We start from the raw sequence: 72,089 nt of genomic DNA, 5'->3' as shown, positions 1-72,089 counted from the left end.
TAGAGCCGAGAGAAGAGTTCGTGAACGAGGAACCTGTTGAGTACGCTTACGAGGATCAAGCTTTCGACAACTCTGAGAATCCTGCAGGCAAGATGACCATACCCTCGAAATCACTTCTATCTTTGCTTTGCTAGTTGTTCGTTCTATTGCTATGCTGCGCTACCTACCACTTGCTATATCATGCCTCCCATATTGCCATGTCAAGCCTCTAACCATCCTTTCCTAGCAAACCATTGTTTGGCTAAGTTACCGCTTTTGCTCAGCCCTTCTTATAGCGTTGCTAGTTGCAGGTGAAGTTGAAGTTGGTTCCATGTTGGAACATGGATATTTTGGAATATCACAATATCTCTTATTTAATTAATGCATCTATATATTTGGTAAAGGGTGGAAGGCTCGGCCTTATGCCTGGTGTTTTGTTCCACTCTTGCCGCCCTAGTTTCCGTCATACCGGTGTTATGTTCCTTGAGTTTGCGTTCCTTACGCGGTTGGGTGATTTATGGGACACCCTTGACAGTTCGCCTTGAATAAAACTCCTCTAACAAGGCCCAACCTTGGTTTTACCATTTGCCACCTAAGCCTTTTTCCCTTGGGTTTTCGGGAGCCCGAGGGTCATCTTTATTTTAACGCCCCGGACCAGTGCTCCTTCGAGAGTTGGCCCAAACCGAGCGATGTCCGGCGCCCCCTGGGCAACCAGGGTCTATGCTAACCCGACGTCTGGCTCATCCGGTGTGCCCTGAGAATGAGATATGTGCAGCTCCTATCGGGATTTGTCGGCACATTCGGGCGGCTTTGCTGGTCTTGTTTTACCATTGTCGAAATGTCTTGTAAACCGGGATTCCGAGACTGATTGGTGTTGGGGAACGTAGTAATTTCAAAAAAATTCCTACGCGCACGCAAGATCATGGTGATGCATAGCAACGAGAGGGGAGAGTGTTGTCCATGTACCCTCGTAGACCGACAGCGGAAGCGTTATCACAACGCGGTTGATGTAGTCGTACGTCTTCACGATCCGACCGATCAAGTACCGAACGCACGGCACCTCCGAGTTCTACACACGTTCAGCTCGATGACGTCCCTCGAACTCCGATCCAGCCAAGTGTTGAGGGAGAGTTTCGTCAGCACGACGGCGTGGTGACGATGATGATGTTCCACCGGCGCAGGGCTTCGCCTAAGCTCCGCAACGGTATTATCGAGGTGTAATATGGTGGAGGGGGGCACCGCACACGGCTAAGAGATCTCAAGGATCAATTGTTGTGTCTCTGGGGTGCCCCCCTGCCCCCGTATATAAAGGAGCAAGGGAGGAGGAGGCCGGCCCTAGGAGGGGGCGCACCAAGTGTGGAGTCCTACTAGGACTCCCTAGTCCTAGTAGGATTCCACCTCCCATATGGAATAGGAAAAGAGGAAGGGAAAAAGAGAAGGAAGGAAGGGGGCGCCCCCCTTCCCTAGTCCAATTCGGACCAGACCAAGTGGAGGGGTGCGGCCACCCTTGAGGCCTTTTTTCTTCTTTCCCGTATGGCCCAATAAGGCCCAATACGTATTCCCGTAACTCTCCGGTACTCCGAAAAATACCCGAATCACTCGGAACCTTTCCAAAGTCCGAATATAGTCGTCCAATATATCGATCTTTACGTCTCGACCATTTCGAGACTCCTCGTCATGTCCCCGATCTCATCCGGGACTCCGAACTCCTTCGGTACATCAACATACATAAACTCATAATAAAACTGTCATCGTAACTTTAAGCGTGCGGACCCTACGAGTTCGAGAACTATGTAGACATGACCGAGACACGTCTCCGGTCAATAACCAATAGCGGGACCTGGATGCCCATATTGGCTCCCACATATTCTACGAAGATCTTTATCGGTCAGACCGCATAACAACATACGTTGTTCCCTTTGTCATCAGTATGTTACTTGCCCGAGATTCGATCGTCAGTATCTCGATACCTAGTTCAATCTCGTTACCGGCAAGTCTCTTTACTCGTTCCGTAACACATCATCCCGCAACTAACTTATTAGTCACAATGCTTGCAAGGCTTATAGTGATGTGCATTACCGAGTGGGCCCAGAGATACCTCTCCGACAATCGGAGTGACAAATCCTAATCTCGAATACGCCAACCCAACAAGTACCTTTGGAGACACCTGTAGAGCACCTTTATAATCACCCATTTACGTTGTGACGTTTGGTAGCACACAAAGTGTTCCTCCGGTAAACGGGAGTTGCATAATCTCATAGTCAGAGGAACATGTATAAGTCATGAAGAAAGCAATAGCAACATACTAAACGATCGGGTGCTAAGCTAACGGAATGGGTCAAGTCAATCACGTCATTCTCCTAATGAGGTGATCTCGTTAATCAAATGACAACTTATGTCTATGGCTAGGAAACATAACCATCTTTGATTAACGAGCTAGTCAAGTAGAGGCATACTAGTGACACTCTGTTTGTCTATGTATTCACACATGTATTATGTTTCCGGTTAATACAATTCTAGCGTGAATAATAAACATTTATCATGATATAAGGAAATAAATAATAACTTTATTATTGCCTCTAGGGCATATTTCCTTCAGTCTCCCACTTGCACTAGAGTCAATAATCTAGTTCACATCGCCATGTGATTTAACATGAATAGTTCACATCACCATGTGATTAACACCCATGGTTCACATCGTCATGTGACCATCACCCAAAGGGTTTACTAGAGTCAGTAATCTAGTTCACATCGCTATGTGATTAACACCCAAAGAGTACTAAGGTGTGATCATGTTTTGCTTGTGAGATAATTTTAGTCAACGGGTCTGTCACATTCAGATCCGTAAGTATTTTGCAAATTTATATGTCTACAATGCTCTGCATGGAGCTACTCTAGCTAATTGCTCCCACTTTCAATATGTATCTAGACCGAGACTTAGAGTCATCTAGATTAGTGTCAAAACTTGCATCGACGTAACCTTTTACGATGAGCCTTTTGTCACTTCCATAATCGAGAAACATATCCTTATTCCAGTAAGGATAATTTTGACCGCTGTCCAGTGATCTACTCCTAGATCACTATTGTACTCCCTTGCCAAAATCAGTGTAGGGTATACAATAGATCTGGTACACAGCATGGCATACTTTATAGAACCTATGGCCAAGGCATAGGGAATGACTTTCATTCTCTTTCTATCTTTTGCCGTGGTCGGGCTTTGAGTCTTTACTCAATTTCACACCTTGTAACACAGGCAAGAACTCTTTCCTTTGACTGTTCTATTTTGAACTACTTCAAAATCTTGTTAAGGTATGTACTCATTGAAAAACTTATCAAGCGTCTTCATCTATCTCTATAGATCTTGATGCTCAATATGTAAGCAGCTTCACCGAGGTCTATCTTTGAAAAACTCCTTTCAAACACTCCTTTATGCTTTGCAGAATAATTCTACATTATTTCCGATCAACAATATGCCATTCACATATACTTATCAGAAATGCTGTAGTGCTTCCACTCACTTTCTTGTAAATACAGGCTTCACCGCAAGTCTGTATACAACTATATGCTTTGATCAACTTATCAAAGCGTATATTCCAACTCCGAGATGCTTGCACCAGTCCATTGATGGATCGCTGGAGCTTGCATATTTTGTTAGCACCTTTAGGATTGACAAAACCTTCTGGTTGTATCATATACAACTCTTCTTTAATAAATCCATCAAGGAATGCAGTTTTGTTTATCCCTTTGCCAGATTTCATAAAATGCGGCAATTGCTAACATGATTCGGACAGACTTAAGCATAGATACGAGTGAGAAACTCTCATCGTAGTCAACATCTTGAACTTGTCGAAAACCTTTTTGCGACAATTCTAGCTTTGTAGATAGTGATACTACTATCAGTGTCCGTCTTCCTCTTGACAATCCATTTATTCTCAATTGCTTGCCGATCATCGGGCAAGTCAACCAAAGTCCACACTTTGTTCTCATACATGGATCTCATCTCAGATTTCATGGCCTCAAGCCATTTTGCGGAATCTGGGCTCACCGTCGCTTCTTCATAGTTTGTAGGTTTGTCATGGTCTAGTAACATAACCTCCAGAACAGGATTACCGTACCACTCTGGTGCGGATCTTACTTTGGTTTACCTACGAGGTTTGGTAGTAACTTGATCTAAAGTTACATGATCATCATCATTAACTTCCTCACTAATTGGTGTAGAAGTCACAGGAACAGATTTCTGTGATCCAATATGGGAGCAGGTACAGTTACCTCATCAAGTTCTACTTTCCTTCCACTCACATCTTTCGAGAGAAACTCCTTCTCTAGAAAGGATCCATACTTAGCAACGAATGTCTTGCCTTCGGATCTGTGATAGAAGGTGTACCCAACTGTCTCCTTTGGGTATCCTATGAAGACACATTTCTCCGATTTGGGTTTGAGCTTATCAGGATGAAATTTTTTCACATAAGCATCGCAACCCCAAAATTTTAAGAAACGACAACTTTGGTTTCTTGCCAAACCACAGTTCATAAGGCGTCGTCTCAACGGATTTTGATGGTGCCCTATTTAACGTGAATGTAGCTGTCTCTAATGCATAACCCAAAACGATAGTGGTAAATTGGTAAGAGACATCATAGATTGCACTATATCCAATAAAGTACGGTTATGACGTTCGGACACACCATTACACTGTGGTGTTCCAGGTGGTGTGAGTAGTGAAACTATTTCACATTGTTTTAACTGAAGGCCAAACTCGTAACTCAAATATTTTACCTCTGCGATCATATCGTAGAAACTTTTATTTTCTTGTTACGATGATTCTCCACTTCACTCTGAAATTCTTTGAACTTTTCAAATGTTTCAGACTTTGTGTTTCATCAAGTAGATATACCCATATCTGCTCAAATCATCTGTGAAGGTCAGAAAATAATGATACCTGCTACGAGCCTCAATATTCATCGGACCACATACATCTGTATGTATGATTTCCAACAAATCTGTTGCTCTCTCCATAGTTCCGGAGAACGGTGTTTTAGTCATCTTGCCCATGAGGCACGGTTCGCAAGCATCAAGTGATTCCAAAATCCCATCAGTATGGAGTTTCTTCATGCGCTTTACACCAATATGACCTAAACGGCAGTACCACAAATAAGTTGCACTATCATTATTAACTTTGCATCTTTTGGTTTCAATATTATGAATATGTGTATTACTACGATCGAGATCCAACAAACCATTTCCGTTGGTGTGTATGACCATAAAGGTTTTATTCATGTAAACAGAACAACAATTGTTCTCTAACTTAAATGAATAACCGTATTGCAATAAACATGATCAGATCATATTCATGCTCAACGCAAACACAAAATAACACTTATTTAGTTTCAACACTAATCCCGAAAGTACAGGGAGTGTGCGATGATGATCATATCAATCTTGGAACTACTTCCAACACACATCGTCACCTCGCCTTTTACTAGTCTCTGTTTATTCTGCAACTCCCGTTTTCGAGTTACTACTCTTTAGCAACTGAACCAGTATCAATTACCGAGGGGTTGCTATAAACACTAGTAAAGTACACATCAATAATCTGTATATCAAATATACCTTTGTTCACTTTTACTAGTCTCTGTTTATTCTGCAACTCCCGTTTCGAGTTACTACTCTTAGCAACTGAACCAGTATCAATTACCGAGGGATTGCTATAAACACTAGTAAAGTACACATCAATAATCTGTATATCAAATATACCTTTGTTCACTTTGCCATCCTTCTTATCCACCAAATAGTTGGGGTAGTTCCGCTTCCAGTGACCAGTCCCTTTGCAGTAGAAGCACTTAGTCTCAGGCTTAGGACCAGACTTAGGCTTCTTCACTTGAGCAGCAACTTGCTTGCCGTTATTTTTGAAGTTCCCCTTTTTCCCTTTGCCCTTTTCTTGAAACTAGCGGTCTCGTCAACCATCAACACTTGAAGTGGTCTCGTCAACCATCAACACTTGATGTTTTTCTTGATTTCTACCTTCGTCGATTTCAGCATCACGAAGAGCTCGGGAATTACTTTCGTCATCCCTTGCATACCATAGTTCATCACGAAGTTCTACTAACTTGGTGATGGTGACTAGAGAATTCTATCAATCACTATTTTATCTGGAAGATAAACTCCCACTTGATTCAAGCGATTGTAGTACCCAGACAATTTGAGCACATGCTCACTAGTTGAGCGATTCTCCTCCATCTTTTTGCTATAGAACTTGTTGGAGATTTCATATCTCTCAACTCGGGTATTTGCTTGAAATATTAACTTCAACTCCTGGAACATCTCATATGGTCCATGACGTTCAAAACGTCTTTGAAGTCCCGATTCTAAGCCGTTAAGCATGGTGCACTAAACTATCAAGTAGTCATCATATTGAGCTAGCCAAACGTTCATAACGTCTGCATCTGCTCCTGCAATAGATCTGTCACCTAGCGGTGCATCAAGGACATAATTTTTCTGTGCAGCAATGAGGATAATCCTCAGATCACGGATCCAATCCGCATCTTTGCTACTAACATCTTTCAACATAATTTTTCTCTAGGAACAAAAATAAACACAGGGAAGCAACAACGCGAGCTATTGATCTACAACATAATTTGCAAAATACTATCAGGACTAAGTTCATGATAAATTTAAGTTCAATTAATCATATTACTTAAGAACTCCAACTTAGATAGACATCTCTCTAATCATCTAAGTGATTACGTGATCCAAAGCAACTAAACCATGTCCGATTAACACGTGAGATGGAGTAGTTTCAATGGTGAACATCACTATGTTGATCATATCTACTATATGATTCACGCTCGACCTTTCGGTCTCTGTGTTCCGAGGCCATATCTGTATATGCTAGGCTCGTCAAGTTTAACCTGAGTATTTCGCGTGTGCAACTGTTTTGCACCCGTTGTATTTGAACGTAGAGCCTATCACACCCGATTAACACGTGGTGTCTCAGCACGAAGAACTTTTGCAACGGTGCATACTCAGGGAGAACACTTTTATCTTGAAATTTTAGTAGAGATCATCTTATAATGCTACCGTCAATCAAAGCAAGATAAGATGCATAAAGGATTAACATCACATGCAATCAATATAAGTGATATGATATGGCCATCATCATCTTGTGCTTGTGATCTCCATCTCCGAAGCACCGTGCTTGTGATCTCCATCTCCGAAGCACCGTCTTGATCACCATCGTCACCGGCGCGACACCTTGATCTCCATCGTAGCATCGTTGTCGTCTCGCCAACTTATTGCTTTTACGACTATCACTACCGCTTAGTGATAAAGTAAAACTATTACATGGCGATTGCATCTCATACAATAAAGCGACAACCATATGGCTCCTGCCAGTTGCCGATAACTCGGTTACAAAACATGATCATCTCATACAACACATTATATCACATCATGTCTTGACCATATCACATCACAACATGCCCTGCAAAAACAAGTTAGACGTCCTCTACTTTGTTGTTGCAAGTTTTACGTGGCTGCTACGGGCTTAGCAAGAACCGTTCTTACCTACGCATCAAAACCACAACGATAGTTTGTCAAGTTGGTGCTGTTTTAACCTTCGCAAGGACCGGGCGTAGCCACACTCGGTTCAACTAAAGTGAGAGAGCCAGGCACCCGCCAGTCACCTTTAAGCAACGAGTGCTCCGAACGGTGAAACCAGTCTCGCATAAGCGTACGTGTAATGTCGGTCCGGGCCGCTTCATCTCACAATACCGCTGAACCAAAGTATGACATGCTAGTAAGCAGTATGACTTATATCGCCCACAACTCACTTGTGTTCTACTCGTGCATAGCATCAACGCATAAAACCAGGATCTGATACCACTGTTGGGGAACGTAGTAATTTCAAAAAAATTCCTACGCACACGCAAGATCATGGTGATGCTGTCGTGGAATTGTCACGGCAGATGTCCTCGAGCTAGGACTTAGTCGTGGAGCCATCGCAGCTAGGAAACTTGAAGGGGTTATGCGGGACAAGGAACACGAGGGTTTATACTGGTTCGGCCCCTTACGGTGAAGGTAAAGCCTACGTCCAGTTCGAGGTGTTATTGATTAGGGTTACGATCTCCAGGGAGCTAAACAGCTATGCCCGGCTCTCGGAGAGATTGTCGTCGTAAACCGCTGCCGGGTCGTCCCTTTATATAGGGAGGCTGACGCCCAGCGGCCCTTAGAGTCCCGGCCGGCTCATAAGAGTGTCCGGCTCGGGCTCTAAAACAATACTTGCCTTACACTACAAGTCTACTATAACAATGATTGTAACTACGGGCTTTAAGCCATATCCAGGTCTCAGCCCATCTCTGGCCCATTATCCTGAAACTTAGCTCCGGGCTTCTGGTAATGATCCTTGGAGTAACCCGGCCCTCCTGGCGGGTGACCCCCAGGTCTATATCCTCAACAGATGCATAGCAACGAGAGGGGAGAGTGTTGTCCACGTACCCTCGTAGACCGACAACGGAAGCGTTATCACAACGCGGTTGATGTAGTCCTACGTCTTCACGATCCGACCGATCAAGTACCGAACGCACGGCACCTCCGAGTTCTACACACGTTCAGCTCGATGACGTCCCTCGAACTCCGATCCAGCCGAGTGTTGAGGGAGAGTTTCGTCAGCACGACGGCGTGGTGACGATGATGATGTTCCACCGGCGCAGGGCTTCGCCTAAGCTCCGCAACGGTATTATCGAGGTGTAATATGGTGGAGGGGGGCACCGCACACGTCTAAGAGATCGCAAGGATCAATTGTTGTGTCTCTGGGGTGCCCCCCTGCCCCCGTATATAAAGGAGCAAGGGAGGAGGAGGCCGGCCCTAGGAGGGGGCGCACCAAGTGTGGAGTCCTACTAGGACTCCCTAGTCCTAGTAGGATTCCACCTCCCATATGGAATAGTAAAAGAGGAAGGGAAAAAGAGAAGGAAGGAAGGGGGCGCCCCCATTCCCTAGTCCAATTCGGACCAGACCAAGGGGAGGGGTGCGGCCACCCTTGAGGCCCTTTTTCTTCTTTCTCGTATGGCCCAATAAGGCCCAATACGTATTCCCGTAACTCTCCGGTACTCCGAAAAATACCCGAATCACTCGGAACCTTTCCGAAGTCCGAATATAGTCGTCCAATATATCGATCTTTACGTCTCGACCATTTCGAGACTCCTCGTCATGTCCCCGATCTCATCCGGGACTCCGAACTCCTTCGGTACATCAACATACATAAACTCATAATAAAACTGTCATCGTAACTTTAAGCGTGCGGACCCTACGGGTTCGAGAACTATGTAGACATGACCGAGACACGTCTCCGGTCAATAACCAATAGCGGGACCTGGATGCCCATATTGGCTCCCACATATTCTACGAAAATCTTTATCGGTTAGACCGCATAACAACATACGTTGTTCCCTTTGTCATCAGTATGTTACTTGCCCGAGATTCGATCGTCGGTATCTCGATACCTAGTTCAATCTCGTTACCGGCAAGTCTCTTTACTCGTTCCGTAACACATCATCCCGCAACTAACTTATTAGTCACAATGCTTGCAAGGCTTATAGTGATGTGCATTACCGAGTGGGCCCAGAGATACCTCTCCGACAATCGGAGTGACAAATCCTAATCTCGAAATACGCCAACCCAACAAGTACCTTTGGAGACACCTGTAGAGCACCTTTATAATCACCCATTTACGTTGTGACGTTTGGTAGCACACAAAGTGTTCCTCCGGTAAACGGGAGTTGCATAATCTCATAGTCAGAGGAACATGTATAAGTCATGAAGAAAGCAATAGCAACATACTAAACGATCGGGTGCTAAGCTAACGGAATGGGTCAAGTCAATCACGTCATTCTCCTAATGAGGTGATCTTGTTAATCAAATGACAACTTATGTCTATGGCTAGGAAACATAACCATCTTTGATTAACGAGCTAGTCAAGTAGAGGCATACTAGTGACACTCTGTTTGTCTATGTATTCACACATGTATTATGTTTCCGGTTAATACAATTCTAGCATGAATAATAAACATTTATCATGATATAAGGAAATAAATAATAACTTTATTATTGCCTCTAGGGCATATTTCCTTCAATCGGGTCTTCTCGGGAGAAGGTTTATCCTTCGTTGACCGTGAGAGCTTATAATGGGCTAAGTTGGGACACCCCTGCAGGGTATTATCTTTCGAAAGCCGTGCCCGCGGTTATGAGGCAAATGAGAATTTGTTAATGTCCGGTTGTAGAGAACTTGACACTTGACTTAATTAAAATACATCCACCGTGTGTGTAGCCGTGATGGTCTCTTTTCGGCGGAGTCCGGGAAGTGAACACGGTTTGAGTTATGCATGAACGTAAGTAGTTTCAGGATCACTTCTTGATCATGTTCTAGCTTCGCGACCGTTGCGTTGCTTCTCTTCTCGCTCTCATTTGCGTATGTTAGCCACCATATGCTTAGTGCTTGCTGCAGCTCCACCTCATTACACCATCCTTTCCTATAAGCTTAAATAGTCTTGATCTCGCGGGTGTGAGATTGCTGAGACCTCGTGACTCACAGATTCTACCAAAACAGTTGCAGGTGCCGACGATACCAGTGCAGATGACGCAACCGAGCTCAAGTGGGAGTTCGACGAGGAACGTGATCGTTACTATGTTTCTTTTCCTGATGAACAGTAGTGGAGCCCAGTTGGGACGATCGAGGATCTAGCATTTGGGGTTATCTTATTTTTCATTTGGTTTTGACCGTAGTTGGTCTATGTGTGGATTTTGGATGATGTATGAATTTATTTATGTATTGTGTGAAGTGGCGATTGTAAGCCAACTCTCGTTATCTCATTCTTGTTCATTACATGGGATTGTGTGAAGATGACCCTTCTTGCGACAATACCTACAATGCGGTTATGCCTCTAAGTCGTGCCTCGACACGTGGGAGATATAGCCGCATCGTGGGCGTTACAGCTGCACCCTTGCTACAGCTAGAAGAGATCGAAGCAGGGGGCTAGCTAGTGCGATGCAAAAGAGAACGAGTGTGTGTGTGTGTCGTTGACCTATTCAAGGGCTAGGATGAGTGCATCGAGCGGTTGGCGACCCGACTGATTTCTTTAGAAAATCAGTCGGTTGACGCCTCGCAGCCACCCTACACGAAATCAATAGTTACCTTTTCACGCTCTAGCAAGTGGCCTACTGCATGTGCGCCACTTGTCATAACATGGGAGTTTTTAACTTTTTTGATAGATTCGTTTATTCAAAACATTTTATCTCTTGAACCATGTGTCCAAATCCTGAACCATTTCACTGTTGGATTTCTCACATCGAGACCTTTGAAATTAGATCGTATGTTAATAGGTTTCAACGATTTTTTTCCATGAAAAATATTGGAAACCGAATAAGAATTGTGAAAAAAACAAATACCAAAAAACCAATAAAAGCGAGAACTGAAAGAAAACGACAACCGAGAAAATAAATGACGAAAAATACAAGAAAAATTAGAGTCAGAAGACATGTTTGCGATTTTTCACTTTGTGCTTCTCGAATCTGTGCTTGCAAGAAAAACAAATATATGCATCTGATGGAAGCACAATTTTTTTTCCAAGAAGCACAGCGATGTTTCTAGTGAAGCAAATTTGTGTCTTCATAAGAGGCAAGTCTGTTTGTGCAAGCATAATTATTTTTCTTCTCCGAGAAGCACAGCTCGCGGAAGCAAATATGTGCCTCTACGAGAAGCAAATTGGTGCTTCTCGTGAAAGCATAGATTCCCCCCCCCCCCCCCTTTTTTTGAGAAGCACGGTCTCCTGGAAGTAAATCGGTACCTCCACAAGAAGCAAATTTGTGTTTCTCGTGGAAGCACAAATTTTTTTCCCGTTTCGAGATGTTGTGCTGCTCATGAAAGCAAATCAATATCTCCACCAAAAGCAAATATGTGCTTTCTATGGAAGCACGGATTTTTTTTCCTTTTTCGAGGAGCGCAGTGCTTCTTGTGGAAGCAAATGTGTGCTTCCACGAGGATGCAAAGTTGTGCTTTTTGTGGAAGCACTTTTTTCCACGTAAAAAGAAAATGACGCGCATTTTGTCTCTCTTCAAAACCTAAGAAAACTAGGCGGAAACTGAAAAGCCGAAAAACACAGAAAAACAAATTTCAGAGGGACCGCCCAACACATGACATGTGGCGACAGCTGAATACACCACTTGACATGCTGCCAGGCCATCAAAAGTAATCCTTGGAGGTTACCCAAACCTTCGGTTAGTTGCTCTCTCCTAAACAACGCTTAAGGCGTCGACTACCTCAGCAGTGCATTGTGCGCACACTCGTATGGGTTGACCCAAACGCTCGTCAAGTTACGTTCTCACCCGTGTACACTCGTCTATTTTTTCCACTAAATAAACAAGCAATTCTGGTTTTCAAAACGTGACTACAAGTTTTCTGATAGAATTTCAAAGTTTTATGAAATATAAAAATATTCATTTTTTGTCAAAAATCATATATTTGGAAAAGTTCATGAATTTCAAAGAATGTCTCAAATTTGTAAGAGTTCTTAAATTTGTTTAAAAAATCATGAATTTTAGAAATTTCTCAAATTTGAAAAGGTTCATGAATTTGAAAAGGTTGATATATTTGGAAAAAAAATCTCAAAATTGAAAATTGTTCGTGGTTTCCAAAAAAGTCCACAAATTTGAAAAAAAATTCTCGAAAAAAAAAATCATAAATTAGAAAATATTCTCAAACTCAAAAAGTTCACAGGTTAAAAAGCGTGCATTTGAATTTAGAAAATGAAAAATATAAGCAAAATAGAAAAAACATCAGTTGGAAGCTTCTAGAAGCTTTAAGAATTTGAAAAACTTTTGTGAATTCAATTTTTTTATGGATTTTAAATAAGAAGAAACACAAAAGTAAATATAAAAAGAAAAAAGAAACAAAAAACAAAAAATAAAATTTGTTGAAAGTTTTTAGAAGCTTCACAAAACTTGGTGTTGTAAGTACAGAAAACCAACCTACATGGGCCGGTCCATTTACTACGAAGGTGAACTGGGAGGGTGTTCGCCATATACAAAATAAAAAGCTTATAAACGGCGCATGAAGCGTCAAATAGGAATTGACACATGTACCAACTTCATGTCCTAAATTTTACTAAAAAAACTGCATCTCATAAATAAATAAAGAAAAATGCTAATTACTACTAAAAAGGGCTTTACCTATTTCTTTTCCTAAATACAAAATTAATCATAAGTAGATAGCAACACATGACAACTACTTACTCTCAGATTTCCGCAAAAAAAACTACTTACTCTCAGAGTGTGATACGTGCTAATGAGTTTTTTTATCAAATAGTTTTTCTTTTCTCCTTATAGATCAAACACCAACCATGCTTCATACAAAGGTAAAAAACAACTACCAACCCTGTTAAGGATGGCAACTACACAAGTAAAGCACAAATAAGGCCAAACAAGAGCCCCAAGGAACATGAACAAGCCAAGCTAAGCACAAGGACTAAATGAGCTCGTTTGATCCTGATGATGAGCATAAATGGTTCGGGAGCGCCTCGATTGCCTTCGTGAAGCGGGCCATAACCCCCAAGGCGCACACCAAGTGACGGGCCATGCGACAGCAAGATACAACTACAGTCAATCATTCTGTAAAGATATGTGATTTTTTTAAATGGCAAGTGTGATCCCGGAAACACATTGGATCCATCGCTTGTACACACTGTAAGTTCTGAAGGACAAATACATGACCATTAATTTGTGAAATGTAATTAAATTGTTTCACTCACAATTTGGCAAGATTCAGGTATACGGATATGGAATTTGTAAATTTCCTGTTGCATGAAGATATCAAATAATTCTTTGAGTTTTACAAAATATTTGTGTTTCATCCCCTACATAAGTTACTACTCGAGCAGCATTCGAACTTGCTCTTGCTAATCCACTCAGACTTGAAAGTAACTACATGTGATATGAATTTCGGGTATGCGTAATGATTTATTTTTATCTTGTGGGTCCATATGTTGAATATGAAACGTGTTCCTCTTCCTCCCACTAATGGTAATTAAACAATTCGAGGGTCACAACTCACAGTTGTCATGTCAATATCTTTTTTTCAATGCTATTTACTTGCATGAAGAATCAAGAAAACTCAATTTTGTAATAGCATTTCTTCCATTAGGTACCACTTTAGGATATAATAAATTATTAGGCCGAGACAAATAACTTGGAGGAAAAAAGTACTTCACCTTTATTTATGATCTCCAGTATTGCTTTAATTATCATCTCTAGATTATATATTTTGTGTTTTGTCAATTCAATTTTAGCCACATGGGAAGTTCACTTTCCGACATGGGGGGGTAGATGTGTTCATTTCTGATAAAAATGCACACAGTGACCATAGTTCATTTGTTAATGGCACACAACCCATGTCTCGAAGTGGCGTCCCATGAACCCTACCCTCAATTGATCAATCTTCAAAGTTCCTAGACCAGGCCAACCCTGATTCATGGCTACCGGCATTTTCTCCATAGCGAAGCACATGCATTGTGCTAGGAAGTAGCTAGCGGAGGGCGGCCCTCACATCCTGCTTGGCGAGATCAGATTTGTTGAGTTTTAAACATTCCCTTGCGTTGGCACAGCTCAATGACAGGCGTGTCATGCGGTGATCGAGCTCGTCGCCTCATGTTCGGACGTGTGTGATCTAGTGAACACCGTAAAAAGGAGGATAAGTGGCGCCATGGGTGGGATGCGATGTTAGAATTGTTTTCTCCCGTTGCAACCCACGGGCATGTTTACTAGTTTGTTGAAATTACGGAAATCATAGTTAGATGAAGACATATTTGCAATTGCCATAGTTTTACCTTTGCATAAGAAATACATAATTCTCTTCCTCCAACCCCCTTGCATAGTAGACATGAAGTGCGCTCTACTACTACACTGGGGCTGCTCAATCTCACAACCATGGAGAAGACAGTGTGCATGAACTTGCAGAGATGACTGAACTAGTATGGTATACATGGATATGTTTCTCCTCAGTCCAGATAATGTTCATTTCGCTTTGTTGTTGAAGCACCAGTTCTCCTTCGTCAACTTTAAATAAGGGCAGAGTGGAGTGATTAACCTTGTACCATCCAACAACCATGGAAAGGATGCAACGATGTGACAAGATATAGACGTGGTGATTCAAGTGCTATCATGCCACTGGTTGGCATCGAATGCGGTGAGCACTCGACTACTTTGCCCAAGAACATGCTAGTTCATTGCAACCAACAATCAGTGACCTTTAAATCAAACCACCAAAACTCTTTTAATTTTACATTATTTGGCAATATGATCTATGTTCTCTATACAGCTGCTGACGGCGACCCCGTAAAAGAATGAGAGATGTTACTCGTCTGCCGTATATAACCTCGTAGTACGGAGAAATCCGGCAAGAAATACAACTCAGAAGGCATGAGCATCTGAGCACATGTTTTATATGCTTACTTGACCAATTGTCCTGCCGCGCATGCAGATCCATCAGCATCAAAAAGCATTACTGGGAATTGAGGCACACGACCACTTGAATAAATACTGACTGCTCATTCTTATCCCTGATCCACTCTGAATTTTGTGGACAAGCTTGAGCTTGACATTGACCTTTGTGGTTTTGGGCGTGTGCAAGTTTCCACGTTGGATTTGTGGCAGCTGATCACTTAATGCCATTCGATGGGTTCTGCATTTTTGTTAGTTTTTCCCTTTGGTCGACCATTATGTTTGGCATTTTTACCCGTCAGAAACTTCAGTGCATGCTCGAGCGTAATCTTCTTTGGGTCTTGAGTCTGTAATCAGCCATTTTCAAGGCATTGTTAGACTTGCAATGAGAACGTCCAAATTGAGAACTGTACAATTGTAACTGCGTATGATTTCTATTAAAGTTTCTTCATAACCAGTTGACAACAATGCCGCCAACATCAGAATCCCATTTCGTATGGTTTCTGGTATTTAACAACACCAACACGTACCTTTGGCACTGGAGCAAGGGTTCCCCTGTGCCGGATACTAAATCCAGCTTTAGAATGTGTCATAAGTACTCGATGCTCGTCATCAGGATGTTTTCCCTGTTGGCAAAGATATCATCATGATTCAACTGAACAACGCGTACAAATATCTAACATTATAGAAAAGAATACCAGAATTTTTGGATACTGCAATAGCTCAATTGCATCTTTGATAGTGATAGAGTCAACATCTTTGACCTGAAAAGTTAGATATTTGCAATAAGTTTCTGGAAAGACAATTTGAAACGGTAATAATTAGTTAATTACCTCAGAAAGAGGAGCTCTTTTCTGAGATGCCCCCTTCCGATCCTCTCCAACCTGGATGTAGTAACCATAAGGACCTTGTTTCAAGAAGACCTGTAGAATGAGCAAAACTGTTGTACACACTTCCTACCTGAAAAATAAGTAAAGCCAGATGCCATACAGACTGAAAGAAAAAGGACCTTTTCACTTGTATCAGGCATGATACCAAGTAACCTAGGTTCAAAAGACCTTGGAATTTGCTCGGAGGTTTCATTTTCATCATCTTCATCTGATAATGTGCGAGCGATGTACCTATCATAATTAATTTAGCCATTAGGTATGATTGGTAGTGTCCCCGTAAAAAAAAAGATGATATTCAATTATAATCAAGAAACTGCAGTGGAAATTACAACTTGTAAAAATAGAGAACAAGGGTTACTGCAGAGATCAAGCTCCAACTTCAAGGCATTTAATGTTCATGAGTAGGGATAACAAGATCATACTTGCACTTCGGATGTCGATCGCAGCCTATAAAAGAGCCTTCACCATACCTGCTAACTTTAAATCTGAGGGTTCCTTCAGAACAACTGCAGATATTCAGCAAACAGTTAAGTAGTATTAAGAAAGAAACATGGTTAATGCATCGCATAATATGGTAACATCCTAGGTTTCCCCTGCCAACTTAATATGGACGAATTGTGCAAACATCTACGTTTGGGAAATGGCAAGTATTAAAAACTAGACTTCCTAAACAGGATTAAATACTCCCTCCGTCCCATAATATAAGATCGTTCAAGCTATGTTAGCTTGGAAAACGATCTTATATTATGGGACGGAACGATCTTATAATATGGGATGGAGGGAGTAAATTATTCAAGTATAATTATGGCATGCCTTACCTAGGGCAAATCCTACTATCGGTGTCAAGGTCAGGAAAGAGGATAGGACGGAATTTCTCTTCAAGCATTCTCTCTACCTGCAACAAGGTGGGTGATTCAAATTTCAGTTAGTGATCTAAACACTCTTATATTTCCTTACGGAGGGAGTACTTAAGTAACTGCGGGATGATAAGATAGCAACTTATTTGCTACAACTAACAATGATCTATCAAAAGGACTAGATCTGCATATCATTAGCCAATGGGTGGGATGATGATGAGGAACAATAGAGAGGAGGAAAAGAAAAAGGAAATCAGAAGACAAATCCATTTGACTACTCCTAGGTACTTCTACTCTAGTCTAATTATTTGTTTGTCTTAGCTTTAGCTACTGTTTCGGGGGAGACTTGTATGAGATCTCACATGTGAGCTCGTGAGATCAACCCCAAAAAATCATATTTAGACATTCCGAAAAAATCTGAAATTATTTGACAACATCCATGTGGGGTATGTCTACAACTCCGGAAAAGATCAGCTCAAAACTCGATGTATATTTAGATATTCAAAAAAGACAAATTCGAATGTGAATAGTGGCAGCTTTAGGTGAGTAGTAGTTTGACGCTATTCACATCCGATTTTGTCTTTTTTGTTTCTATTAATGTAAGTCGAATTAGGAGGTGAAACTTTTTGAGGTTGTACATCAAACATTGATGTGTGCCTACAAAAAATTGAGAATGTTTGAACATGTATTTTCAAAAAAATACATCTCATTGATCTCACCTAATGTGAGATCTCACACAAGTCTAATCCCTGTTTTCTAGGGTCTTCTAGCTGTGAGTATAATCCTAAGTCTTAAGTAACATTTTCTAGAGTGTTCTGGAGTCCTCACCTCTAGTTCGTAACCAGCCTATGTACCCCACTACCTATAAGAGACTTGATGTTTTTATCTAAGATCTTGGACTAGATCTTGTGCTCTAGGAGTTTTGGATTGAACTCCTGCTGCCATATCGGCCTATATTCGCCTCTAGAGCGATATCTAGCGCAGCACATTGAAGTAGTTCCTTCAACGTAAGTGTTGTCCACTTTGTAGCAGCAAGGTGGAGTTCAATCCCAGCCAGCCTCCTCAACCTTGCGCTACTTCAGATGAGCTCAGGTGGGATTCAACATCCTACTGGAGGTGCAACAATCCCATCTAGGACTAGTATGTTATTTAGCTGGGGGATCAGTGAGCTGGTTACATCTTACTTTGTTCATCTATAAGCCTGTTCCCAAAATATTATAGCGAGCACTGCAAAAAAGGGTAATTAGGTAAATACATACAAAATTTTGTTTGAGTAAGAATAAGGGCTCTAGAACTGTGTTTTAGTTGGGTGATAGCAGCCTTTCAAGCAATAATGACAAACTATCCATCCAAAATAAGATGTATCCGCAGATGTAAGAGAATGGTCTTAGCCCACAACTTATCATTTGTCCCTGGAAGAAATGCAAAACTTGCTAGTTTCAGATGAAATGTCAAACAAAAGCTGGTTTGACTATGAGATAGTAAAACTTGGGAGTAATAACCACATGCGAGATGTAGTTGTTTTACGTGAAAAACCTTCTGGGTGCAAGGGTACAGATATTTTCCAAGGAACCACACAAAAAAAATTACCTTTCTGACATCCCACTGACTAGCATCTCCGCAATATTTGCTGAGTCGTTCCCAGTAATCTTTCAGGAGACCCTTCCATTCAGTTGACCCAGCAGAGATATTGTCTAGCTGTTAATGAAGCAGAAAAAGGAACATTAACAGGATTATTACCACAACTGAATTTCTCATATGCCTAGTTACTTGCTGTTAACAAAAGAAAGAAAAATCTTCATATTACCACGTTTCCTATTCGGACATCAGCGTAGTTCTCATCTTTAAGGAAAAGGGTTATCCAGTTGAGGATCATAGCCTTATGGCAGAATTATATATTGACTCTGTACCCTTGGTTCTATTATGAATTTACAATTAATATCTTGAAGGAAAAGGGCTATCCGGTTACTCTGTTTTGGGAACCATGTAAAGTTGCAAACCTGTAAATCACATACCCCAGTATTCCACTGAGCACCAATAAAACCAGTGTATACATTCGTATTTCTTTCCCTTGTAAATGTTGTTTGGATAAAAGGTATTTAGTTTGCTTGCTGGGAATCCTGAGCTAAACACAGAACTAAGTGAGCTCAGACATGATTACAGGAACAGGGAGATGAATAGAAGTTTCAGTATTCAACACACAACATAATCTGGTCAACCTAACAAGAGATCCAATATCTGAATCACAAATTTGGTAACCTAAAATCTTAATATCACAAGCGATCAAGATGCTCAATTGAGTAGCACATCTGACAATTATAACACCGCAGATCTTGCTGGGGAGGCCAAGCATGGAGAAGCTGTGGAGGGAGTTGTCCGTGAGAGGCGTGGATAGAGAAGACATGAGCAGATCAGGCGAGTAGAGGAGGCGGGCAGTGAAGGAGGCTCGTACGGCAACAGAGGAAGGGTGTAGGAGCAGCTGGGTGCCGCCGGTGAGGGCAAGGGGAAGGGTGGTGCTAGACCAATTAGGAGCGCGTGGAGCCATTGACAAGCTGGAGAAGCAACTAAGGAGGAGAGCTCGTGGCGGCCGGCATCACCCCGCGTGTGGTGGTCGGTGGTCGCGTCTCACTCTGACCTGATATTTGTTCTATTGAAATCCGAACCAGCCTACCAAATTATTACTTTCCGGGCGTCGAGGAATACGACGTATTGGGGTTGGACCAAAACAGGGGATCCAAACGAATTTTGAAAGGTCTGAGCTAATTTATTCATAGGCCTGTAATTTACACCTGTATTAGGATAAAACTGGGCTTCCATACGGGCTTTAAGAATCATAGGCTTAGGGTAGAATTCCATCTTGACTCTGTACCCTCGATTCCACTAAGATCATTGATCAAAGCTTCTAAGAAAGGATAAATAGTGATGCAGAGGCTGTCATGGTCATGGACTTACCTAGCCAAGCTCAGTAGGAGACTGCACAAGGAATAGGAACTACCCCGCTGGACTGGGCTATGCTTGCATATCTTCATATTTGGATTTGTTGTTAGAATAATCCGAGGCACGTCGTCAATCATCCGAGGACCAAACAATCACACAAGGCACGACACCGAGATTTGTTAACGAGGTTCACCAAACTCGGCTACATCCCCAGGGCCTGACTACGGGCGCTCCTTCCCGTGACACCATCACAATACCACACATGCCGGCACGACACTGAGATTTGTTGTTAGAATAATCCGAGGCACATCGTCAATCATCCGAGGACCAAACAATCACATGAGACACGACACCGAGATTTGTTAACGAGGTTCACCAAACTCGGCTACATCCCCAGGGCCTGACTACGGGCGCTCCTTCCCGTGACACCATCACAATACCGCACACCGGCCACCCGAGCACCGGCACACGCCGAGTGTGCCTGTGCTATTATGGTGGCGTAGGTTACATCGTGTGTCTATCCTTGCATTATATAGGAGGCCTAGGATACAAGTGCCCTATTAGGACACGACTCCTACCTTATCTAGACACAGTACAACTCAGAGTCCAGATGTAACCTACCTTGTAGACAATATTCGGCACAACTCCAAAACACTCCACCTTGGCGAATATTCTCCACCATCTTGAATCCGTCTATGTGTCAAACTTCCATGTACATTGGACTTAAGCTTATCCATGAGTACCACTGCTACTTCTAGACTCCATATGACTCCACCTACAACTGTAGTCCCTTCTTTTGTTGATCACAGTCAACACTCGAGCAAAATTTTGTTCCTCTTTACTCTACTTTGTGCTCCCAACTTCCGGAGTATCCGTTCAACACCATCACACACCGATCATTGATCTGCATGAAAGTGAACAGCTCACTTATTACGTGCCACGCATAAGAGTAACGTGAACTCAACATCCTCACTCTTTTTGGACCGCCTGTCTGAAACTTGAAGGAATTTCACCGTTGCTTGTAGTCACCCCGAGTCAAATTCGCAGTTGTCTCGCCACATGCCTGACCAATAGAGCCGTGGTCCGTCTCCATGTCCCGTGCATACTGCACACCTCGCCGCTATTAGCCTATTACCGCGTCGAGCCTCTGCTGACTCGTCGAGTCTCAAGGGTCACAAACCCACACCACTCAACCCCCACTGCAGAGTACCACTGATCATCACTGACCGATGACGAGTTTCACTTTTTCATCGGACCACTGGGCTCCAGTCTGAACCATGTGTCTCTCGCTTTTCCCGTTCAATAGGCTTCGACTCTCTGTCAACTTACATCGTAGCCCCTCAATCAACACCGAGTGGAATCCTCTGTCGAACTCCAGCTCCACCTTCAACATAACTCCATGGTAGATGATCAGTCCACCCCATGCCCCGTCGACTTCAAGCTCTCATGCATACGCCGTCTTGAATCAACCCCACGCCATAGTCTTGTCGAAGCCACACAAGCCCTCGGACATGTGCCACATGTTTCCACGCCCATAAGTCGGTCACCGAGACATCTGGCGGTCGAGCGAACGGCCCAGCTGAAAAAGGGGATTGCCCCCGCGTCGCTCCCAGGAGGGGCGACTCGGGCGGATCCCACAAGCGCGCCGCCGCTGCCTTCCTCCTCCGATCCTCCTCCCCTCACCGCCGCCGAAGGACGCCTCCCGTCTAAGGCCGCGAGGCTGACGGCGGTGGCGGGTCCTCATCCTCCTCGTGCGACTGATGGTGGCGGGGACCCCATCCCTCTCGCATTGTGGGATCTCCAGGTGGAGCTCCATGGCGGCCCTGGACGACATGGTTCTTATGGCGGAGATGGGCGCCGGGGCGGCGGCCCCGGGTTTTTCCGGCGACCACGACTGCCGTTGTGGCCACGAGGGTGGCACGGCGTCTGGTTCGAGGGGCTCGGTGTGGCTCAGCTACTCATCTCCGCGTGGTGCGGGTGGTGGCGGTGGTGCCCGCTGAGATCTCCGGCCTGCTGTTGGGAGCCGGCGGGTGACGCAGTCCTTTGGTTCTTTTTGCTCTAAGATGGTGTTCTGCCGGTTACCGACCCTCATGGATCTGGCCATTGACGAGTTCTGCAATGCTCCGCTGGAGATCTTCATTGGGTGCTTGACGCCTGTAGATTTCTGGATCGGATGGGATTCGGTCGTGTGCGCCCCTATTTCAGCCTGAGTGGCTTCAAGAGGATGTGACGCGAAGCTCTGTTGTCTGTTGACAGTATGGGACACGTCGGTATTTCGATTTCCATGGTGAAGACAATGACAGAGAACGTCATGGTGGCTGAGGTCTGAGGTCTTGTAATAGCGGATCGAGTCTTTGCGGCGATGAGGACATTGCTTGGTGATTCATGACTCGTGGCAGCGGCATCGGCAAGTGGGGGCGGCAGCACAAGCAGAGTACACGGTCTTAACTTTCAGGGTGAAAACCCAAGGTCCGGCCTTAATTGGTTGTGCCTGGCAGTGACCTTGTTGAAGGCATTGTTTTGAGAGCGCAGATCTTCTCCAGGGTGAAAACCTAAGATCTAGGATCGGGCGATGACGGTGCTTCTGCACTGTTTACTTCTTGGAAGCGTCGCTTTTGGAGAATTAGGACTTCGGGTGTTGTCTAGGCGGTGGTTCGTGCTGCAGCTACGAGGAATTGATCACTGTTGCGGGATCTTTTTTTTCTTCTTCTTATTGTTTTTGGCTGTGTGCATCCGTAATCTCTTTACGATATTGCGTTGTTGCAGAGGCCGGGTGTAATTGGTATCTCCACGATATTAATATATTCCCTTTTTCGAAAAAGATAAGTCGGTCGCCATCAGCATCACGATTCCTATGTCGTCTTCGCTGAAAGTGGAGTTGGAATAATCTGAGGCATGTCGTCAATCATCAGAGGACCAAACAATCACACGAGGCACGACACCGAGATTTCTTAACGAGGTTCACCAAACTCGTCTACATCCCCGGGGGCCGACTACGGGCACTCCTCCCCGTGACACCATCACAATAGCGCACACCGGCCACCCAGGCACCGGCACACGCCGCCAGCTCCCCCTGTGTGCCTGTGCTATTATGTTAACATAGGTTACATCGTGTGTCTACCCTCACATTATATACGAGGCCTAGGATACAAGTGCCCTATTAGGACACGACCCGTACCTTATCTAGACACAATACTGTCGGCGTTCTGGGAACGGGGGTCCCCAGACTAGCCTGCCTGCGGCCCACGGCGTGGCTCCACCCGCGGCCCAGTACGGCCCGTCTTCACCAGCAATCACTCAAGACCCTCGCGAGGGGCCAAGCCTCGCGAGGCGGACGACACAAGACCTCCTCAAGGGCAGCCTCACCAGGCTGGCTCGCGAGGGGCGGAGAGATCAAGGCAAGGCGAACCTCGCGAGGTTCCAATGACGTAAGCCATGACGACCAAGGCCAGGCGGGCGCCAGCGCGCACAGTGTCCTCGTTTCCTCTTTGGTGCTAAGGAGGCAAGCGCAGGCGAGGAGAACCGAGGCATCAGGCAAAGGTTTCCATATCGGTGCAACGAGACCAAGACCAGCAGGACGGCAGGAGGGAGGTCACCGTGGAGCCCAAGACGGCGTCACCACCAGAGCCTTTGGCAGACGAAGACCACCTTTAGTCAGGATAGCTTGTACTAGCTGCCCCCCTTCAAATTGGCCGTTGTGGCATCCCTTCCCGCTCAATATTTGGGGAGAGGACCAGGCCTCTATAAATAGGACTAGACACCACAGTAGGAGGCATCTGGCACTCATCTTGGACGGAGATTCAGACCATCCTCGCACCCACCAAGCACAAGAACACCTCTCCTCAGGAGGCTGTTCTTCCCCTTGTACTGTTCATCCTCAACCCGAGAGGCAATCCACCACACCACACTGGAGTAGGGTATTACACCACAACGGTGGCCCGAACCAGTATAAATATCGTGTCTCTTGTGTTGCGAGTTCGTCGAGCTAGGCTTTGAGATCGCGGTGAGGCTGAGGGGGTGGTTAGGTAGGGGAAAATCTTCGTGCATACCCCAGTGTTCGAACCTCAAGGGTTTTGCCGGAACCCGAAATCCGACAAATACAACTCAGAGTCCAACTGTGACCTATCTTGTACATAGTATTCAGACACAACTCCAACATTTGTTAGATGCATATCTTCACATCTGGTTAGTTTGGATACGGTATTGTCTTTAGTTGATTTGTCGCACTAGATATCCTTGTCAGGTGGCTGCCAATATAAGCATGATATCACCATCTATTTTCATCAAGTAATAAATAACAAAGTCTTGCCAAATCCCTAAAGTCCACCGTTGGTCTCTCCCTTGGCTGGCTATTCTAGATCTCTTCACCCAAGCTGTGACCACCATCTAGAGTCATTCTACCTCAAGTCGCCACTGCTGACCTCCCTCTTTACATGTTTACCACCAATGATAAACCAGGTTTATGATAGGCACTCTGCTGGAAGTGTAGAAAATTGATCCAGAAGAAATGGTTATCCTCATTTGTTGGTTATAAAAATTCTGAAGATGTCATTCATCAGAAAATTCATGGAACAATATGTAGTCGAGGTTTCAACAGATTGCTATGATCTAGTGCCAAAGGGTTTGTACAGACCCCCACCCCCAACACGAACATCAACACCAGACACACACACACACACATGCAAGGAGGCTTATTGACCGATTTGGATATCTCCCAAGTGTTTTCGTATTGTATTTCCATTGTAAATTGTGATCAAAAGCCTTTTCTCCTTCTAAACAATTCATTTGATAGTAACCTGCGTTCAGTTATGATTTTAGTGGAACTCCACTGTGCAGATTCATATTGTTTAAATGGACGAACAGGGTTGCGCATCTCCACATGGCCAACATTGGGTAGAGGGGTTTAATTTATTGTACAAATACTAGTCATTTTTTTATGGCTACTTGCCACAACCAGTTTTCCCATAATGGATTCAGAATCACAATTCCTAAATTATTCTGCAGCCATAATGCTGAGGTAACAACAGACAAAGGTTTCCATATCGGTGCAACGAGACCAAGACCAGCAGGACGGCAGGAGGGAGGTCACCGTGGAGCCCAAGACGGCGTCACCACCAGAGCCTTTGGCAGGCGAAGACCACCTTTAGTCAGGATAGCTTGTACTAGCTGCCCCCCTTCAAATTGGCCGTTGTGGCATCCCTTCCCGCTCAATATTTGGGGAGAGGACCAGACCTCTATAAATAGGACTAGACACCACGGTAGGAGGCATCTGGCACTCATCTTGGACGGAGATTCAGACCATCCTCGCACCCACCAAGCACAAGAACACCTCTCCTCAGGAGGCTGTTCATCCTCAGCCCGAGAGGCAATCCACCACACCACACTGGACTAGGGTATTACACCACAACGGTGGCCCGAACCAGTATAAATCTCGTGTCTCTTGTGTTGCGAGTTCGTCGAGCTAGGCTTTGAGATCGCGGTGAGGCTGAGGGCGTGGTTAGGTAGGGGGAGATCTTCGTGCGTACCCCAGTGTTCGAACCTCAAGGGTTTTGCCGGAACCCGAAATCCGACATTTGGCGCGCCAAGTAGGGGTGCGCCGAAGCTTTCCATCCGTCGATCCGCGTCCCGTCGCTTCGTCATCTCCATGGCGGACGCTCGCCGAGCTCGCGCTGAGCGTCGGGCCGCCCTCGCCGCCCGCGTCGCTCAGACGGCTCCCGTCGGCGGGCCTCCCCGTCGTTCTCCGTCACCTGCCGCCAACGCCGCCACCGGCCCAGCGGGAAACGAGCAGCAAGCATCCTCGCTGCACCCTCGGTGCGGCGGGACGGTCGCACCGCCACTCCGTCGCTGACTCCGGCCGGCTCGTCGTCTCACGCTCGTCGTGCTCCCACGGATGCGCAGGCCGCGTTGTGCATGGCACGCGAACTCCTGCGCTACCGCCCCGCCGACGACCTCTACGAGGACTGGCTGGACCGCATCGCCGAGCTTGTCAGCGCTGCAGGGGGCTCCCCCGCGCCATCCCTCTCGTTGTCTCGCCCTCCGCCAGCTACGGGCGACGTGGCCCACGGAGCGCCACCACCACCACCTCCGCACCAAGACGGCGTCCTGGCGCCAAGGCGCGCGGCCCCCCGGCGCGACCCGCCGCGTCGGGCGCCCGTGCGCGAAGAAGGAAGCTGCCAAGAAGTTTCTCGTCCGCAAGAAAACGCTCCCGCGCTCCCAGCACCACTACGACAAGACCGTGCGCCGCCTCAGGTGGCGGTGCGCGGACATCAAGGGCAGGCTCCGCATCAGCAAAGGGTCCCGGTGGCCACCGCAGGCTGTCGCGCCTTCACCCCTGAGCTGCGTAGCGTCGCATGGCCGGGCAAGTTCAAGCCAGATCTGCCTCCTCGCTACGACGGCACCCCCGACCGCGCGGAGTTCCTGCAGCTCTACGAGCTAAGCACCGAGGCGGCAACGGCGACGAAAAAGTCATGGCGAACTGGTTCCCCATGGCTCTCAAGGATGGCGCTCGTTCGTGGCTCCTGAACCTGCCTCCAGGCTCCATCTCCTCCTGGAACGAGATGTGCGACCGCTTCGTTGCCAACTTCCAGGGCACTCGCGACCGCCCTCCGGCCGCGGGTGACCTGCGTCGCGTCAAGCAGCAGCCAGGAGAGACCCTCCAGAAGTACATCCAACGCTTCAACAACGTTCGCCTCAAGATCCCCAAGGTGACGGACGAGGCCATCATCTCTGCGTTTTCTGACGGCGTCCACGACGTCAAGATGAAGGAGGAGCTCGCCATCCACGAGGAGCCGTGCACGTCCTTGGAGTTGTTCAATCTGGCGACCAAGTGCGCAAGGGCTGAGGAAGGGCGCCTTTCCCTCCTCGAGCTCCCAGCTGCCGACCTGGAGGAGAAGAAAGCCAAGGCCAAGAACGTGAAGCGCAAGGGGGTGGCCGTGCTCACGGCGAAGCCAGACACGAAGCGCGGCCGGGACCAGCCCGAGTCATCCAAGAGCAGCCGACCATTCTGCGCCTTCCACAACGTTCACAACCACAACACTAATGACTGTCAAGAGCTCAGGGCCATTCGAGATGGACGCCTCGGTCGACGCCCCGAGCGCAACGACCGGGGCTACGGCCGAGGAGGAGGACGTGGCGGAGGACGCTGGGACGACCGTGGCCCTCGCCAGGAGTGGCTAGACCGGCCTCGGGAGGACCGCTGGCAAGATCAGCCTCGCGAGGGCGCCTGGAGGGATCAGCCTCGCGAGGACCGCCCTCAGGCCAACGCCGGTCTTCCCCCACTGCCTCCACCGCCGAGAAGGAATGACGACCACCATCAAGACGAGGGGGCTGGGGGCTTCCAGGAGCCACGTGCTATCGCCTGCATCCTGGGCGGAGCTCAAGCCCCAGCCTCTCAGCGAATCTTCAAGCAGTTTGCTCGCGAGGTGAACGCAGTCCTCCCCAGGCTCGAGGCCACACGCCCGCTTAGGTGGTCCAAGTGCGCCATCACCTTCAGTTCAGCAGATCAGCTCAAGTGCGCGGCCACCGCTGGCGCCCTCCCGATGCTTTGCTCACCCGTCATCAGCAACGAACAAGTCACCAAGACCCTCATCGACGGCGGCAAAGGGCTTAACGTCCTGTCCGTCGAGACATTCGACAGCCTTCAAGTGCCCTACGATCAGCTTCAGCCTACCAAGCCCTTTTCAGGAGTGACCGACGGTTCCACCACGCCGATAGGGCAGGTCCGCCTCCCTGTCACCTTCGGACAGCGCAACAACTACCGCACCGAGCTCATCGACTTCGACGTCACCCACATCCGTCTGCCATACAATGCCATCCTCGGGTATCCGGCCCTGGCCAAGTTCATGGCGGTGACACACCACGGCTACAACGTCCTCAAGATGCCAGAAAGCGGCGGGATCATCACAGTTCCCTGCGAAGAAAAAGATGCGGTGTGCTCCCTCGAGCGCGCCTTCCAAGCAGCGTCAATCGAAGACCCCGACAGCAGTGCAGCACTGTACCCTCCTGAGGTCGTCCCCAAGAAGAAGCAGCAGCTACTCCGCACAGGGCCTCAGGAGAGCGGCGCCGCAAGCGGAGCCAAGTCAGAATCGGCGCCCGCGTCTGGGGCGCCTCCCTCCCTCGCATAGGAAGGCGCGCCCGGCGCCCTCCTCGGGCAGGGCTCGGGGGCTCTCTTCTGGAGGGCCTCCGACCCTGCCAACATCACGAGGGAGGCGCTCGGGCACCACGTGGAGGCGTGCTTCGCAGCACGTTTCCCTCAGGAGGACACCGGGCGAGGAGCGCCCGGCGCTCAGGAGTTCATCGCCAAGACCACATCAGGAACTGCAGGATGCAAGAGCCATGCGCGGCGATCGCCGCTCACCTGGTGCGGCTCCCCATCCAGGCGAGGATGGCGGGCTGCGCGTCTGCGTCGACATCCCAGGGCTCAACAGGACCGCATCTCAGGAGCTTTTCTGGCCTTCGCGCGCGGGACGCTGCGAGGGCCTGCCTCACAGCTACGTTCGCATGCCTTTCGGCCTGCCGAGCATGGCGTCCGCCTTCCAGCGCAAGCTGCGGAGCGTCCTGGCGGCTCAGGAGGCCAGGCACCACGCAGTCCTGGCAGAGATGGAGACGGTCCTCAAGGAACCGCCTGGACCCCCAGAGCCTCCCGAGGCTCAGGGCACTGGTGGCTCGTGAGGAGCAACCCCTTCATCACGCGTCTTCAGCTGCCTCAACACCCCTTCGACAACGGAACCAGGTGACATTTTCCAAATTCATTTAGCTGGGAGCGCCCCCAGGGCCGCATCATTCCCAGGCCGCGTGGGTCCGTCCCTGCGGCATGTATCTATTTTCTATGTCTCTAGCTTACCTTGCTGGGGGCGCCCCTCGGGTTGCATCATCCCCAAGCTGCTCGGGTCCAGCCCAGTGGCATGTATCGTTCTTGCATTTACCTAAGCTAGTCTGCTTTTCATGCTTAACCTATCTGTGATTATCACCTGCTTGATTGTCACCTACCACGGGAGCTGTTCACACTGGCACGGCGCTTGTGCTTGGGTCCGTCCCTGCAACGTTGATAAACCTGAGCGGTCGAGCTCTGACCCGCGGCACGCCCCGCGCGCGTCACCTCACCAGGCCCTCAGTGCCTTCATTCTCTTACGAAGCGACCAGTGGCCGGCCGGCAATCATAATGGCAATCTATGCCCCTCCTCGCGCTGACTTGCAGGAACCTCCCGAGGACAACAGCGGGCGGTACCGCGGGCTCCTTCTCCCATGCGATTCGCTTGCGCGTTAAAAGGGGGGCTCCTGAGCATCGTGATTCAGGAGCTCCTACTGGCTCTCCAGCCCTCACCCCCTGGCCTTGACCACGGCATCGCGACCTGGCATACCAGCGGCGGCTGAGCTCGCTCGAGGGCCGGGACCTGAGGACGTAGAGCACGAAGGAGAGCGTGGGGGAGAAGGGGAAGCACGCACGGGCCTAACCTAGCTGCGCCACGACCGCGGACGCACGAGTCCGGCGCAACGCAAGAAAACGACTCCAGACTGCCAAGATAAGTTTCGTGCTCGGACCAACCAATCGCTAAGACACGGGATTCTCACTTGCTGCAGCCCTGCCACGGCAACGTCGCCTCCCTTTCTTACCTCTCGGTGGCCGCTTGCGCGCTAAAGGGGACCTCCTGAGCATCGCGTCTCAGGAGCTCTTACTGGACCTCGGGCCGCTCACCTCCTGGCCTTGACCACGGCATCGCGACCTGGCATACCAGCGACGGCTGCAGCCTGCCTGGGGACCGGGACCTGTCAGCGTAGAGCATCAAGCTGTCGCGAGGGTAGAAAGGGGAGACCGAGCCGAAGCAGGGCACGCGCTCGCACAATTTCATAATAAGGATAATATCAACAAAAGACATAGCAGGTTCTTTACACACCCCCACGGGGTTCGTTTTGATTCCTTATAGGGAACAAAAGAGGGGATTTCCTGGGAGCCCTATCTACACGCGCCAGCGCAGCCGACGCCATCATCAACAGTGGGCCACGGGAGGCCGGCGCCAACCCCATCCAGATCAGCGACGGCGGCGGCCGGGCGCTGCGGCTTTGCTCCGGGCTCGGCGAGAGCTCGGAGGCACGTAGCTGTCGTCGCTCGTCTCCGGAGTCTCGTAGAGCTCGGGAGAGTCGCTGGACTCCCAAGCGACGCCACTGCTACTGGATGAGTCGCTGGTGCGGTGGGCGGCAGGCCCAGCTTCTGCCGCGACACGATCCAGGCGGCCTTCTCCGGGGCAGCACTCCAAGCGGCGGCCTTCCGCATCGAAGACCTTGAAGAACATGGTGGAGGCGCCGTCGTACCTGAAGTGGATCGCAAGGGCGCCCCTTGCGCGGCAAACCCGAGCAACCTCGCCCCAGCCGCGGGTCATGAAGATCTTGCCCGGGGAGACGGTTTCCACTTCCGCTCCGGTCACCGGGGCGTCGCAGTCGGCGTGCTGCAGCCATAGCTCGAGGGGCCCCCTCGGCGGCATCTCAGCGGAGAAGAACTGGGGGAAGCGGACCCAGGAGCGCGGAGGCATCGCCGCCCACAGCACGAGCTCGCGCGAGGAGTCCACGGCGTGGGCCCCTAGGGCGACGGCGTGCGCCACCATGGCGCGGCAACCACGGCCGCGGCGTGGGCGACGCCGCTCGCCGCCTCTTCTTCCTGAGCCCTCGGCTTGGGCATATAAAGGCAGCGGATACCCAGGAGGTGGCCGCTCGTGCCAAGGCCTTCTCACCTCCTGCCTCACGACTACGTCACGACGGTGGACCGGCCTCTTCTTCGGGGGAAGCGGCCCGGGCTCGTCGCGGGGAGTTTTTCCCTTCTCCGCGGCCGAGAATCTTCGGATTGGCGCCATGGTGTCACTACTAGCAATGGAGCAAGGGAGAAGAATCGAGCGGAGCAGGAAGGGATGGGCGACGGGGGCTTTGCCCCCCCCCCCTCTCATTTATAGCAGGAGGAGGTCAACCGTCAACCTCCACGATCGCAGGTAATGATAACCCTTTTTGCATGCTGCAAGGACTCGTCAAGTCGGGCAGTTGCCGAGGCAGCGTGGGGAAGCGGAGACGCCCACGTCCAATCAATCGCCACGCGTCGACCAAGGCCGCAGGCTGTTGGGGCCCGCGGCGCTCCGCACTTGCCCTTTGGCTTCGCCTCGAAGCCAAGTCCGAGCGTGCCTTGGGCCCGGGGGCTACTGTCGGCGTTCTGGGAACGGAGGTCCCCAGACTTGCCTGCCTACGGCCCACGGCGTGGCTCCACCCGCGGCCCAGTTCGACTCGTCTTCACCAGCAATCACTCAAGACCCTCGCGAGGCGGACGACACAAGACCTCCTCGGGGGCAGCCTCACCAGGCTGGCTCGCGAGGGGCGGAGAGATCAAGGCAAGGCGAACCTCGCGAGGTTCCAATGACGTAAGCCATGACGACCAAGGCCAGGCGGGCGCCAGCGCGCACAGTGTCCTCGTTTCCTCTTTGGTGCTAAGGAGGCAAGCGCAGGCGAGGAGTACCGAGGCATCAGGCAAAGGTTTCCATATCGGTGCAACGAGACCAAGACCAGCAGGACGGCAGGAGGGAGGTCACCGTGGAGCCCAAGACGGCGTCACCACCAGAGCCTTTGGCAGACGAAGACCACCTTTAGTCAGGATAGCTTGTACTAGCTGCCCCCCTTCAAATTGACCGTTGTGGCATCCCTTCCCGCTCAATATTTGGGGAGAGGACCAGGCCTCTATAAATAGGACTAGACACCACAGTAGGAGGCATCTGGCACTCATCTTGGACGGAGATTCAGACCATCCTCGCACCCACCAAGCACAAGAACACCTCTCCTCAGGAGGCTGTTCTTCCCCTTGTACTGTTCATCCTCAACCCGAGAGGCAATCCACCACACCACACTGGAGTAGGGTATTACACCACAACGGTGGCCCGAACCAGTATAAATATCGTGTCTCTTGTGTTGCGAGTTCGTCGAGCTAGGCTTTGAGATCGCGGTGAGGCTGAGGGGGTGGTTAGGTAGGGGAAAATCTTCGTGCGTACCCCAGTGTTCGAACCTCAAGGGTTTTGCCGGAACCCGAAATCCGACAAATACAACTCAGAGTCCAACTGTGACCTATCTTGTACATAGTATTCGACACAACTCCAACATTTGTTAGATGCATATCTTCACATCTGGTTAGTTTGGATACGGTATTGTCTTTAGTTGATTTGTCGCACTAGATATCCTTGTCAGGTGGCTGCCAATATAAGCATGATATCACCATCTATTTTCATCAAGTAATAAATAACAAAGTCTTGCCAAATCCCTAAAGTCCACCGTTGGTCTCTCCCTTGGCTGGCTATTCTAGATCTCTTCACCCAAGCTGTGACCACCATCTAGAGTCATTCTACCTCAAGTCGCCACTGCTGACCTCCCTCTTTACATGTTTACCACCAATGATAAACCAGGTTTATGATAGGCACTCTGCTGGAAGTGTAGAAAATTGATCCAGAAGAAATGGTTATCCTCATTTGTTGGTTATAAAAATTCTGAAGATGTCATTCATCAGAAAATTCATGGAACAATATGTAGTCGAGGTTTCAACAGATTGCTATGATCTAGTGCCAAAGGGTTTGTACAGACCCCCACCCCCAACACGAACATCAACACCAGACACACACACACACACACATGCAAGGAGGCTTATTGACCGATTTGGATATCTCCCAAGTGTTTTCGTATTGTATTTCCATTGTAAATTGTGATCAAAAGCCTTTTCTCCTTCTAAACAATTCATTTGATAGTAACCTGCGTTCAGTTATGATTTTAGTGGAACTCCACTGTGCAGATTCATATTGTTTAAATGGACGAACAGGGTTGCGCATCTCCACATGGCCAACATTGGGTAGAGGGGTTTAATTTATTGTACAAATACTAGTCATTTTTTTATGGCTACTTGCCACAACCAGTTTTCCCATAATGGATTCAGAATCACAATTCCTAAATTATTCTGCAGCCATAATGCTGAGGTAACAACAGGACAAAAGCCCAAAACTACTCAATTTTGCATATTTTGAACCAGTTACACATTTCTAAATAATATTGTTAATAGTATTATTTAAAGCAACAGGAAAAATGAACACGGTATAACCTTTCTTTTCAAAGTATGTGGATCTAACTTCCTACTGAAATCAACTTGCAGCTTTCCAGGAATTTCATATTATCCTAAAACCACTAGCTAAGCTGGTTTCTGAAACCATAGCAAAGAACATGGACAAAAAAAATGTACAGATAAGCTATAGGCTGAAAAAAAATTAGTACCTCCGTCTCCATGTTAGCAGTAAAGCTGTAATCGACAATCTCAGAGAAAAGATGTGAAAGAAATGCTGAGACCTGTAAAACAGATGGTGTTGAGCATGTGTAAAAATTAGACACAAGAAAGCTGAAATCTCATACACAAGAAAACTGAAATAGTGCAACCTCAGCTAGGTGAACTGAAAGAACGCCTTAAAACACAGGCTAAAGCGATATGCAAAAAAATTAAACAGCAGAAAAATGAAATAACAGGTGAAGTGTACTTGGGCATTTGAAAAACCATGAAATGTACAGCGTTGTAAGGACATCATTTCATCTTGATAAGAGACATGAGAAAGAGTAATAAAGGTACAATTACAAAGATGATGAGTTGGTACAATGCATACAAATGCACTGGCAGTGCAGACAATGTAGCAAAAACAATGCACGTAGCTGTCAGACATTATTTCTGAGCAAATCAACATAATGGAATTTCAGATGGCATCACGACAGTTGTTTTGACCAAACAGGATCTTTGCAGAAGGGTGAAGATGGCATCAGGAACAAGAATATACCATTCGACCGCGGAATTCAGGGTGCAGAACACGACTTTTTACTGTCACGTATTTCCGGTCCTGGATGGCACAAGTATGGCAAAAACTCTTATCCATTAGCACAAGTAGTTGCTAATGATAATGAATGAAGAAAGTACCGCCAATGGTAATTAATGGAACTATAAATTTGGCATATGGTGAATCCATAAGACCTCGCAACTGCTGGTCTCGGCCATGTGTTACTGTTATCAAAACATGATACTTGTATTTAGCATGGAGAAAACTGTAAACTAACCAGTTGTGCATACTAGTAACCACCCGGGAGAGAGACCTGTTAATCTGTACTAGAAATCAATTGAGTACGCCAGGTTTCAGAAAACCGAACCCATGTTGCAGACCACTAAAAAAGTCAACTTTCCCAGCAACCCAAAAGTCAACTGTGACATGCATTGCTAAGTTACCGCATGTCACGTGTGAGCTTTGTGGCATGTGGCCATGTGCAGCACTTGAGGCCAACTACATGAACCAACTAAGCCAAAGATGTCATTCAGCATTAACGTGTTCACAAGACTTGACTCGGAAATCATCAGATATACTAGAAATAGCTAAACGGACATTCAAGAAAGGGAATGGGATGTATTTTTCACATAACAATAGATAGCACGTTAGGCTACCTGCAACACCCTCATTATAGAGGCGTACGTAGACGGCCTTCCGATTCCAAGTTCCTCCATCTTTTTAATCTGGCATTACAAGGCACGCTGTGAAAATCATAGGTTATAGAACAAACCAATACTAAGGAACCCTTCTTATTTCAGGCATGTGCAATTACAAGAGGAATACCAAGTGAAAATCCAAACCATAGGTTATTACTGACCAATGCACCCTCAGAATAACGGGACAGAGGTTTAGTAAAGTGCTGTTCAAGATTCACGTTAACGGGAGACACCAAATCCTTCATCTGAGAAAAAGGATATATGCTATGACATAGTTCAATGATGGCCAGCAATCTGTGGTCACATGAAGAAAAAATGGGTACAGAAAGGGAATGTCAGAGGCCAATCAGCAACTGCTAACCTCTAATTTGGACAAGGCCTCGAAAGTATCCTGATGTGCAGTTTCCCCTTCGGGGTTTTCACTGGACCCACTTGCTTCAGTGTCCTACAAGCAACACATTCTCATTATTGGGTTCTGTAAGCTCATAAAACTGAACACTGGGCACACAGTCATTCTACAAAATACAACCATCTTCTATCCATGTGAAAGCTTAACTGTTCACTCCTTGGGGGTTGTTTGGATAACGGGTATTTAGGAAGCTAGTTTTCCTCGATCTCGTTTAGCACTGCAATAAACTAAAACTTTGTATGGTTTTGTCCAACTAACTTGATGATATCTAGAATTGGTTCCCGTAAAACCCCAAAACCAAGTTTCCGGATAGACGACTATTAGTTGTTTTTTTAATAAATGTGCTTATGTTATTCCAACAACATTGATCCTACTTATTAGGCCCATCTGCTTTTCATGTTCTCCCCACCCATGTCCACAAAAAGACAAATCTACAAATGGGTTCAAGGCCTTCTTAATCCAAACATGATTTTCTATGAGCGCGTACCTGACTGAATTATATATAAAGAAAACCGGTTTTCTGGAAAATCTTCTTAAAACAAGGTTTACTAAAACTGATAGGTACTACTTGCTATCCAAACAACCTGGTAGAAACAAGGGTTCTACCGGGTCTAGGACGGAGGGTGTAGGGGAAGGAGGGGGCTGGACGTGGGCGAACTCGCGGTCGCCGGCGGCCGGGCGCGAGGGAAGAGGCGGCGGCGTTGGCAGGAGGCGGCTAGGGTTAGGTCTCCCGGCTCCCTTCGGGAAGCCGAGCAAATAATGATTGCTTCTTGCTTAATCTCAAAACGGGTCCTTACATGAGTTTATATAATCCTCCTAATGATATAATTGGGCTAAGCCCCTAACACGATAAGATAACTGGGCCAGGCCCCTAACTGCCTGGGCTGTAATATATGCCGCTCATAACATTTCTCCCCGCCTGCACAAACAGCTCGTCCTCGAGCTGGAAGGCGGGGAAGCGCTTGCGGAACTCCTCGAGGTGATCAACCATCGCCAAACACCTCTGCGGCAGCTTGGGCGGGCAGGTCGCCGAGGCCGGCGGCGGCGGCGGTGGCCTCAATGTAGTCCGCAGCCTCCAGGTAGAAGAGTCGCGGGCAGACGTGGCCGGGCACGTAGGGCTCGCCGCAGTTGAAGCACAACCCTTGGCGGCCATGCTCGAGTTGCTCGGCCGAGGTGAGCCGGCGGAACGGGCGCACTGTGGTCGCAGCGAGGGGTGCCGCGGAAGCCGGAGCAGGCCGACCCTGCGCGGAAACGTCCGGCCCGGGTGACGGCCCAGCGGCCCGGGACGGTGATGCCTGCTGGATGGCCACCGCGCGGCGCTCGAACGCGCGGTCGTAGTACATGGCCGCCTGGAGGTCTTGGGGTCCCCAAAGCTCCACGTCCACGCGGATGTGATCCGGCAGACCACCGACGAAGAGCTCAGCCCGCTGTTGAGCCGTCACGCCCGGCGCGTGGCACGCCAGGGCCTGGAAACGTTCGGCGAAGTCCTGCACCGTGGAGGTGAAGGGGAGGCGGCCGAGTTCCGCCAACCGGCTTCCGCGTATCGGCGGCCCGAAGCGAAGGAGGCATAGCTCGCGAAAGCGCTCCCACGGGGGCATGCCGCCCTCGTCCTGCTCGAGGGCATAGTACCACGTCTGTGCGGCGCCCCGAAGCTGATATGAGGCGAGCCAGGTGCGTTCCGACACGAGCGTGCGTTGCCCCCGGAAAAATTGCTCACACTGGTTGAGCCAGTTGAGGAAGTCCTCGACACTGCCGTAGGTGGCGAAGTCGAGCTTGGCAAAGCGCGGCGGTGTCTGAGCATGACCGCCGTGAGCGTACAACTCGGCGGTACGGAGCAGCGAAGAGGATGGCGTCGGTCCGGTGTGCACGGGTGGTCCGCGGGGAAGCGGTGGCCCGTCGAAGCCAGCGTGGAAACCCGCGGAGCCGGAGGGCCTGCCGTACGACAGGGAGGGCGCCGGCTGGTCCGCGGCCATGGTGTAGACTGGCGGCAGTGACGGCGAGGGCGGGAACCGCACTTGCTGAATCGGCACGCCCGCTGGCGCGGTTGTAGTCAGCCCGGTGCTGGGCGGCGGAGGCGCCGGCAGCGGCAGCTGCTGCTGCATGGAAACGGCGGAGGTGGCGGGCGCCGCGATGGCCGCGGCCGGCCATTGTGGCCAGAGCGGGGCGGTGGCAGGGGCTGGCTGCAGCTGCAGCGGGGGCTGCAGCGGCCCGACCAACGCCTCGGGGGCCCCTGGGTGCGGCGGCTGCCAGGGCGGCGGCGGTGGCAGCTGCAGCTGTGGCTGCAGCGGCTCGGCGAGCGCGACGGAGGCCGCCGGGTGCGGCAGCTGCCACTGCGGCAGCATCAGCCCGGTGGCGATGGTTGGTGACGCGGCCGGCGGCAGCCCGTAGGGCCCGAACAAGTAGAGGCAGATCCCCTGGACGGCTGTGACGAGATCGTTGAGGACCCCGGTGATCTCCTCTGGGGTGTAGGCGGCGGCCGGTGGTGCGGTGGAGGGCGCCGTCATCTGGGTGGTGGCGGCACCGGAGGACGCGACCAGCGGCGCGGACGGGGAGGGCAGCGGCGCGGTGGAGAATGCCAGCAGCGCGGTGGTGACGGTCGGCAGCGGAAGCGACGGGATGGGCGGCGGCGAAGACATGATCGGAACAGAGCTACCTGATACCAAAGTGGTAGAAACTAGGGTTCTACCGGGTCTAGGCCGGAGGGTGTAGGGGAAGGAGGGGGCTGGACGTGGGCGAACTCGCGGTCGCCGGCGGCCGGGCGCGAGGGAAGAGGCGGCGGCGTTGGCAGGAGGCGGCTAGGGTTAGGTCTCCCGGCTCCCTTCGGGAAGCCGGGCAAATAATGATTGCTTCTTGCTTAATCTCAAAACGGGTCCTTACATGAGTTTATATAATCCTCCTAATGATATAATTGGGCTAAGCCCCTAACACGATAAGATAACTGGGCCAGGCCCCTAACTGCCTGGGCTGTAATATATGCCGCTCATAACACAACCACTTACGGAAAACTAGAAGCTAACGCATAACAGTAAAAATTAGAGATGCTGATGAATCGGCAGAAATTCACGCTTCCAGCGAAGGCAGGAAATGAGACATCCTGTGGCGGAAAATACATAACAATCTATGGGGTATTACATGATTACGTACAACACAAAACGCACTATAAAGCAAATTCAATATAGATAAGCTATTCAGTAGATTTACTAGTGAAAATAAGGCATATTTTATTCCCATACATAGTATAAGAATACAGAATGCAAAAAGATCAAAATTGCATCAGTTGAAGATAAACCTTCAAGCAAGTTCAGTAGAAAAAATCAATAACGTACAGTATTGTTTGTATACTTCATAAATTCACACCATAAATGAGTCCAAACTTCCCAGCAAAAAATGAGTTAGGACATGTTGAATTTGTAGCTGAAAATGGCCAGTTTTGATAACAGGCCAAAGCCCGGTTTGTCAAAAACAAGACCAGTTGAGAGTTGAGACCATTAAGCACACTCTGATGTGCATCCTATGCAGAATAGGTGTATTAGTATTATCATTGTTGCATAAAATGACTGTTAGATTTAGTTTGGCCCCGATATCCTAAATTATATCCACATCCAACTGAGAACATATTGTCTTCTGTGTTTAGATCCTAAAAGAATAAAGTGGTGGATCAGACAGATTGTATTTGAGCCATGTCACCCCTAATGCACACATACATATATATATATGCAGAGTTATGAAGTAGGGTTTGTGGTGGGAACTGGGAAGAGAGGGACAAGGGAAAAGGGAAAACTCCCTAATTCTTGGTTAATTCAACTGAATGGATTGCCTCACGTTTCGAAGAGGGGTAGAAGACCTAACAACTTGAAGTAACAGAGAGAAAGGAATCTGGTCATATCTTAAATAATTCGCTTAAGGTCCGTGAAATTAAACAAGGAATCTAATCACATTTATATCTTGCAGCAGGCACTGGGCACATCCTTTGATGTTGATGTGGACCAGCTCACATTGTAACAGATACAGACCAAATTAAGGTTACAGAGATGATAAAGATGAACACAATTATGCAATCATCCTCATCCCTTGAAACATGAAATGATATCATGAGTGAGATGAATACAACATATTTCCTACTAAATCTACTCATGGGCTGGCCAAAGTAGCATAAAGGAAAGTGGAGAATGCTACATTAGAAGACAATCAACATATTTTCTTACCTGGGCAAACATAAGTAACAGAAGATCAAGAAGCCTAGATACTTACCTCATAGACAGCTTGGTACCCCTTGAAGTCAAGCCTTGATGCAGATGAATGAAAAATCATGTCTCCTTCAGGATTACCAATACCAACTTGTATCTACAATGCAATTATTAAAGTGCACACAGAGTAAGAAAATAAGCATGAGATTTTACAGGATATATAAAATAATGAAAATCCAAAACAAAAAGGTAAGAATTTAGCATGTCTTGAAATTGCGTATCAAGGAAAATGGAAGTCATTTTCATTAACTACCAAGGCATCAAATATATATATTTAGCACACAACCAGAATTCTGTTTGAAGAGCCACAACAGATGGGATGAAATCTCTCTCGCCTAAGTTATAACAAATTTTAATAGGTAGATGCCTCATCATCATGTTCTCGTACTCAACGATATCATATACAACTAATCTCAAAAGATGACCACCACATTTATTCTTACACTTCGCATACATGCCGGTAGATTGTAATTCCTCTGTTTCACCACACTTATCCATTTTATTGAGAAATGCCAATTCAGAATGTTAAAATAGCCGGATTCTCTCCTGTTTTACCATTATTTAAAAAATAAGAAAGGTTCACGGGTAAAGTATTTCGCTTCATATGGCCATCGGCCAGCTTTCCATGCTTACTTGGTTTTGTTCATAAGATTGCTAGGTGACAGTTGTGGAACAGATGCCTTAGCTGGTAACGGAAAAACAGACCGATAGACAAAGAAATATCAGTACATTTAGGCAAGATGTTCTGTCGTAAACACAGGGTTGCCTCATTCATCTACAGAAAAGAGTTGAACATAGGTTTGCTTGATTAGATGTCAACTTACAAATCCCTCTTAATTCTATACCTGTCATAATTTCCATAGACAGATGAGGAGTTTTCTAAACCAACAGTGCTGCACCAACGAATATAACATACAAATATGAGCAGCGAGCTACCTATACACTGCAAACTTGTTGAATTCATATTTCCTTCAAATTGGAAACATGTGTTATTCATGATTTTTAATGAGGAAAGAGAAGGAGGGTGATTGGCATATTTTTTGCAGTCTCGAATCTCAAAAACATGTGTACAGTGAGATTCTTTGGTCTAGCTGAGCCAAGGTTCAGTAAATTATTACTGTCGACAATATAGCTTTGCAAAAATACACATAGTGGCCAGCCAGCCCAAAGAATGGAGTAATAAACAACAGATAAACATGAAGTAAAACAGTAACCCACCAGCTCAGTCCTTGAAGCTTCCATTTGGCAAGCCATTGTTCTTCTCCATATTAGAGTGTACAGTTTCAAAGAATCCTCATCAAGTACTCCAATCAAAGATGCTGAAAGAGATACCATGATAGTCATAGAACTATAAATGGAAAACAAGAAACCAAAACTATAATGCTTAAATATAAATATGCAAGTAAGAAAAAGAGATGCTACAGAAGATTTGGCAAAACGAAAGAAACATTAGCAACTCATAATTCTGAAAATGAAAAACACATTCAGGTACTCTTTCAGCCCTAGAGCGCATGACTTCATGTATAACCATCGTTCATCATGAATGTGTCAATTCTAAAGCATGTTCACAACAGATGGCAAAACCCTGCTAATTACAAATCAAGAGGTGGCATAAAGAAGGTTATGGTAGATGTGGAACAGCGAGTACATGCGAACTTACAATTAGCTAGTAAACAACACCCAGCATGCCATTCAAATACATAATATATATCACCTCTGGATTCGTAATGAACTAGTAAACAACACCCAGCACAGCACCAAATCCTGCAGAAGAAAGCCATAGGGAAGAGAGAAGGGTGGGTAGAAGGAGCTAGGGTTTGGGCTGTCAGTGTCGTAATGGAGGGAGGGTGCAGGTGGTCAAATCTACAGGGGGGAAAAAAGAGATTCTTGTTCGTAGAACATCGATAGAGAAAAAAAAGCCGACTATCGGATTTAGCTCAATGGTCCCTAGAATCCTACGACTGTCTCACCCATGGTTATCTATTTTTTATAGTCTCTTTTGGATGTATTCCTCACCCAACAGCGGCTCTCCATCACCCAGTGCCATTGTACTTCCAAATCTCCTTGTCCCAATTCTCTCCATGGGAACAAATGAGAAATGTTTAAAAGGATTAAACAGCCAGAGAAAGGACAATAAGTAAAGGAAACACCTTTAGTTAATACATAATACAACCTCCGTTCGGAAATAACTGACATGGTTTTAGTTCAAATTTGAACTAAAACCACGTCAGTTATTTCCGAACGGAGGGAGTAATAAGAACTTCCGCAACCAAAGCTTGCAATGGGCATGAACTGTCAAATAATCTATACATGAAATCTGCAACTCACAAGCCACTAGCACATACCCAGTATGTTTTTCAAAACCATCAATGGTAATCAGAAACTTGGGAAATGAGTATGTAATGATAACAACCCCCCCCCCCCCCCCACACACACACACAAAAATGATTTATTGTAGTGCAACATCGTTAATGAACACAGAACTACAGGTGGGTTTATTACATGGCAACCTCCTTATGCTGGTGGGCCTTATGGCTTCATGGGCCTCTTGAGCATTTTTCACCTTCTTCAAGTACTTCCTAATATCCTCTGATGCATATTGCTCACCATACCTAGAACAAATACTTGTTAGCAAGAGTGGAAGCCCCAGGTGACATACTCATAAACAGGAAGGTAACATGTTTGAACTCCCAAGATACTGATTCTCTCAAACTAGCTTCTAAAGAATAAGATTAGACAGGAAAAGAAACAAACTCATAAAAATGATACCAGAAAGCTCTCCAGCCATTCCATCAAACATAGTAACATACAAAACAATTGAAGGGTTGTAAATATTTAGTGATATCAAATATTGTGTCTCACAATATCCAATCCCATAAATCCTGACAATGAGAAAGAAATAAGCAGAACTGCAAACTGCAATTTTGCTGAAATTAATCACTGGAGCACTAATCAGATTATTTGGCACAACATAACCGATCAATTAAACATGAAACAAGATAGATTAGCAATCCAGAACAAACTTAGTAACACAAGCTTGACAAAATATTCCAGTAGAGTATACCTTTGTTTCACTAACGAACGAATATCTTCTGCAGCTCCATGAGAAATCTTCAATGGAAAGGACAGAATAAACAAATAAGGCAACAGCTTCAGGCTATTAAAATGATATCTTTCATGTACGCAACACAATTAAGATTTTGTAGCCAAATCGAGTATTTGAGTTAATGTTCATATATACACATGATGTGTTTCATGTAACTGAAGTTGCCTTAAATTTAAAATTACGCTGAGCTCGCTTGGGCGGGAATGGATGCACAATCTCACCGCTGAAGTTCAAGTCATCACCACTTGAAAAAGTCATGCATATATTTCTGTATTAAAATGCACATGAGTTCCTTCTACATGTTCGTTTGTGATATTATTACTACTGTAGTTAACCCAGGGTCCTAGAAATATACATGAATGGAACTAAATAATGAGAACAGAAAGTCAAAATATCATAGAGCTGACAGTTTATTTGGAATAGCAATAAGGACCTATAGAACTCCATTTTCTTGATCAGATGTTTGAGCCGATATACTAAGTTTTTTCTTCTACTAAGCAAAAGTATCCAGATTTTGGCCATAGCATCAAGCTGGCCTCTCTACTCGAAAAACTTTTCAGCTTCCGCCTTCCTATCCAAGGATGAGTATTGTCACTGTGTCAGCATCAGATTCAAGCAAGAACCTAGATCATCCCACTCTATAATCTCTCTCCTTTATCTGAGTGTCAAACCCCTCAAAGTCAGCGCCATGTGGAATCTTTCTCTACAGTTCACTTGTATATATAGTGACCAATTTGATGGGTTTTTTTGTGAATGCACCAATTTTAACCAACAACCACAGATCACAGAGAAGAGACCAAGAGTGTGTTTTACCTGACCTACAGATACATTTATAAACAGAAAGACTACTTTGGCAATCAACTAAAAGTAGAATGAACGTACATGAAACCCATCTGTTCTGAGGTAAGTTATTAATCCTGTTGCTTGTTCTGACGAAAGATTGATCCCTTCATAAAGCTTCTGGGCTACCTGCAGTCACATAGTGAACCATATGAGTCAAAAGGTCACTACATGTAAATGACAGTATTATAATAGTAAAGCTATGCATCTAAGTTCTTGTTAAGTAGAAACAACCTTCATGGTATGCCCTGCACCAAAATGTAGTTTGTTTGCTGCATCTTGCTGAAGGCTGGACGTTATATATGGCATCGGAGGATTCTTGTGAATTTTGCTTCTATGAACACCTCTTACTTCAAATTGGCAAGAATAAATCCTCTTTTCTAGAGCTCGTGCTTCTTCTTGAGAGCTTATAGAAAGCTGATCCAACTTTTTTGAATTGAGATGCTTTATCCAGGATGTAAGACATATGCCTTTTGAAGAATCTGAACACTGGGTTTCAAATTCAGTATCAGCAGTCCAATATTCCTGTGGGCTAAACTTTTCTATTTCAGTCTCCCGATCACAAACAACAGACAAAGCTGCAGACTGGACTCGTCCAGCGGACTGACAACCAGGCAACTTCCTCCATAAAAGTGGTGATATGGCGAACCCAATCAAATAATCAAGGGAACGGCGTGCAAGATAAGCATTAACTAAGTCCATATCAATATATCTTGGAGACATTAAGGCGTTTTTAATAGCATCCTCTGTAATTTCATGGAAGACAACTCTTGCAACAGTAACATGGCAAGCCAAGTTCTGTTCAAGCATTTCTTTTATGTGCCAAGCAATTGCTTCACCTTCACGGTCAGGATCAGAAGCGAGAATCAAATTTTCTGCTCTGGAGATAAGAAATAAGCAACAATAACAGAAGACAATCAGCAACAACTTCATAAAGCAGGGGAACTCAACATGGAAACTTGCACCAGCACAAGTTTAACAAATTTATGTAACATATACAAGAAAGAATTAACTCAAACACATGTATGACACTTGCTATAAGCGGAAGGCAGATCTAGAGAAAAAAGGTTCAACTAATTAACGGATACTCAGATGTAGCAATGAAGAAAATACTCACGGAGTTCAGAATTTAATTGAAGCTCCGGTTGAAACCAATTTAATCAGCTATGTGAAATATGCAAAAGATTAAAATAAATAGAAGTAAATGAACAACCAAGACTGTAACTTGGTAATGGAGCGTCTATTACTTAAGTATACAGTTAAATAGTTCAGTTGATATATTTTCACAGAACATGTATGGGTCTAATAGAGATGTATTCATCCGCAAGTGATGTGCAGGTATAGTATGCCAACATACACCTGGTGATAGTGACATTCGCATACAAGAATATAGGCATAAGATACTTGACACAAAATTATCTACAGGGACAGCTTAACAACGAAATCTGCATATGAGATGAATCAACCATCACCAACACCATACTGCTGTTATAGTTTCTGTCTATGTGTCCTTGAAAAGCCATCAAGTTTAGATAGAACATAATAAATCTAGGAGACATGGTACTGTTTATCACTCTGTGCACACTTCACGGACAAGCTAACTTATGCTCAAAGGTGAGTGGCGCATGGATCCAAAAGGTATTAGTACTCACAACATTGCATTACGTCCAATAAAGATTACAAACTACAAGTTGTAAAACAGAAACCAAGACGACTATCATGTGTTCACCCAACTAAGCCTTGCAGAAAGTGACAAGGATATGGACAAATGGTATTGCATGGAATACAAGTTTTTAGAGACAAAGATATGACTCATACCATAAAAGTAACAAATTATGTGAATTTTTCCTACTTTCCCAGCAACTAATGCATAGCAAACCTATATGCCAAGAACGAAATTTGAACAAAGTTACTGATAACCAGCCTATAAAACATACCCTTTCAATGCAACTTTAATACTTTTAAGGCATGTCCAGGCACCATTAGGCACCTCCCATACCATGCTGAAGTCGTCCTCAGGGCGGACAGATCTTGACCTTCGAGCTAGATCTCTCACATGACCATAGCTGGGTAATACTTCGTACATGTCCCCAAGGTATTGTTGAATAACTTTTGCTTTTGTAACTGATTCAACAACAACAACTGATTTAGCTAAGGGGGGGTACAGAGGTACAAGTGGCCTCCTCTCACTACCAGAAGCATCAACAGTGGTCTTCATGTAATTATTGGCTTCGGCAGCTGCAATAGCAGCAGATTCCTTTGCTTCCAAAGATTTCTTCGAACTGGTTACTGTTTTTCTCTCTTTGGAACTACCAACCCCTTTCTTTGATTTAGATGTGTCAGCCTTCTTTTCTTCTTGCTTCGCACTTGCTTTCTCAGTTGTATTTGCTGCTGATTTACTAGTTTTAGTAGAACTGCTCTTTTTCTTGGTAGATACTTTCTTTTCTTTCACATCTGTGCTAACTTCTTTTTTGCTGCCTCCAGAATTTTTATTCTTCGCAATGTCCTTTTTAGTACCTGTACCACTCTCACTGCACTTGCTCGTAGATGTGGAAGCCTCATCAGCGATGGTGCTGCATGCAGCTAGTGTGCTTTGGCGTCTCTCAGATCTATGGAAGTACCTATGGGCAGCACCTCCATCTTCCCTATTTATATTTGGATTGATAAATGAGCTCTTATTGCTAATGAGAAACCTTAACTTTTTACCGTATGCAGTTGAGAAGAACCGTGAATTAACACTATTGGTAGCCTTTAAAGCAACTCCACAGACATCTGCTGTTCTGGAACTTACAAAACTGTGATAACCCGAGAGCCCAGTAGTAAAAAAGACACTACTTTTGAGCTGTAGGGCGAGCTGAGAGCTAGTTCTTAGAGACATTTTCCTTATTGAACTATTCCTCACTGCAACTCCACACATTTGACAAGGAAGGAAAGGTGAATAAGGCATGAAGGTGCATGAATATCTCTGGGAAGTCCCAAAAAGAAGCTGCAAAGGTAACACATAAACAATATTTAGAGAGTTAGAGAGCTAGCATAAAAATCCTCATACGATCATCCTTGTTTTGACAAGATGATGGAAAAAACAAACGCAAAGCAAAAGTGTGATACAAGGGAAAAAGCATTCTCATTTTGTTAGTGGCATCCTAAAATGCACCGATACGGATACGTGTATCGGTATTGGGCCAGTAGGGATACATAAATTCGCCATTTTGGAAAAGCTTCAATACGGGGATACGTTTTACTATTTTTTTAGTTCACAAAAAAATGTATATAAGCTAGGAACAGCATGTTACCTTTTTGTTTGTTCTGAGGATGCCGAAGCAGCTCCAAGCCTCTCCAATTGACAATGTTGATGCCGTGTTCCAACTCCAAATTCCAAAGGGATAGAATTAGGGTGTGTTAGATTGAGCTGCGGATTCTGAAAAGGCAATTGTGAGCTGTGAGCTGTGAGAAAGCTGCTGTGAGCTGAGAACTATGAAAATGCTGGAAGTTGTTTGATTGAAACAACTGTGAAATTGTAGTTTTGGCATGAATTATTTGTAATGCCCCTCAGGGCTGAAAGAATATTTATGTGCTAATTGACCGTAAAGCAGTGGTTTGAGCATTGTTAGGCATTTCAACAACCATTTTGGAAAGGAAAATTAGACAATATAGACAATTCACGGCTAACATATAGGAAATTCAACGACTATTTGTAATGTTGCATACGTATAATTATTATTACTAAGACATGAACCATATGGAACACATATGGTTCACATGATGATGGCCTTCATCAACATAGCTAACCTATCTTGCTCTCGCAAAACACGCATAGGCTATCCTACTATGAATATTGTTCAAGATATTTTCATTCTCCTCCTCTTGAACAGGATCCGCTTGTGTTGGGGACACCCCCTTTTTTAGCACTGGGAAGTACATACACATGCAATTCAATACTCCCTCCGTTCCGAATTACTTGTCTTCGATTTGTCTAGATACGGGTGTATCTAGCACTAAAATGAGTCTAGATACATCCGTATCTAGACAAATCTAAGACAACTAATTCGGAACGGAGGGAGTACCTTCCTAGCGTAAATATTGACACAGAAGTTAATTTTAACTTCAAACCCAGAAAATGAAGCCATGTGTAACATTGCTAGTGAAGTTGACTAGATGAAAACCCAAAGAATGGTTGACTTGTGTAACATGAAACACATAATTGCAGGAGAAATTGTATGAATAAACAAGAAACCAACAATTTCTCTTGTGTGCACAGTAGCACGATCTGAGCAAAAATACAGAAAGGTTTGCAGCATGGCATAACAGGAAAGGTGGAACCTGGAGATCAATCAGCTAACATGCAAAAGGAGAAACAATCACTTTAAACGGTGATATTTTAGGTCTGACTGTCAAAATCAACAACAACAATACCACTAGTAGTACTAATGTGTTAACCAATTTCGGCCAGTATAACCAAGACAAAACCCTGCTCTCTCGAATTGCATGTTACTGCTAAGCTTTGATTTCAGGTCAAGAGGGTGCAGATAAAACAACTTAATCTTTTCCTTTTCATATATCGCCAGTCATTGCATATTCCACTGCTAATGCGTTTCAACCAAAACAATTGCTCATCTGAAAAAAAAAATCAAACTAAACATTTGCCCCTACAAGCATCAGCACAAACACCTACCAAGCAAAATCCTTTCACATGTAAACTTGAACATGCACCGGAAAAATCATGCAGCAAGTACTCATCAAGAAATAGTCGTCATTATATTCTCAGAATATCCTATCTACGCAAGTACTCACCAATACAAAAATCAGGGAAAAAATCGAACAAACATAGGATGCAAGAGGAAGGAGGGAGGGGGGCCGAGGGAAGAGGGAGGGAGGGAGGACGAAGGAAAGGTGGCTACCTGCCTATGGACTGGTCAGCGGCGTAGCTCCGGGCGGCGGCGTTGTTGGGAGGGAGCGGCGGAAGGAGGCGCTGCTGGGCTCCTGTGCCGGCGGCGAGGCAGCGGAGGCTTCGGCTGGCTAGGCGCCGCAACGGAGGACCGGCAGTGGTGGCGGGCGGGTGTCAGGACCCAAATGCACAGCCTCCAGTTCGTCAGTCAGAAACAGGGAAGAAAGCGTAACCATACAGGGGAGAAGGCGTATTATGAATCGTTATGTTCATCTGACGGCAGTAGAGCGTCGCATCCAAAGGTCCAGCTAGTCTTCGGCAAAGTGACCTTACTGTTTTATTTCAACACAAAAAAACCTGAACAAATCTAGTAGTATACATAAGAAGTTAATCCTCGCTATAGTATATTTTTTTGGCCAACGCTAGGCGTCAGTCGACCGGCCCAACTTCGGCCGGTCGCCGCGCGGCCTTTGGATGGAAACAATAGGCACCGTTCGATGGTCTTCTATTTTTTCCCCGCACACACAGTCAACGCATGAAAAGAAAAAAAATGTCCTCTGCCTTTTAATGGCGAATTGACGCACTCATCTCCACCTTCAATCCACACGCGTGCAGTTCTGGCGAGGCACAAAAGCAGCATCCTCTCGACGTCAGCCCCGCTCCTCGCAGTATCCGCGCCGTGTCCGAAGCCCGTCCACATCCTCGGGATGCAGCAACCTCCACCAAACACAGGGAGACATGGCGGCAGCAACCTCCGCCGCGCCGCGTAGCGTGTGTCGTCCCTCTGTCGGCAGCCACCGCCGCCGCTCGCCCCTCGCCGGTACTACGCCCCCTCGCCCCCTGCAGATTCAATGGCGACGACGCCATAGCTCGCAGCCAACAGCGGTGGTAGCAAATTTTTGTGCTGGTTCCAGCAAAATTAAAAACGGTGGAAGCAAAAATTCAAAATTGGGCGATGTTATAGCAAAAACCGAAACACCGGTGGCAGCAAAAGTTGAAGGTGGCTCCAGCAAATCAAAATGACATTGGTAGCAAAAATGCAAAATTGGGCGTTCTTCCAACAAAGCAAAAAATGCCGGTTGTAGCAAAAATGCTGCTGGTTCCAGCAAACCAAAACGCCGGTTGTAGCAAATTGCAAAATTTTGGCATTGATTCCAACAAAACCGAAATGTTGTTGGTAGCAAAAAATTGTTCTAGTTCCAGCAAAACAAAAAACGGTGGTAGCAAAAAAGTAAGATTGGGCCAAATCAAAACGTTGGTGGTAGCAAAACTGAGCGTTGGTCCCAGCATCTGGTTGCCGCAATTGTAGCACTCGCCGGTCGTGGTCACCAACCGTCGCTTGCCCGTCGCAGCTCACAGCAAACACCGGTTCACAGCACGGTGTGGTCGTGCAGTAGCACACGTGTGAGCTGAATCTCATGTGGTCCATGAAGGATTGCTGCAGGAAGGAAAAAAAACAACATGAAGGAGAGCTCAACTCGAGGGATCCATGGTGGTTTGCTGAGGGGAGTGAAGAGCTAACTCGTAGGACTTGCGGGGGCGACTGCGGCGGAGCATGGCGAGGGAGCGAAAGTCGGCGTCGCGAGCATCCAAACAACGGTGTGCTGCCTCCTCAGTATCGCATTCCCGATCCAGAAAAATGAGGAGGTGTGGCCAGGAGTTGTCCACGGATGTGTTTGGATGAGGAAAAGATAAGTTGCACAGAGAAAAAAAGAAGGGAGGCGGTGCGTGGGACCCGCTGTACAACGTCGCGCATAATGGAGTGAGCGCTGCATGCGCGAGGCGACCGACGCTGCGTTCGGCCAGTCTGCCGATCTCAAACGTTTCCCTATTTTTTTCCAAAGAAACTTCCAGTCTATTCATATTCAATCATGGTAGTACAACAAACACTAGAAATAATAAAATTATATCTAGATCCGTAGACCACCTAGCGACAACTACAAGCACTGAAGCGAACCGAAGGCGCGCCACCGTCATCGCCCCTACTCGCTGAAGCAGGGCAAACCTTGTTGTAGTAGACAACGGGGAAGTTGTCGTGCTAAGGCCCCATAGGACCAGCGCATGAGAACAGCAACCGCCGTCGTTGAAGAGGAGCATAGTTCGGAAGGATCCAACCTGAAGACACACAAACATAGACGAACCATGACAAGATCCAAACAAATCCACCAATGACAGATCCACCGGAAACACACCTCCACACGCACACCGACGATGCTTAACGCACCACCGAAACGGGGACTTGACACGGAGAACCTTATTCCATCTTCAAAAAGTCGTCACCGTCTTATCTTCCTGAGAAGGACACAAACCCTAACAAAACTCGAAAATACATCTAAAGACGGAGCCCTCCAGTCAGCAAGAGCCTGGATCCACCGCGCCGCCATGGCCCTAAGGCCACAGGAGACGAGGCGGACCGACAGGGGAGCCGGTAGGAGACAAAGGAAACCTAGCCTTTTTCATAGTCACTTTTTCGTGTCGCGTAAAAAAGGAAAATGCATCTATGTGCATGTTAAGATTCGCAAACAAAAAGAAGACTTTGTAGGTACTTTTTCATGTCGCATAAAAAAAGTCTTACGCGAGATCAATAGAGGTTGGAATATATCTATTTCTTCTGAGCGACCTCTTTTGGGCACCCAGATTTGTACTGGGAATAAAGGATTTGTAGTCCTCTGCATTACCGCTTGGCCATGCCACTAAAAAATCTGAGGAGTGGGGATCTGTAAGTTTTATTTTATTTTTCTTAGGTTTTGCTTCGCCTACGAGGTGGTGGCGACAATGACGTGTTGAAATAAGGTCTATTTGGTTTCTCCCCACCTCGACGACGTTCGATCAGACGCTAATGAAGGATTGTGATAGTTTGCATCCCCAGGTCTATTATTTCCCTTCAGTTTGTGTGTCTTTCAAGAAGAGGTTTTGGCTGACTATTGATGTGGCGACTACGACATCTTCTGTGTTGTTCTTTGCCTTGGCCCGGTTTCTTCAAGCCTCTATGCTAGTCGTGTTGCAAGCATATTCTGCGATGATGCTCCAGCCAATGTTGCTTCAGCGGTTTTTATATCTCGTCTCAAGGGGCGAGTGGCTATTGCAGTCTTTAAAGCCTAGTATGGCAAGGGCATTCGCAGGTGTCACTTTTCTTTGTTGTTGGTTCAGTGCATTTTTCAATCTTCGGCGAGTTACATACAATCAATGGAAGAAGTGCTTAATTTTTTTTACTGGTCCTTCTACGACAATTGTCTATCGTCGTACTGGCCTTTGTTTTCCTCGATGTTAATCAGATATAAGATGCCCCTTGGGTGTCGTTATTAAAAAATGTTACCTTATTAATTGTTTCACTTCTTAACCTTTGTAAAAAAATCAATGACGGTAAAACAACTCCTCTGGCTGAGATCGAATTACCTCGCGAGCAGTATATAAGCTCCTCGACGGTGTTAATGAAGGATAAGAAGGAAACCCCTTATTTTATTGCCTTTACTTTTTTGCACTTAGAAACCCTAGTTCTAGTTGCTCTTATAGTTTTCCCCAATTTTGGCGAGGATCCCCACCTAAATCTTCCGACTTTCTCCACGATCCTGACAAGGGTATGAGAGCCTTATCGGCCAAGATTCAAGGGATCTAGTCCGTCTCTGGTGTTGGAGTAACCTTTAGGTTCTTAGGTCCGGCCATACATTAGTACAACAACTGTTGACTAGGAGCAATATATATAGTTGTACAACATCTTGTGCTTGTGCCAAAAAATTAGGTGGTGTAGCAACAAAAATCATGAACAAGTAGGTTGCACCACATGATGCCTTAATTTGTATATCACCTCACTAATGTAGAAGCTTGCTACTTGTGATATTGCTGGGATTCCCATAAGAGAAAAGGGCGACATAGTATAGTAGCAAATAGTATTTCGCTTAGTTAAAAACCAAGGTTTATCGAACCAATAGGATACGACACACAAACAATATTGGCAATACCTACACACACAGAAAGCAAATGCTTGCACCTAACAAAGGCAAGGGGGCGACACTCCCCTTGTTCCTGCCAGTTGCAAGTATCAAATCTGGTAGTGGTAGATATAATAAATAAAAGTAAAAAAGAAAACAACAAGGAATTATAAGGTTTGTTTTAATATAGAAGTGAATGGACCCAAGGGCCATAGCGTTCACTAGAGGCATCTCTCTCATAAATAGCATCGGGGGGTAAACAAATTACTAGTGGGCAATTGATAGAAAAGTGCATAGTTATGATGATCATCCATGGCATAATTAATATATAGACATTACGTTTGTGACTAGTAGACTGTTAAACTTACTGGCGTCTACTACTATTACTCCACCCCAAGACCGCTATCCAGTATGCATCTCAAAGTATTAAGTTCATGACAAACAGAGTAACGCATTAAGCAAGATGACATAATGTAGACAAAATAAGATCATGCAATATGTTCAAACCCTGTTGTTTTACCATTAGTAGCAACAATACAATATGTGTCTTGCAACTCCTCCTGACATAGAGTAAGGACACCGCAAGATTGAACCTACCACTATGCACCACTTCCGTTGAAGATCTAATCATCAACTTGGCTAAAGAAAACTCATAGATCGGAAAAGGCATACATAGCTATGCACCACTTCCACAATTCATCAGATCCCAACAAACACATCGCAAAAGTTTACATTAGATTGATCTCATATGAGATCATTGTATTGAAGATCAAAAGGGAGAGGGGGCATCTAGATAATTCTATGGACCTATAGGTCCTGTGGGAACTACTCATACATCATCATGGAGGCATCAAGGTTGGTGAAGATTGCCCTCCCAATGGTTTCCCCCTCCGACAGTGTACCGGCGGAGGCCTCCAGATGGGATCACTTCGGAACATAGGCTTGCGGCCATGGAAGAATTGTTTCGGGTCTCACTCTGGGGGTTTCTGAATATTATGGAATTTATAGGCCATGAATTAGGGCAAAAGGAGCCACGAGTGGGCCACAAGGCACCTGGGCGCACCCTACCCCCAGGGGGCATCCACTTGCCTTGTGGCTCCCTCGTGCATCGTCTGGTCTCCTCCCAAAGCTTCCAGGGTCTCTTTATATCAAGAAAAATCGTCAAAAAGTTTCATCATTTTTGGTATGGATTTCCTAAAAAACCAAAAACATGCAGAAAACAGGAACTAGCACTGGACACTGAGTTAATAGGTTAGTCCATAAAAACAATACAAAATGGTTTATAAAGTATATAAAAGTAATAATGTAATAGCATGAAACAATAAAAAATCATAGATATGTTGGAGACGTATCAAAGCTCACCATCCTCTCCTTGTTTCTCCTGCGATGACCACCTCATGGTCGTTAGCATCTTGCTTCTCTTGGATTGCCATTTTGCATCCGGCGGTGGGGAGGACTTGGTGATTTGCGCGGAGAGGAGAGGCAAACAGGAGAAAGCCTGGAAGGAGGCAGAAACATGAGCACCATCCCTGCCCTGACTCGGCTCCCGACTCGCTCCCCGACGTACTCTGCTTGACCGGACGCGCTCTGGGCTATTTGGGAGTGGCGCACCATCCCTGTGATATGCTTGGCCCGTCTCTAGTTATGGGGGTGAGCCGACTCTAGCGGGAGAGAGGAGAGGCGGAAGGCAGAGGAAGCAGCATGGGGGGCGTGCTGACTAGCTTATTTCGGCGACCGACCGGCTACCCTCCAACTTGCATCTTGTTGCGGCTGCAGCTGTGTGATGCCGGAGCGTCTGTGTGGCTGTCATACGGTTCGATCCCAGGGTCAAACGGAGTTAACCCTACTGAATCCTAAAGTTTTCTGGGCCAGAAGGTTATCGTATTGGTAACAAACCCAGGTGCGATCCACCAGGGCCAACAGTCAGAACGGACCACGTGAATCTTGACTTATCGATTCTTGCCCTCGATCTCCCAAGCTCGATAGGTACGCTGGCCACTCGATTTTACGACATAATTCCTGTCACTTGGGGAGATGAGTGATCGAAGGCGATTCGGCGAACCGAAGAAGAAGGGTTAGTGGTGACACTGTAAAATCCTTTGATTTTGAGCGAGCCACGGTGGTGATAATCCAACAACCTTCCTTGCAACCCACAATCATCCTTGGATGTTGTCAGTGCATCAAGTGCCCCCTTAATGGTTTTGGAGTATTGAAGACAAATGGGTTGAGGGACTAATGTGTTTGTGAGTGTACACATGTGTTAGTCCATGAAGGTTTGGTTTAACCCATGGAAGATGACCCCTAAAAATGTATTTCTTCAGGTGAAGAAATTGGTAAGGCCTTTGAAGAAATTGATGTGAAGACTTTGTTTTTATAGTTTTCTTCTTATTTTTGTGTCATAGGAAAACCTGTACTGTTAAAGCGGGTCTAGGTGAATCATATTTCACATTTCCAAAGTGATGCTCAAACCTATACATACACAAGCCGCTTCGAGTGAAGCCTTTGGAAATCTCCGGAATAGCTGACGACTTTGCTAGCGATAGTGACGAAGTTCATCTGGTCGCTGGCGAATTTGGTCACACTGAGGAGTTAGGATTTTGCTAGTGTGATATGCCTATCGTGAGGAAATTGAGTGCCCCAACAAAATTGAGAGTTCAATTTCTGACCATTGTTGCGCCGCGTGCCAGTTGTCGAGTGGATCCTTATCCTGACAACGGTCATGTCTGAGAAGGGCATTTATGACAATTCATGTCTGATTGCCCTTGTCTATATGTAGCGATCCAACCTTAGGCGGTAAAATCTCTGTGCATAAGTGTCATCCCTGGATCGGTAATGCTGACACACACAGTACTTGAAGGATTTATAACAGAGTTCAATCACACACTTATTACATTGAATGTCTCAAAAGAGAACTTATTACAATAGATATGGCTTAAGGCCATCTAAAAAGATAACAACGGAAGGCTTGGAAGATAAAGTGAGTCCATCAACTCCAACGACATAGCTGAGTGCACGACAACGACCTAGCGCACCTTACTCTTCGTCTGAAAAGTCAGCAATATGATATGTTGCAGCCCGAAACGGGCCAGCACATGGAATATGCTGGCAATGTAACACAGTAGAGCAATGAACAGAATAAATACTATCACTACATGCATATATGGCCGGTGGAGGCTCTATGGTTATAGTGTTTTGCGAAAAGCCAATTTCCCCCTACAACAAAGGAATATATTTTGTTTGACTATCATGGTAGTTGTTAAACATTGAGAAGGTTCCTCCAACTCAATCCCAATTAAGCAGTATTAATAACCCAGCAAATTAATTAGAGTGATGAGATCAACATGATAATCCAAGAACCAGATACTCAAGATGTCCATAACCGGGGACACGGCTAACCATGATTAGTTTGTACACTCTGCAGAGGTTTGCGCACTTTTCCCCACAAGACTCGATCTCCTCCGTTGGATTTCTCGCACTTCATGATGTTTGAGAAACGAATGACCGAGACACAGTCTTTCAGAAACGTTAACTCTTTACTCTGGGTAGACAGTACCACCTACATCCCCTACATCTGCTAGCCTACCACTGAAAGAGGTCACGCAACATACTCAACTATGCCAGAGCCCATAATGGCTTGTGGCTGCACACGGAAGTTTCTAGCATGAATAATCTTATGATCCCTTTGAGCCTGGGTGGCATTCCATAGGGTGATCACACGGGTACTCCGGGATCCCCTTGGGCAAGCACTGGGTTCTCCAGGTGCCCGGGCAACCACTGGGTGCTCCAGGGTGCCCCAACCAATCCACCCAGATGTGTATTTAAGTAGCCTCCTTAAGTTAACCATTAATTGACAACTCTCACATCTATCATGGATACACTCAACCAATCCATGTCTATGAGCATAGCATAGCAGTATAAGCATAACGTAGTAACCCCCAGGGTTTGAATGCAAGACAATAGGTTCCTACCTCATCAACTACTTCCCAATACCCACATGTTAATCACAACCTAATCATGCAGTGTTTGAGGGTTGTAACTAATGCATAAAAACTAGGTAATAAAAGGGTATGATCAATGTGTTACTTGCCTTGCTGACGATCCGCAAACCCTAGAGACTCGTAGTAGCACGCTTCGCACTCCGGAAATTCTATCGCAAACAAACAATAGCATACATAAGCACTCAAGCATAGATGCAAGGGTAAAACTCAAATAAGAAGATCGAATCTGAAAGTTCAACTGAAGAGATTCGATTTGCAAAAAGAATCAATCGAATCGGAACTACGGAACTGAAACTATGATCAAAAGAACTTCGAATTCAAATCTACTTGAAACCAAATTTTAAATTGTCAAAACCTTGTTCAAGTTGATTAAATAGAAAGAGGGGTTCGAGACGAAGATTTTGGCGTTGGTTTCACTGGATTTGGACGAACGGTGAGAAAGTTGCGAGGGTTTGAAGATCAGGGGCTAATCTGCGATAAAAATAATCACGGATAGGTCCCTGGCCGAAAATAAACGGAAAAAGAAAATTCTATCGGACGAACGTCCGCTAACAGAGATGAACGGGCGAATTCGTTCGTTAAAACGAACGAACGAACGTTTGCAAACGGAACTAAACCGAGAAAAACTGAACCGATCTAAAAAAACAAAAAAAAAACGATCTAGGGTTTTAAGAAAAACCGGCGGTTTGTACCTAAAACCGAAAAAAACGATGGCGGCGGCGGATCCGACGGCGGCGGCTTCCGGCGAGGCGCGGCTGCGGGGCGGCGCGGGCGGCAGCGCGCGAGCGGCGGCGGCAGCGCGAGCGGCTCGATGGCGGTGCAGAGGCGGCGGGGCGGGTCGAGGAGAGGAGGGGGCGGCGGGGGCGACATTTAAAGGGGAGGGGGTCCGACTTCGCCCATGTGGCAAGCCCCGGCGGCGGGGGCGGTGACGGCGGCTGGGCTTCGGCCCAGTTCGGTCCAGGAACCTTTTTTTTAATAAAAACAATTTCGCCGAAAAGGAAAAATCCTAAATAAATATAAAAAAATTCTAAAAATACCAAAAATAATTTTCACCGTCTAAATAAAATATTTAGAACAAAGTGAACATTTTCTTGGCCTAAAATGCAGTTTTGAAAAATGCATATTTTTTTATAATTCAAATAAAATAGCAATAAACTCCAAATAAAATTATTTATTTGATTTTAACATTTTTCCTCCAATATTTCTTTTATTTTCGAGAAGTCATATTATCTCCTCTCATTTATTTTTATATTGGAAATATTTTCGGAGAGAAAAATAATTAAAACCAAAATGATCCTCTTTTCAATACTTGAGAAAAATTCAAATATGAAAATGAATGAAATCCCCAACTCTCTCTGTGGGTCCTTGAGTTGCTTAGAATTTCTAGGATCAAAATCCAAAATGCAAATAAAATATGATATGCATATGATGACCTATGTATAACATTCCAAATTGAAAATTTGGGATGTTAGAAACCTACCCCCTTAAGGTGAATCTAGCCCTCGAGATTCGGGTTGGCTAGAAAATAGGTGTGGGTGGTCTTTCCGTAGATCTTCCTCTCGTTCCCAGGTGGCTTCATCCTCGGTATGGTGGCTCCACTGAACTTTGGAAAACTTGCTGCTGCGTGTAACTCGGCTGGCAAACTAGAGAATCTTGACAGGTTTCTCCTCATAGGTTAGATCACTATCCAACTGAATTGCTTCCAGGGGCACTGTATCTCTCAGAGGGATATCGGCCATCTCAGCATGGCACTTCTTCAACTGAGAAACGTGAAACACATCGTGAACTCCTGACAGTCCTTCGGGTAACTCCAACTTGTAGGCCACTTCTCCCATACATTCCAAAACTCGGTATGGTCCTACAAATCTCGGGGCTAACTTTCCCTTAACTCCAAAACGTTTAACTCCTCGCAGAGGTGACACTCGAAGATATGCTCTGTCTCCGATTTCGTAGACTACCTCCTTGCGTTTTGAATCTGCGTAACTCTTCTGCCTGGACTGAGCTACCTTCAGTCTATCCCGAATCAACTTAACCTTCTCTTCGGACTCTTTGATCAAATCTGGTCCAAACAACTGGCGGTATCCAACTTCATCCCACATCAATGGTGTCCTGCACCTCCTTCTGTACAAAGCTTCAAAAGGTGCCATCTTCAAACTGGTCTGGTAGCTGTTGTTGTATGAGAACTCCGCGTAAGGCAAATTGTCATCCTAACTAGATCCATAATCTAGCGCACAAGCTCTTAACATGTCCTCCAGAATCTGATTGACTCTCTCAGTCTGCCCATCTGTCTGCGGATGAAAGGCCGTACTAAACTCTAGCCTGGTACCCAAAGTCGGGTGCAGCTGATTCCAAAACTTCGAGGTAAACTGTGTTCCTCTATCTGATACGATGGTCCTCGAAACTCCATGCAGACATACGATCCTGGTCATATATATCTTGGCCAACTTCGCACTCGTATAGGTGGTTTTCACTTGGATAAAGTGAGCCACTTTGGTCAAACGATCCACTACTACCCAGATAGAATCATATCCAGATTGGGTCCTGGGCAATCCGGTGATGAAATCCATGCCAAGCTTATCCCACTTCCATTCGGGTATCGGCATAGGCTGCAGTAATCCTGCTGGCTTCTGATGTTCTGCCTTCACTCTCTGACACACATCACATACAGCTATATACTCGGCAATATCCTTCTTCATACCAGTCCACCAGAAACGCTCCTTCAAATCCAAATACATCTTGGTGTTTCCGGGGTGTATCGAGTATGGCGAGTCATGAGCTTCCTGAAGTATCAACTTCCTGATCTCTGCATTATTGGGTACATAAACACGGTCCTCAAACCACAAGGTGTCGTGCTCATCCTCACGAAAACCTTTGGCTTTTCCTTTACTCATCCTCTCCTTTATCTCAGCAATTTCCTTATCATCCTTTTGAGCTTCTCGAATCTTTCCCAATAATGTTGACTGAACTTCCAATGCTGCAACAAAACCTCTAGGGACTATCTCCAAACGAAGCTCCCTGAGATCTTCGGTTAACTCCTTTGGTAATCCTCCGCTTACGAGGGTATTGGCATAACTCTTCCGGCTCAAAGCGTCTGCTACGACATTGGCCTTGCCTGGATGATAGTGCAACTTCATATCATAATCTTTTATAAGCTCCAATCATCTCCTTTGCCTGAGATTCAGCTCCTTTTGTGTGAAAATGTACTTCAAACTCTTATGATCCGTGTACACATCACAACGATTTCCAATAAGAAAGTGTCTCCAGGTCTTGAGCGCATGCACTACAGCTGCTAACTCCAAATCATGTGTGGCATAATTCAACTCATGCGGTCGAAGCTGACGTGAGGCATATGAAACAACTCTTCCGTCCTGCATAAGTACACCTCCAAGTCCTAAGCGGGAAGCGTCACAATACACTTGGATATCTTTGCGTATATCCGGCAGAATCAGCACTGGAGCTGTAACCAAATGTTTCTTCAACTCCTGAAAACTTGCCTCACATTCATCTGTCCATTTGAACTTGGTGTCTTTCTTCAACAACTCCGTCATAGGCTTCGCAATCTTGAAAAAAAATTCAATGAATCTCCGATAATATCCCGCGAGTCCAAGAAAACTGCGGATCTCTCCAACTGAGGTGGGTGATAGCCAATCAGTGACTGACTTAACCTTGGTAGGATCCACGGCTATACCTTCTCCTGATATAACATGTCCAAGAAATCCTACTTCCTTCAACCAAAACTCGCATTGCTGAACTTGGCATATAGCTGATGTTCCTGAGCTTCTCGAGAACTAAACGCAAATGCTCCTTGTGTTCCTCTTCATTCTTCGAGTACACCAAGATATCATCAATGAACACCATGACAAACTTATCCAAGAACTCCATGAACACCTTATTCATCATACTCATGAAATAGGCTGGGGCATTAGTCAATCCAAATGACATAACCGTATACTCATATAACCCGTACCTTATGGTGAAAGCTGTCTTGGGTATATCCTGTTCTCGAATCTTGAGCTGGTGGTATCCTGATTGCAGATAGATCTTGGAGAATACTTTAGCTCCTTGCAGCTGGTCAAACAAATCATTGATCATCGGCAGTGGGTACTTGTTCGTTATTGTCACTTCATTCAATGCCCGATAATCAACAACCATTCTCAAGGATCCATCCCTCTTCTCAACCAAGAGCACTGGGGCATAACTCCTTGATCTTCTTCTTAATCTCCTCCAGATCATTTGCGGGCATCCGGTATGGTCTCTTCGATATCGGTCCGGTGCCTGGCAACAGCTCTATCAAAAACTCAATGTCTTGGTCCAGCGGCATGCCTGGTAACTCCTCTGGAAACACATCCGGGTAATTCTTCACTACAGGCACTTCCTCCTGAACAACTCCGGAGAGGGAATTTACTTGGGTCCTCCTCGGCGCATGCCTGGACACATACTTGATCCTTTTCCAACAGAATTTTGGAATGCAACTCCAGACTATTAAAAGACATCATGAGAGACTTCGCGTCAACAGAGATGGCCTAGCAGAAGAATTTGAGAAGGACAAGCACGATCGGAAGTAGCCATCGGAGACATGAACAAGACCTGGAGAGTTTGGCAACGCTGAAGATTGACCTTTAGAAGACGAAACCCCTGTTATACACTTACGTTAGATGCAACATTTGTGAGCTGTCATTTGTTTGTTGTTTTTCTGACAGCCACAAAATAAAATCTGTCTTTTCAAAACTTTTGTTTGTTTTGTGTGTACCCCTCTCTATCTCTCTTATCTCACCCCAAAACCCATGGACCCAATAGAGGATGAATGGAGATGAACTCATATTTTCTGGACCGATAAGTCAATTGGAGACAGACCGATGGATTCAGAACATGGAGGATCACATGAAGAATAACACTATAGTTGGAAAGGATATGACCCAGCATGCTCTTCAGTGTTTTGAAAGAGGTGCTGCTACTTGGTGGAGGATGTACCAAACCATCAATGGATGTCAAGGAGTAACCACTTGGAAAGAATTTAAGTTGACTTTGCCAAAGTCTCGGTTTGTGTCCCAGAAATTGAAGCCTTATGGAAATGATATGAAGAAACCTTGTGCATGCAAGCTCTGTGGAGAAATAGGACACAACCATAAAGAACACAAGGGTGAATGCCCTAATTGTGAAGGAAGTCACCCAACTGAAGAATGCCCAACTAGGCAGGCCATTTGTTTCTTGTGCGAAGGGACTACCCACTACCCTGCTCAGTGTCACATTTACCCCATGGTACAAAGAACCATCCAGCAGAAGAAAGAAGTCATGAAAGGAGCCCTCATGGGAATTTTAGAAGAACATGTGATGAAGGAAGAGGTGGAGGACACACCCGAAGGAGACCCAATTAAACCCTACACCAAGTCATGCTATTCATGTGGAGAAGAAGGACACATCTCCCAGAATTGTTTGAATGGGGACCTAGTGGAATTTCCGACAGAGGAAGTAGAGTATGATCCACAGGAAATAGAAGCCCTGATTGGAACGGAAAAGTCCAAGAAGAGAAATAGATTGGATTCCAGGAAGGACCTGAGTCATATCACCTGTTTCAGGTGTAAGGAGTCAGGGCACTACTTCAGCGGTTGCCCAAAAAAGGAAACCTCGAGACTTGTCAGAAGTAATATGTTTTCGTTGTAAGGGAGCAGGGCACTTTGCCAGAGAATGCCCCAAGGAGAAGGAGACTTGTGATTAATAGTTGAGTTGCAACGAGGAATACAGTAGTAGTAGTGGGGACATTTCTTTTATTAGTGAGGTGTTGAGTTGATGCATGTAATAGAAATGCAGGAGATTGAAATAATTTGATAATCAATAAAGTTAGTATCGTGGGTACTGATTTGGATTTTACGAGTTGTTACTCTATGAAGAAAGATTTTGACCATTTTCGAGGATATGAGAAATATGGTCTATGGATGAATTTGTGCATTTCAAGGGTGGTAGTACCCTGTGAGGACCCTTGACCCCTGGAAAAGAAGATGATATTACACGGAGTGGACTTTGGACAAAATAAGTATGAGTTTTGTCTCGATATGTGGGCTATCCCAAGAATATGAAGGGATGAAGTACTATTGGATATAAAGGAGGTAGAATGTTGGTAATATGGAGCAATTATAACTCCATGATGAGTCTGAGTAATCACGTCTTAGTTGGTACCAATAGAAGGAAGGGAGACAGTACAATTGGATGGATTTTAAGTATGCCAGGAAGCTGGATGTTGGAATAATGATCAGTTGCCCCGATAATGAGTTCAAGGATTACAAGTGATGAGATGGGCCATAACCCACAGGCCCCAGGACCTGCCAAGAAGCAAGCACACTCTTGCTGAAGGAAAAACCCTGGAAGAAGATATGCCTTTATCAACAGACGATCTTATAGGAGTAACGCAAAACCTGAGAGATGTGAAGAAACGATAGATGTTTGTTTGGCTTGCAGAATACATGGATTTATCCGAACTTAGTTTGTCGACAAGAGAAATTCTTCAATGCTTGTTAGGATGACCGAGTGTTAGAATGCGAGATTCGCTAAACCATATACAAGGTAATGATTTGGATGCGGGATGGATTGATCACCATACCGACTTACTCTTATTATTCGCCTTGCTATGTGGGATGGTAAATCTGAGTGACTTACCCATAGTAGAGCGACGACGATCAAAACCTTGTTTAAACCTTAGAATGGTATGACAATCTTCCCCTTGTACAAGGCAGCTGTTCCCAGTCGTAGGTCATACAGTGAGAATGAAGCCCAGACCCGTTTTCTGCAGGAACCCAGTCAACTTGTCTGATGACCACCATGAGATATCTATAGTTGTTTAGTATTGGCGCCAGACCCGTCAGATAAGAAGACCCAGTCATGGAAGAACCTTACCAAGATGGAAGGACACAGGAATTGGGGAAAAAGGTTATGCCACTACCGGAAGAGCCCAGAGAAGGAATTTTCCCGATAATCTGAGAAGACTGACATTGTCAAGAATAAGGATGGAGTATAGGAGTTTTGATGGAACCGTAACAATGCTTCTAATGGTGGTAGCACCCGAGACCCCCGGAGACGATCGATGGATTTTGAGAAGAACCCCAAACCTAACCTATTTCTTTCTAGCCTCTCCGAATCTCGAGGACGAGATTCATTTTAAGGGTGTTAGGTTTGTAACATCCCAAAATTCTAAATTTTGGAATGTTATATTAAATAAATAGTTTTCGTTGATTGTTTGATTGTTGTGTGATTGATTGGCTGAAAGTGAGTGAAATTGAAACTTTTGAAAGTTAAATGAGAGGGAATAAAAGGACTTTGCCAAACTTTCATTTTTGCATTTATGATCTCCATGAATTCAAATTCTTTGCAAATACAAAACCCTAGAGAGAAGATGACATGACTTCTTCCATTTATTTAAATGAAAAGGGTTGTTGAAAATATTTCAAATTCAGAAACTTTAAGCAACTCAATGATTTTCATGAGAGAAGATAAAATAACTTCTTCAAAACATATGAAATATGAGTTGGAAGTCTAAAAGGATCAAATTTAAAGTCATTTTGAAATTATTTTCAATTTGGAGTAATTTGGGGTTTTATTCAAATTATTTTTCTCCAAAAATTAAATATATGGAAAATAGGGTAAAATGATTCCGTACATCAGAAAATTGGAGAGAAATAAACTTGAAATCATTTTGGAATTTTAAAAATGATTTTTATTAGATTTTATTGCAACAGTAGCACTCTCTGTTTTATTTAAAAAAATTCAATTTTATTTAATGTTAGAAAAATGTTCATGTTGTAGAAAATCTTTTTCTGAAAATTTTGATATATTATATGCCTGTACTATATTTTTATTTTATTCGATTTTATTTTATTTTATCACTTGTTTTAAAAAAACTCTCCTCCGCCGCCGAACTGGGCCGGCCCAACAGGCCGCGGCCCAGCCCACGTCACGCTGCCGTCCCCGACCCCGGGAGGTCTCTGCCTCCCGCACGCATCGCTGCCGCCATGGACGCCGTGGCCGACACGGCCACCCGCCGCCTTGTCCCCTCCGCCAAGCCAGACCCGCCCCGCCCTCCTATAAAGCGCCGCCCCCGGATCCCCTCCCTCGCTTCGCGCCGCCACCCGCCGCCCACGCATCACGCGCCGCCGCTGCCGCCTTGCCCCGCGCAGCCGCCGCCGCCCGCGCCGGAGTCGCCTCGCCCGCAGCCACCGCCACGTCCGCCGCCGCTGGATCCGATCCGCCCCGAACCGGTATAAACCGCCCCGGTCCGGTTTAATTTTTTTAGGTTTTCTTGGTTTTTCTTCTAAAGCCGGTTTTAGTTATTAGTTAGGTTAACTAGTGGACGTTCGCTAGTTTAGGATTTGTAGCGATCGGTTTTCGTCGCTTATGCTTCTATAGCGAACGTTCATCTGATAAGTTTTTCTTTTTCTGTTTTATTTAGGCCAGGGACCTTTTCGCAATTAAAGTTTTTACAGTTTAGTCCTTGATTTTCAAACCTTCGCTACTTTTTACTCGTTAGTCCAAATTCAACGAAACCAACGCCAAATTCTTCGTTATGATCCCCTCTATCCAGTAATCCAACTCAAACCTGTTTTTGAAAGTTTTAAAATTTGAATTCAAACAGATTTGTATTTGAACTTCGTTTGATCGTAACTCGAGTTTTATAACTCCGTTTGAGTTGATTCTTTTTGCAAATCGAAGGTCTTGACCTAAACTTCCTGATAAGGCCAAATTCACTTAATTTTGGTACTTTTAGAATTTTCTTCCTGTTGCAAGAGTTATTCGCTTGGTTTTGAAGTTTCCCGAATTGTTTCTTCGTTCTTTCTGATCTTTTGGCTGATTGCTTATGTGTGATTACTATTGCTTGCTTACGATAGATTGATCGGAGTGTGACGAGTTGAACTATCAGGAGTTATGAGTGCGAATCATCTTCATCAACAGTACAAGGCAAGTTCACACTTTGATCATATACCTTTATTACCCAGTTTTTATGCATTAGTTTCAACCCCTCAAACATTGCATGGTTAGGATTTGATAACATGTGGGTATTGGGAAGTAGTTGATGAGGTAGGAACCTATTGTCTTGCATTCAAACCCTGGGGGTTACTACGTTATGCTTATACTGCTATGCTATGCTCGTAGATGTGGATTGGTTGAGTGTATCCATGACAGAAGTGAGAGTTGTTAATTAATGGTTAACTTAAGGAGGCTACTTAAATACACATCTGGGTGGATTGGTTGGGGCACCCTGGAGCACCCAGTGGTTTGCCCGGGCACCTGGAGAACCTAGTGCTTGCCCAAGGGGATCCCGGAGTACCCGTGTGATCACCCTATGGAATGCCACCCAGGCTCAAAGGGATCATAAGATTATTCATGCTAGAAACTTCCGTGTGCAGCCACAAGCCATTATGGGCTCTGGCATAGTTGAGTATGTTGCGTGACCTCTTTCAGTGGTAGGCTAGTAGATGTAGGGGATGTAGGTGGTACTGTCTACCCAGAGTAAAGAGCTAACGTTTCTGAAAGACTGTGTCTCGGTCATTCGCTTCTCAAACATCATGAAGTGCGAGAAATCCAACGGAGGAGATCGAGTCTTGTGGGGAAAAGTGCGCAAACCTCTGCAGAGTGTACAAACTAATCATGGTTAGGCGTGTCCCCGGTTATGGACATCTTGAGTCTGTGGTACTTGGATTATCATGTTGATCTCAACACTTTACTTAATTAATTTGTTGGGGTATAACTATTATTTTGGGATTGAGTTGGAGGAACCTTCTCAATGTTTTCAACAAACTTTGTAGTTAAATAAAATATATTCCTTTGCTGTAGGAAAAAATTGGCTTTATGCAAAAATAAACTTAGAGCTCTCCACTAGCCAAACATGCATGTAGTGATAGCCATTATTCAGCATTGCTCTATAGTGTGAAATTGCTAGTACATTCAATGTACTGACCTACATGGCTGCAACGTCTCATGTTGCAGGAATCTTACGACGAGTAAGTGATACGTTAGGGTTACGATTTCTACACTCAACTTTGCCGTTGGTGTTGATGGGAATCCACAACCTTGTTGTTACTTCCGCTATTTGGATTGAGGTAATAGTATTTACGTTACTTTATACATGTGATTTACCTCTGTTATAAATCCTCGAGTATTGTGTGTGTCAGCATACCAATCCAGGGATGATTCGGGTCGGGTCGCTACACTATAAATAGCCGCCCCCATGGTTGGAAATATGCCCTAGAGGCAATAATAAAGTGGTTGCTATTATATTTCCTTAATCATGATAAAGGTTTATTATTCATGCTAGAATTGTATTGACCGAAAACTTAAATAAATGTGTGGATACATAAACAAATACCGTGTCCCTAGTGAGCCTCTACTAGACTAGCTCGTTGATCAAAAGATGTTAAGGTTTCCTAACCATAGACATGTGTTGTCACTTGATAACGGGATCACATCATTAGGAGAATGATGTGATGGACAAGACCCATCCATTAGCATAACATATGACCGTTCAGTTTATTGATACTGCTTTCCTAATGTCAAATACATATTCCTACGACCATGAGATCATGCAACTCACGGATACCGGAGGAATTCCTTGTGTGCTATCAAATGTCACAACGTAACTGGGTGATCATAAAGATGCTCTACATGTATCTCCGAAGGTGTCTGTTGAGTTGGCATGGATCGAGACTGGGATTTGTCACTCTGTGTAATGCAGAGGTATCTCTGGGCCCTCTCGGTAATACAGTATCACAAGAAGCTTGCAAGCAAAGTGACTAAGGAGTTACTTACGATATGATGTGTTACGCAACGAGTAAAGAGACTTGCCGGTAACAAGATTGAACTTGGTATGGAGATACCTACGATTGAATCTCGGGCAAGTAACGTACCGACAGACAAAGGGAATTATGTATGTTGTCATAATGGTTCGACCGATAAAGATCTTCATAGAATATGTAGGAACCAATATGGGCATACAGGTCCCGCTATTGGTTATTGACCGGAGAAGCGTCTCGGTCATGTCTACATCATTCTCGAACCCGTAGGGTCCGCACGCTTAACGTTCGTTGGTGATATAGTATTATATGAGTTATGAGAATTGGTGACCGAATGTTGTTCAGAGTCCCAGATGAGATCACAGACATGACGAGGAGATCCAGAATGGTTTGGAGGTAAATATTGATATATAGGATGATACTATTTTGTCTGCGGAAAGGTTTCGGAATGCACCGGATATTCATCGGGTCACCGGAAGGGGTTCCGGGAGACCTACGGGAGTTTATGGGCCTAATGGGCCAAGGGAAGGAACACACCAGCGCACAAGGGGCTGGCGCGCCCTCTCCCTGGCCGCCGGCCCTCTTGGGAAGGAAAGGGGCGCCTAAGGCAAGGGAGCCGCCGGCCCCCCTCTTGCCTTTTCCTCCACCTCCCTAGGAAGGAAAGGGGGGCGCCTAGGGCTGGCGCCTTAGGGCTGGCTGTCGGCCCCTTGGGGCGCCCTGGGCTGCCTCCCCCACCTATATATATGAGAGGATGGAGAGGGGCAACACACACACCACGATCCGCAAGCCGTGTGTGGCGCCCCATCTCCCTCTAGCTCTAGTTCCTCCTCCGTCCATGTCTGTTGTGCTTGGCGAATCCCTGCGGATAGTTTCACCACCTCCATCACCACATCGTCGTGCTGCCGGAACTCATCTACTACTTCGCCTCTCTTGCTGGATCGAGAAGGCGAGGACGTCATCGAGCTGAACGTGTGCTGAACGCGGAGGTGCCGTACGTTCGGTACTTGACCGGGACAGATCATGAAGGTGTACGACTACATCAACCGTGTTGATAAACGCTACCGCTTAGCAATCTACAAGGGTATGTAGATGCTCCCCCCTCTCGTAGCTATGCATCTCCATGGATAGATTTTGCGTGTACATAGAATTTTTTTGTTTTCCATGCAACGTTCCCCAACAGTGGCATCATGAGCCAGGTCTATGCGTAGATGATTTTCACGAGTAGAACACAAAGGAGTTGTGGGCGGTGATGTTCATACTACTTACCACCAACGTCTTATTTTGATTCGGTGATATTGTGGGATGAAGCGGTCCGGACCAACCTTACATGTCCACGCACATGAGATCAGTTCCACCGACTAACATGCAACTTGTTTTGCCTAAAGGTGGCTGGCGGGTGTCTGTTTCTCCTACTTTAGTTGAATCGAATTTGACTACAGCCAGTCCTTGCAGAAGGTTAAAACAACAAACTTGATAATCACCGTTGTGGTTTTGCGTAGGTAAGAACGGTTCTTGCTAGTTGCACGTAGCAGCGACGTAAAACTTGCAACAACAAAGTAAAGGACGTCTAACTTGTTTTTGCAGTGCATTTTGTGTTGTGATATGGTCAGGATATGATGTGATATATGTTGATGTATGATATGATCATGTTTTGTAATAAGTTCACGACTTGCGTGTCGATGAGTACGACAACCGGCAGGAGCCTTAGGGTTGTCTTTAATTATTGTATGACTTGCGTGTCAATCATTTAAGCGTCATGTAATTGCTTTACTTTATCACTATGCGTTAGCAATAGTTGTAGAAGCAATAGTTGGCGAGACGACCCCGACGCTACGATGAAGATCAAGGTGTCATGCCGGTGATGATGGAGATCATGCCAATGCTTTGGAGATGGAGATCAAAAGCACAAGATGATGATGGCCATATCATGTCACATATTTTGATTGCATGTGATGTTTATCCTTTATGCATCTTATTTTGCTTAGAATGGTGGTAGCATTATAAGATGATCCCTTCACTTAATTTCAAGATAAAAGTGTTCTCCCTGAGTATGCACCGTTGCCAAAGTTCGTCGTTTCGAAGCACCTTGTGATGATCGGGTGTGATAGATTCTACGTTCACATACAACGGGTGTAAGCCAGTTTTGCACATGCAGAATACTTGGGTTAAACTTGACGAGCCTAGCATGTACAGACATGGTCTCGGAACACTAGAGGCAGAAAGGTCGAACGTGAGTCATATAGTAGATATGATCAACATAGAGATGTTCACCACTGAATACTCCCCCATCTCACATGATGACCGGACATGGGTTAGTTGATTTCGATCATGTATCACTCAGACAACTTGAGGGATGTTGATTTAAGTGGGAGTTCATTAGTAATTTGATTATTTGAACTAAAATTTATCATGAACTTAGTCTTAATAGTTTTTGCATATATATGTTGTAGATCAATGGCCTGTGCTACCGTTCCCTTGAATTTTATTGCGTTCCTAGAGAAAGGTCAGTTGAAAAATGATGGTAGCAACTACACAGACTGGGTTCGTAACTTGAGGATTATCCTCATTGTTGCACAGAAGAATTATGTCCTTGATGCACCGCTAGGTGACAGGCCTGCAGCAGGAGTGATACGTCTCCAACGTATCTATAATTTTTTATTGTTCCATGCTATTATATTATCATTCTTGGATGTTTTATAATCATTTTATATAATTTTTTGGTACTAACCTATTGACATAGTGCCAAGTGCCAGTTGTTGTTTTTTGCATGTTTTTCACATCGCAGGAAATCAATACCAACCGGAGTCCAAACGCATCGAAACTTTTTGGAGTTTTTTTTGACCAGAAGACATCCAGTGGGCCGAAGAAGCGCCTGGGGGTGCTTCGAGGGGAGCACAACCCACCAGGGCGCGCCAGGAGGCCCAGGCACGCCCTGGTGGGTTGTGCCCACCTCGGGTGCCCCCTGAACCGACTCTTTGCTCTATAAATACCCCAATATTCCAGAAACCCTAGGGGAGGCAACGAAAAACAATTCCAACCGCCGCAGAGTCCAGAACCACCAGATCCAATCTAGACACTGATACGTCTCCATCGTATCTATAATTTTTGATTGTTCCATGCCAATATTCTACAACTTTCATATACTTTTGGCAACTTTTTATACTATTGTTGGGACTAACATATTGATCCAGTGCCCAGTGCCAGTTCCTGTTTGTTGCATGTTTTTTGTTTCGCAGAAAATCCATATCAAACGGAGTCCAAACGGGATAAAAACTAACGAAGATTTTTTTGGAATATATGTGATTTTTGGGAAGAAGAATCAACGCGATACAATGCCCGAGGGGGCCACGAGGCAGGGGCGCGCCCCAGGGGGTCAGGCGCGCCTTGGACCCTCGTGGCCACCCCGTAAGGCGGTTGGAGCCCTTCTTTCGCTGCAAGTAAGCTAATATCCGGATAGAGATCGTGTCCAAAATTCAGCCCAATCGGAGTTACGGATCTCCGGTTATAAAAGAAACGGTGAAAGGGCAGAATCTGGAAAGCAGAAACAGAGAGAGACAGAGAGACAGATCTAATCTCGGAGGGGCTCTCGCCCCTCCCATGCCATGGAGGCCATGGACCAAAGGGGAAACCCTTCTCCCATCTAGGGAGAAGGTCAAGGAAGAAGAAGAAGGAGGGGGGCTCTCTCCCCCTCTCTCCCGGTGGCGCCGGAACGCCGCCGGGGCCATCATCATCACCGCGATCTACACCAACACCTCCATCATCTTCACCAACATCTCCATCACCTTCCCCCATCTATCTATAGCGGTCCACTCTCCCGCAAACCGCTGTACCCTCTACTTGAACATGGTGCTTTATGCTTCATATTATTATCCAATGATGTGTTGCCATCCTATGATGTCTGAGTAGATTTTCGTTGTCCTATCGGTAATTGGTGAATTGCTATGATTGGTTTAATTTGCTTGTGGTTATGTTGTTGTCCTTTGGTGCCCATCATATGAGTGCGCGCGTGGATCACACCATAGGGTTAGTTGTATGTTGATAGGACTATGTATTGGAGGGCAAGAGTGATAGAAGCTTCAACCTAGCATAGAAATTGATGCATACGGGATTGAAGGGGGACCAATATATCTTAATGCTATGGTTGGGTTTTACCTTAATGAACGTTAGTAGTTGCGGATGCTTGCTAATAGTTCCAATCATAAGTGCATAGAATTCCAATTCAGGGATGGCATGCTAGCAGTGGCCTCTCCCACATAAAACTTGCTATCGGTCTAGTAAAGTAGTCAATTGCTTAGGGACAATTTGCAACTCCTACCACCACTTTTCCACACTCTCTATACTAACTTTATTGTGTCTTTATCTAAATAGCCCCTAGTTTTTATTTACATGCTCTTTATATTCTTGCAAACCTATCCAACAACACCTACAAAGTACTTCTAGTTTCATACTTGTTCTAGGTAAAGCGAACGTTAAGCGTGCGTAGAGTTGTATCGGTGGTCGATAGAACTTGAGGGAATATTTGTTCTGCCTTTAGCTCCTCGTTGGGTTCGACACTCTTACTTATCGAAAGAGGCTACAATTGATCCCCTATACTTGTGGGTTATCAAGACCTTTTTCTGGCGCCGTTGCCGGGGAGTCATAGCGTGGGGTGAATATTCTCGTGTGTGCTTGTTTGCTTTATCACTAAGTAGTTTTAATTTGCTGTTCCAAGTTGTTCTCTATCTTTAGTTATGGATATGGAACACGAAATACCAAAAAAATTAGGTGTACTTGCTACTCATGGAGATGGGGAACCTCCTAAAACCCTCGATGCTGGTTATGTGAAAAATATTATGTACTACTTTGATAATCCTGAGAAAACCCCATTCAATTATGTAATGGGAGACACGTTGGATCAACGTGAATTCTTTAGGGATTATCGCTTGACTCAAAAAGGGAAACTATTGTGGGATCAAATTCATATGTTGCATTGGTATGCTCGGGAACTATGCTTGAGATATGATTATACTTGTTGCTCTAGGATGAAGGCTCCACACCTTCCCTTTTCATGCAAATTTAATGATGATAAAACCTTGGCTTCTTATGCTAATGGTATATATGATTACAATGATGTGGAACAAATAGAAGAATTCGTTGCTTTTATGGGTGCTTATGAAATTGAATCTTTGTTTAAAGAGTGTGAAAATCTTGATGATGCTGTTTACAGACCTGAAAATTTTGCTATACTTAAATATTG

The 72,089-nt window shown here is 45.6% G+C and overlaps 1 protein-coding gene across 5 annotated transcripts; it reads right to left on the bottom strand.

Annotated features, from left to right (window-relative positions):
- Nucleotides 1–15,262: 15,262 nt before the first annotated feature.
- Nucleotides 15,263–48,365, bottom strand: LOC123181165 (DNA topoisomerase 1). 5 transcript variants are annotated; one of them, XM_044593410.1, is made up of 22 exons: nt 48,165–48,365; nt 46,560–46,684; nt 45,204–46,252; nt 43,501–44,146; nt 43,309–43,395; nt 42,385–42,431; nt 41,823–41,932; nt 40,539–40,639; nt 39,325–39,417; nt 35,026–35,109; nt 34,826–34,909; nt 34,623–34,691; nt 33,970–34,029; nt 33,422–33,493; nt 18,797–18,904; nt 17,168–17,244; nt 16,772–16,855; nt 16,469–16,580; nt 16,293–16,382; nt 16,158–16,223; nt 15,990–16,085; nt 15,263–15,806 (listed from the first exon to the last, which is right to left on the bottom strand). In XM_044593410.1, exons 3-22 carry the CDS (start codon nt 46,211–46,213, stop codon nt 15,681–15,683), a joined length of 3,222 nt encoding a protein of 1,073 aa, XP_044449345.1. In that variant the 5' UTR covers nt 46,214–46,252; nt 46,560–46,684; nt 48,165–48,365; the 3' UTR covers nt 15,263–15,680. The 5 variants fall into 5 exon arrangements, 3 of the variants coding, with proteins under 3 accessions (XP_044449345.1, XP_044449346.1, XP_044449347.1); XM_044593411.1 differs by having other exon boundaries at nt 46,560–46,675; XR_006491526.1 differs by having other exon boundaries at nt 15,728–15,806; nt 16,293–16,343; nt 16,420–16,580.
- Nucleotides 48,366–72,089: the final 23,724 nt, after the last annotated feature.

The sequence above is a fragment of the Triticum aestivum genome, chromosome 1D, assembly GCF_018294505.1.
Source record: "Triticum aestivum cultivar Chinese Spring chromosome 1D, IWGSC CS RefSeq v2.1, whole genome shotgun sequence".
NCBI classification, from domain to species: Eukaryota; Viridiplantae; Streptophyta; class Magnoliopsida; order Poales; family Poaceae; genus Triticum; species Triticum aestivum.
Note: the sequence above shows the minus strand (reverse complement) of the source record. Positions and strands in the feature narration are given on the sequence as shown.

Bases quoted from the DNA above. Each gene is read 5' to 3' on its own strand.
- LOC123181165 (XM_044593410.1), bottom strand. From the start codon at position 46,213: ATGCCTTATTCACCTTTCCTTCCTTGTCAAATGTGTGGAGTTGCAGTG. The intron at 34,030-34,622 runs GTAGCCTAACGT...TGTGCCATCCAG, and splicing joins CTATAATGAGGGTGTTGCAG to GACCGGAAATACGTGACAGT. The intron at 16,383-16,468 runs GTCCTTTTTCTT...CTCATTCTACAG, and splicing joins TGCCTGATACAAGTGAAAAG to GTCTTCTTGAAACAAGGTCC.